The sequence below is a fragment of the Oncorhynchus gorbuscha genome, linkage group LG07 (genome assembly GCF_021184085.1).
Source record: "Oncorhynchus gorbuscha isolate QuinsamMale2020 ecotype Even-year linkage group LG07, OgorEven_v1.0, whole genome shotgun sequence".
NCBI lineage: Eukaryota > Metazoa > Chordata > Actinopteri > Salmoniformes > Salmonidae > Oncorhynchus > Oncorhynchus gorbuscha.
The window spans coordinates 57,258,589-57,330,677 of NC_060179.1; the positions used below are offsets into that span (position 1 = coordinate 57,258,589).

Sequence of the window (72,089 nt, forward strand, 5' to 3'; positions counted from 1 at the left end):
CTAGTGATACTTCCTCGTGTGTGTGTGCGTGTGCGTGTGCGTGTGCGTGTGCGTGTGCGTGCGTGCATGCGTGCGTGCGTGTGTGTGTGTGAAGAACCAGTGAAGCATCACCCCGTGTTTCTGTAGAACCACACTTCCTCTACCTGTCTAATGCTCACACTAATAAACAGGGAGCTTCTCTACAAATACTTCTGTCTGCAGAAGCTGCTTTACTTGTGTAATTGTCAGCCAGCTTGCAGAAAGAGACTGGTCTTAGTAGTAAACACTGACTGGGACACGGGCCAAAAGCTCTGGGATGAAGTAGATTCTATCTCAGAGGGAGATTTGAGTCAGGGTTGAGATTTCAAATGTTTTCAGACTAAAAAGTTCAGGGGAGTTGCTATAAAATTCTCAGTCCATTTTCACAGAATGAAGTTTAAGTTACAGGGAGAGGAGATGAGTATGTAGATCATACACAAAAAAAACAGTTCTACATAGTGCCTAATAAGGGTTGTTTGGCTTGTAATCATAGCAGATTTTTTGGTGCTATATATATATAACGTTTTTTTAAGGTTCTATAATGTTCATAAGGTTCTAAATGGAATCTTCATGGTGCTATAAAAAAACATTTATAAAATGTTATGAACGTGTACTATGTTTACAGGTACATTCTTAAAACTTCTTAGGGCTGCAATCCCGTTAACGGGATGATATGAGCAGTGAAAGTGCAGGGCGCCAAATTCAAAACAGAAATCTCATAATTAAAATTCCTCAAACATACATGTATTTTATACCGTTTTAAAGGTAATCTTGGTGTTAATCACACCACAGTGTCCGATTTCAAATATGCTTTACAGCGAAAGCACCACAAACGATTATGTTAGGTCACCACCAAGCCACAGAATAAACACAGCCATTTTTCCAGGAGTCACAAAAAGCACAAATAGAGATAAAATGAATCATTAACCTTTGATGATCTTCATTAGATGACACTCATAGGACTTCATGTTACACAATACATGTATGTTTTGCTTGATAAAGTTCATATTTATATAAAACAATCTGAGTTTACATTGGCCCATTACGTTCACTAGTTCCAAAAACATGTTGGAGTCAACATAAACAAGAAATTACATTTTTATTTTTATCAGTTAAGAACAAATTCTTATTTTCAATGACGACCTAGGAACAGTGGGTTAACTGCCTGTTCAGGGCAGAACGACAGATTTGTACCTTGTCAGGTCAGGGGTTTGAACTTGCAACCTTCCGGTTAATAGTCCAACGCTCTAACCACTAGGCTACCCTCTTCATCAGAATGCACTCCCAGGAATCCTAGTTCCACAATAAATGCTTGATTTGTTCGATAATGTCCGTTATTTATGTCGAAGTAGCTACTTTTGTTAGCGCATTAGTTATACAAATCTAAACGCTTGTGCAGGTTGAGGATTACTTCGGACAAAAACTTCAAAAAGTTACATTACAGGTCGAAGAAACATTTCAAACTAAGTATAGAATCAATCGTTAGGATGTTTTTATCATAAATCTTCAATAAAGTTCCAACCGGAGAATTCCTTTGTGTCTAGAGGAGCAACGGAACGCAGGGCAATATCATGTGGAATGCGAGTGACCAGGAAATGGCTCTCTGCCAGTGACCTGGCAGAGAGCCATTTATTATTCAGTCCCACAACACAGTAGAAGCCTCATTCAAGTTTCTAAAGGCGGTTGACATCTAGTGGAAGCCCTAGTAAGTGCAACTTCATTCATATCCCACTGTGAATTCAATACAGCCTGGGTTGAAAATCGACCAACCTCAGATTTCTCACTTCCAGTTTGGATTTCTTCTCAGCTTTTTGCCTGCCATATGAGTTATGTTATACTTCAGAGTGTTTCCTATCCAATACTAATAATAATATGCATATATTAGCAACTGAGACTGAGGAGCAGTTTACTCTGGGCACCTTTCATCCAAGCTACTCAATACTGCCCCCGCAGCCATAAGAAGTTTAAGTGGTGAGCCTGTTTTAGTCTCAACATTGATGTAATTCACACCATCACATGACTGAAATCAGAGAGGTCAGCCAGCACCTTTTAGGTTTGAATCGGATGTATAACAGAGATGTATCTCAATAGTCTAATATGGCCTTCCTGGTTTCACCTGTCCAACTCTTTCACACCAGTGTAATGTTCTTTAGGGAAGGAGATGAGGAGAGGATGCCACATTAGACTATTGAGATGCACCCATTAGCATTCCATCAGACTCCCCCAACCAGGTTTGTGATCTGGGCCCATATCCACAAAGTGTCTCAGAGTAGGAGTGCTGAACTACACTGTAAAAAAATACAAAAATAACAATTGCTTAATCAGTGTTATTCTGTGAGTTGGGTGGACTTCAGAAGGACAATCATTTTTATTTAATTTGATTTATTTCACCTTTATTTAACCAGGTAGGCTAGTTGAGAACAAGTTCTCATTTACAACTGCGACCTGGCCAAGATAAAGCAAAGCAGTGCGACACAAACACAACACAGAGTTACACATGGAATAAACAAACATACTGTCAATATCACAAAAGAAAACGTCTATATACAATGTGTGCAAATGAGATAGGACAAGGGAGGTAAAGGCAATAAATAGGCCATAGTGGGGAAATAATTACAAAATAGCAATTAAACACGGGAGTGATAGATGTGCAGAAGAAGAGTGTGCAAGTAGAGATACTGGGGTGCAAAGGAGCAAAATAAATCAAATAAATAACAGTATGGGGATGAGGTAGTTGGATGGGTTATTTACAGATGAGCTATGTGCAGTGAACTGTGAGCTGCTCTGACAGCTGGTGCTTAAAGCTAGTGAGGGAGATCTGAGTCTTCAGCTTCAGTTATTTTTGCAGTTCATTCCAGTCATTGGCAGCAGAGAACTGGAAGGAAAGGCAGCCAAAGGAGGAATTGGCTTTGGGGGTGACCAGTAAAATATACCTGCTGGAGCGCGTGCTACGGGTGGGTGCTGCTATGGTGACCAGTGAGCTGAGATAAGGCGGGGCTTTATCAAGCAAAGACTTATAGATGACCTGGAGCAGTGTGTTTGGCGATGAATATGAAGCGAGGGTCAGCCAACGAGAGCGTACAGGTCGCAGTGGTGGGTAGTATATGGGGCTTTGGTGACAAAACAGATGGCACTGTGATAGACTGCAACCAATTTGCTGAGTAGAGTGTTGGAGACTATTTTGTAAATGACATCTCCGAAGTCAAGGACCGGTAGGATAGCTAGTTTTACGAGCGTATGTTTGGCAGCATGAGTGAAGGATGCTTTGTTGCAAAATAGGAAGCCGATTCTAGATTTAATTTTGGATTGGAGATGCTTAATGTGATTCTGGAAGGAGAGTTTAGTCTTACCAGACACCTAGGTATTTGTAGTTGTCCACATTCTAAGTCAGAACCGTCCAGAGTAGTGATGCTGGACGGGCGGGCAGGTGTGTGCAGCGATCGGTTGAAGAGCATGCATTTAGTTTTACTTGCATTTAAGAGCAGTTGGAGGCCACGGAAGGAGAGTTGTATGGCATTGAAGCTCGTCTGGAGGTTAGTTAACACAGTGTCCAAAGAAGGGCCAGAAGTATACAGAATGGTGTCGTCTGCGTAGAGGTGGATCAGAGAATCACCAGCAGCAAGGGTGACATCATTGAGGTACACAGAGAAAAGAGAAGAGAAATTGAGTTAATGCGTGAACATTTGTTTACTCAACAAAATTCCTCACAGTTAGCTGAATGCATATTACTTGTTGAGTCGTTTTACAAATTCATGTTTGTCTTTGGAAGGCAACACTGTATGTTGGTTCAGCTATATGCCCAAATTTTGCGCAGACTCAGAATCCTATTGCAGCTGGTTGCCTTAAAATTGTATGTTGAATCAACAAACTCTGCTCAAAGTGAGCTGAATTTGAACAACCTTGTTGAGTAAAATTACAAATTAATGTTTGCTCAAAACCACTCAAAACCTCACCCATCAGTATCATATGTCCCAGCATGCTCAATTGCAGGTTGATTTTCAGAATTTTTGTTCCAATACCTGTGTTGTTGCTGCATGGTGACACATCCTTCATTGTGAGTGATAACCAAACTATGCCAATCCCAACAGGTCATTACAAGTATGCTTTGTACACATAGACTCTACTGTCTGTAGTAGGCTGCCTTTTTCCCAACTCAGTTTTTGTTTATTTTCCTTGCCTGAGAGTACATTTTTAAAATTAAATTCCATGCAAAATTTTCGCCCAATTATCTTTGACTCAAGTTAATTCACCAATGTGTAGTCTATAATATAAACATTATACAGATTGAGTCAAACATTTAGCCTATTACACTAATCAAAAATCTAAACGCAACATGTAAAGTGTTAGTCCCATGTTTCATGAACTGAAATAAAAGATCCCAGAAATGTTCCATAGGCACAATAAGCTTATTTCTTTCAAATGTTGTGTACAAATTTGTTTAAAAAGCATTTCTTCCTTGCCAAAATAATCCATCCACGTGACAGCTTTGGCATATCAGGAAGCTGAATAAACATCATGATCATTACACAGGTGCACTTTGTGCTGGGGACAATAAAATGTTTTGTCACACAACACAACGCTTACAGGTGTCTCAAGTTTTGAGGGAGCATGCAATTGTCATGCTGACTGCAGGAATGTCCACCAGCGCTGTTGCCAGAGAATTGAATGTTCATCTCTCTACCATAAGCTGCCTCCAATGTCGTTTTAGAGAATTTGGCAGTATGTCCAACTGGCCTCACAACCGCAGACCACATGGATGGCGTCATGTGGGCGAGCGATTTGCCCGATGTCAATGTTGTGTACAGAGTGCCCCATGGTGGCGGTGGGTTTATGGTATGGGCAGGCATAAGCTACCGACAACAAACACAATAGAATTTTATTGATGGCAATTTGAATGCACAGAAATACCGTGCGAGATCCTGAGATCCATTGTGAGGCCCATTTTCTTTCAAGTATATGTGACCAACAGATGCTTATCTGTATTCTCAGTCATGTGAAATCCATAGATTAGGGCTGAGGGTTGGTCTCTCAACATCCCTCAGCTCTCCCTTTTCTGCACTAACACTGACCAAAAGGGCGACACCGTCTTCCAGCTGATTGCAAAACTCGAGTCGCATCTCATTATTTCTGCCTCGTGTACAAACTTCTGTTGTTACTCCTTTGAACAGAGAAAGTGAAATATTCCTTGATATTAAAAAAGACCCAAGCCGCTAATAATAACAACAATGCAAGACACACTTTCCTACTCATTACTGCTGCAGTGTTTGTTGTAGAGCCGAGTGGAAATAGGAAGAACACCCATGTTATGCCTTGTAAAAGTGTTGACATTGCTGAGAAGGAACTTCAGCATGAACACACTCATAAAAACAGCATCTCTTTGCTGTATTCGTTGACACTCTCTAGCCATGGTTATTTTATGCCTGATACGTTAATGCAGACACGGTCATCTAAGCCATCTGATTGGCCAGCAGTAGGCCTAGTGCACTTGATTTGCTCTCTGGGACCACCGGGAAGCTTCAGACACATGAGGGGAACACTGCTCGCCACTCATGCGGTTTACTCTTTTATCCATTATATATGGTTAATTTGATCCCAGCCAATCACGGTTTAGCTGTTCACGCATCTCACTCCTTGAGGTTTAGTTATAAAAGAACTTTGGTGAGATCGCTTAGTGAGGGTGACCATCTGAAGAGTGGTTCCCAACTTTTCTACAACAGTTTTGTGTGCGTTCAGATACTAGTAAGTATTGTTTGAGGTTATATCGTAATTCTATTGAAAGCTCGAGTGTTAATTGCCATTAGTGGTGTTCATTTCACCTTTATCTGTTGAGTAATGGTAGATTGCTAGACTAGCTGTTCACCTGATATGGCTTCTCTTTGATGTTTGTATAGGCCTACTATTTGCTCACATTGTTTGCATCATGAATATTAGTTAATGGTTATTACTTAGTTGTGACCTTATGTGGTTACATGCAAATGCAGCGGCATTGCTTTGTTAGTGCTACAATTAAGTGTAATATGCTACATCATGCTAGTGTGCGTGCCTTTGCCTCATGGCAGTGTGGTTGTGCTTGCAGGCGCGCGCGCTATTTTGTTAATTGAAGCCTGCTTGTTTGTACCAGCCTGCTTGCTTGTACCAGCCTGCTTGCTTGTTTAGCCCTGTTAATGGTACTGTTTGTGTCCACAGTGGTTATGGACATTATTATTATTTCTGTATAATCACTCATTGCAGAAGCATAGCCAGTAATTAGTTGGTGGGTGGGCCTGCAGAAATTTGCTGAGAGAAAATGTTGTTCTACCATGAAGCAGGCAGGAATCCTTGTCTTGTTTCATTACATCACTACCACTTCTGACACCAACGTAATGAAACAGGCAGGGAGAGCGGCTCGAACCCACAACCTTCTAGCCAAAAGCCAAACGCGCACCATATACTGTGCCACTAAAGCATGCTTATGTGACAGAGTCAATATCTGCGTTTGTAAACCAGGGTTGCTGCATTATGTAAGTCTATTCGTAATATTGGCCTTACTGTATGTATTAGAGGTTGAACGATTCTGATTTTTCAATGACGATACTGATTATTGGAGGACCCCCCCAAAAAAAGCTGATACTGATTAATCGGCCAATTTTTATATATATATATTTCTAATAATGACAATTACAACAATACTGAATGAACAATGAACACTTTTATTTTAACTTAATTTAATACATAAATAAAATCAATTTAGTCTCAAATAAATAATGAAACATGTTAAATCTGGTTTAAATAATGCAAAAACACAGTGTTGGAAAAGAGCGTAAAAGTGCAATATGTGCCATGGGAAAAAAGCTCATGTTTGAGATCCTTGCTCAGAACATGAGAAAATATGAAAGCTGGTGGTTCCTTTTAACATGAGTCTTCAATATTCCCAGTAGAGGTCGACCGATTCATCGGAATGGCCGATTAATTAGGGCTAATTTGAAGTTTTCATAACAATTGGAAATCTGAATTTTTGGACACCGATTTGGCCGATTTTTCTAATATTTTTTACCACTAGTCAAGTCAGTTAAGAACACATTCTTATTTTCAATGACGGCCTAGGAACGGTGGGTTAACTGCCTTGTTCAGGGGCAGAATGACAGATTCTTACCTTCAATCTGAAGGTAAGATTCAATCTGTCAACCTTACAGTTAACAAGTCCAACACTCTAACCACCTGCCTCTCATTGCACTCCACAATGAGCCTGCCTGTTATGCGAATGCAGTAAGAAGCCAAGGTAAGTTGCTAGCTAGCATTAAACTTATCTTCTAAAAAAACAATCAATCAATCATAATCACTAGTTAACTACACATGGTTGATTGTATTACTAGTTTATCTAGCGTGTCCTGCGTTGCATATAATCGATGGTGTGCATTCGCGAAAAAAGACTGTCGTTGCTCCAGCGTGTACCCAACCATAAACATCAATGCCTTTCTTAAAATCAATACGAGTATATATTTTTAAACGTGCATATTTAGTTAATATTGCCTGCGAAAATGAATTTCTTTTAACTAGGTAAATTGTGTCACTTCTCTTGCAACAGAGTCAGGGTATATGCAACAGTTTGGGCCGCCTGGCTTGTTGCGAACTGTGTGAAGACTTTCTTCCTAACAAAGACAGCCAACTTCGCCAAACAGGGGATGATTTAACAATAGTGCATTTGCGAAAAAAGCACAATCGTTGCACGAATGTACCTAACCATAAACATCAATGCCTTTCTTAAAATCAATACACAGAAGTATATATTTTTAAACCTGCATATTTAGCTAAAAGAAATCCAGGTTAGCAGGCAATATTAACCAGGTGACATTGTATCACTTCTCTTGCGTTCATTGCACGCAGAGTCAGGTTATATGCAACAGTTTTGTCCGCTTGGCTCGTTGCGAACTAATTTGCCAAAATTTTACTTAATTATGACATAACATTGAAGGTTGTGCAATGAAACAGCAGTATTTAGACTTAGGGATGCCACCCGTTAGATAAAATACCGAACGGTTCCGTATTTCACTGAAAGAATAAACGTTTTGTTTTCAAAATGATAGTTTCCGTATATGACCATATTAATGACCTAAGGCTCGTATTTTTGTGTGTTATAATTAAGTCTATGATTTGATAGAGCAGTCTGACTGAGCGGTGGTAGGCAGCAGCGGGCTCATAAGCATTTATTCAAACAGCACTTTCCTGCGTTTGCCAGCAGCTCTATACTGTTACACTGGCAATACTAAAGTGCCTATAAGAACATCCAATAGTCAAAGGTATATGAAATACAAATGGTATGGAGAGAAATAGTCCTGTAAATACTATATTAACTACAACCTACAACCTCTTACCTTGGAATATTGAAGTCGCATGTTAAAAGGAACCACCAACTTTCATGTGTTCTCATGTTCTGAGCAAGGAACTAAAACGTTAGCACACATTTTTACATGGCACATATTACTTTCTTCTCCAACACTTTGTTTTTGCATTAAACCAAATTGAACATGTTTCATTATTTATTTGAGGCTAAATTGATTTTATTGATGTTTTATATTAAGTTAAAATAAGTGTTAATTCAGTATTGTTGTAATTGTCATTATTACAAAAAAGGGAAAAAAGTGTCCGATTAATCGGCATCGGCTTTTTTGGTCCTCCAATAATTGGTATCGGTATCAGCGTTGAAAAATCATAATCGGTCGACCTCTACTTCTAATGGCTTTCCATGAACCAGTTTGCCAGTCCACGCCCATTGGCACAGACGTCATTTCAACGTTTAGTTTTGATCAAATCAAATTGTATTTGTCACATGCGCCGAATACAGAAGGTACCTTACCATGAAATGCTTACTTAGAAGCCCTTAACCAACAATGCAGTTCAAGAAATAGAGTTAAGAAAATATTTACTAAATAAACTAAAGTAATAAAAAAAATACAATAAAAAGTAACACAATAAAATAACAATAACATATACAGGGGGTACCAGTACCGAGTCAATGTGCGGGGGGTACAGGTTAGTCGAGGTAATTTGTACATGTAGGTAGGGGTGAAGTGACAATGCTTAGATAATAAACAGCGTGTACCAGCAGTGTAAAAACAAAGGGTGGGGTCGTCAATGGCCATTTGATTAATTGTTCAGCAGAAAATGTTTGGGTCCTTCCTCTGACACCGCCTAGTCTATAGGTCCTGGATGGCAGGAAGCTTGGCCCCAGTGATGTATTGGACCATATGCACTATCCTCTGTAGCGCCTTATGGTCAGATGCTAAACAGTTGCCATACCAGGCGGTGATGCAACCGGTCAGGATGCTCTCGATGGTGCAGCTGTAGAACTTCTTGCGGATCTGGGTACCCATGCCAAATCTTTTCAGTCTCCTGAGGGGGGAAAGGTGTTGTCGTTCCCTCTTCACAACTTTTCTTGGAGTGTTTGGACCATGATAGTTTGTTGAGGATGTGGACACCAAGGAACTTAAAACTCTGGACCCACTCCACTACAGCCCCGTCGATGTTAATGGGGGCCTGTTCAGCCCTCCTTTTACTGTAATCCACAATCAGCTCCTTTGTCTTGCTCACATATATTTGGTTGCGTTGTCAACGAATGTGAATTAAACGTGAAAACAAAAAATGCCGTCATTGGATTTAGTTTTTTTATAAATCAATAACTCCCTTACGTTGATGATATTTTGCAAATCCATGTTGATTCAACATCATCACATTGCTTTTTTGCATGATGTGGAAACCATGTTGACTCAACCAGTTTTTGCCCACTGGGCGCCTCCATGTGTAAAACCCAGTAGCGCTCCTGCAATCTGCATTGGGATTACTGAAAGCACCGCATTAGCAAAAATAACCTGCCCAGCTCCCTGTCAGTCACTACCCCGGAGGATCAGTTGTCAAGGTATAGTAAAGCTATTGTAGCTATAGTATAGTCTACCTGTTTGTGACCTATTTAACTGATATTATATGTCTATATCTTACTGGAATAGACCTAGTTGGAACCTTGTTTAATTTTTATTTGGGATATTTAGTCGTTTAATATCTCGGTGAAACATGTTATAGACTATTGGTAGCTCTTGTACACTCTCCTATGGCAATATGTCATCTGGTGTGAATGCATTTCATTTTGGTGAGTGATTTTCTGCGTAGTTTTACCTGGAGAGGCACATGTTCATCACTCGGGATATTATCCTATCAGTATTTTGTGAAAAACATTTAGTGCTGTGGTATTTTATTACATTTTATTTGCTCAGTGTTGTTAGGAAATGCGTTAGAACAAATCATCCACGAAGGTGATTTTGATGCAGGTGATTAGGTAGATTACCTTCTGGCAGCTGGTCAAAGACGCCACGGAGCATGACAGTTGTCAGGCTTCAAATGCGAAGGCAGAGGGGTTACCTTGCTAAGGGGGTCCAGTGTGCGCAGTGTCATTGGCCCCGTTCATGAGATTGTCCAATGATGGGAGTCAGGGGCCTCGGCACCGCGACCCCAAACTGAATGTGCCAAATGTGCGTAACATTTTCTTACAGTTGGTGGAATTCGCCTCTCTCTCTCTTTTCTATCCTCTCTCTCTTCCATCCCCTCAATCTCTTAACCCCCTCCTTCCCTCTCTGTCTGTCTCATATCACACTCTCCTCTGTCACTGTGTAGTCTTCTCTCTACTCCTTATCTCCTGTCCTCGTAGCGCCATGTCGAACGATGAGCGGACGTTCATTGCCATCAAGCCAGATGGAGTTCAGAGGAGGCTTGTTGGCGAAATCATCAAGCGATTTGAGCTAAAGGGCTTCAAAATGGTGGGGATGAAATTTGTCCAGGTACGTCATTCTACTTACTGGAATCTGTTATTTTATATGTAGGCTGTAGTCCTATGCACTTTCAGCGCATTACCAGACAAAATGGTATAGCCAATAAGTAGGACTGAAAGGCAGGCCTGTATAACAGTATGTAAACAGGCTGACAGCTTTTTTTTAAATAAGCACACAAATCGTCTAAGCAATAACTGCCAATACACATTGTTTGGGCATACAATACACATTGTTTGGGCATACAATACACATTGTTTGGGCATACAATACACATTGTTTGGGCATACAATACACGTTGTTTGGGCATACAGTGCAGTAGGACCTCATCTAGTCCTTGAGGTAGGTCCTAGTGAGCAGATTAGCATCCTGGCTTTTCTTAACCACATGTATGTTTAGCATAGGTCTCCTGATCCTGTCTGCGTTGGTCTGTGGCCAAAGACGGCTGCCTTGTGACCTACGAACCCAGGGATCAGAAGTGCCCACCGATAATAGTCACTGTTTGCAATGGGCTGTTTAAAGGTTAAACACATGCACTCAACGGTTACCTAGTTATAAACTCTAGTGACTTCATGCGATTGATGCTATATACACTATAGCAGAGTGTATCCAGATTTAAGCTAAAGCTTTACAAAACCCTTGTTTTGTTGCAACATGACTGTTACAGGATCCTTTACTCCACAGGAGGTTGGTGGCGCCTTAATTGGGGAGGATGGGCTCGTGGTAATGGCTGGAGCGTAATAGGTGGAATGGTATCAAACACATGGTTTCAAGGGGTTCGATAGCATTCCATTAGCTCCATTCCAGTCATTTATAATGAACCGTCCTCACCTCAGCAGCCTCCACTGCTTTACTTCTGCTATTCAACCACTGGTGTTCCAACATGGACAGCTGTATTTTGCTGTGATCTGCCTCTTGGGCGTCTATGGTTCTGGTGGATTATTGATCGTTTATTGATGGTTCTGACTACCTGTTGTGTTATGTCGTGTCTGACTAACCCAGGCCCCGGAGTCTCTGCTGAGGGAGCACTACGCTGACCTGGAGGACAGACCCTTCTTCCCAGGCCTCGTCAGCTACATGACCTCAGGACCAGTGGTTGCCATGGTAGGAGAGACTTTCCTCGTTGTGTTCATTGACGAGTGGTGCAACTGGTCTAGTTTCCCCTGCAAGAACACAGAAAAGCCTGCACACTGTAACACTTCTAATACCATTTCACTGTGCATGCGTTCACTGCCTGTACCACTGTCAGATATTCACATTAGTACTCGTATTTTGAAATGTATTTGACCGCTGTGCATCGAAATGGAAGATCATAAAGCGTACTTGGATAGTACAGTGTTATCCATCTGTGTGTGGGTGCCAGGTGTGGGAAGGGTTCAACGTGGTGAAGACAGGCAGAGTGATGCTGGGAGAGACCAACCCTGCAGACTCCAAACCCGGCACCATCCGAGGGGACTACTGCATCCAAGTGGGCAGGTGAAAATTCGTCGCGCCACACCACTGCACATGATACAACAAGAAAAGAAAGCCGCGTTTAATTACACACACACACACACACACACACACACAAACAGATAACACACAAAAGCATTTACTAAGTAAACATGTGTTGATATTTTCAAACCTCTGCTTTTTTGATCATTGACATCACTTGGACAAGTCCGGTACTTGCTAAACTCTATCCAGAAACACTAGTTAACCCATCGTTAAGTCTCCATCTTTCTTCCCTTGTTGTTTTCAGGAACATCATCCATGGCAGTGACTCAATAGAGAGTGCCAACACAGAGATCAACCTGTGGTTCAAACCTGAGGAGCTTTGCAGCTACACTAGCTGCTCTACCAGCTGGCTCTACTGATCTAGGACCCTAACCCTAACCAGTAGGACTAGGAGGGGAAATGTAAAACTGGCCTTAGATCAGAGACAACTTCATCCTACTCTAGCTGGCGACTGAGGACCATTTACTATGGTAAATGTGTTAGACTGCCTGTTTTGTTCAACTGAGCTTTCCAATAAAAAACTCACAACCCCATCTTTTTTTCTTGTTCTTGCTAGGGGTTGACAAAATCTGATAACCTTACTGAAATTCCCAGCTTTTCCAGAAATCCTGGATGGAGGATTCTGGATTTCTTGCTCATTCCTTCGTGATTCAGGGAAACTTCCAACTGTGTTTTGTGGAAAGCAGGGATTTTATTTAATCTACCTCACATCATGAAAACCCTTTTCTTTCAACAGCCACCCAATGAACTGCTCTTGATCTGACATGGCCTACAATAGGTTGATAGGGTTCATTACCGTCCTGTGGTCCTCAGTCCTGCTGGCCACATTGACAGTTCAAACATTAAAAGGCCTGGCCAGGTCACTGCCAATATTAAGAGGGATTAGCCGGCGCATTAAACCTAGGTTGGGATTAACTGTGGATCTGCTGCCTTGCTCAGGTGAGTAAACGGTCAACCTAATGGTGGACAAGCATTTTGGGACCTGGGATGACAAAGGCTCAAAGGAGGTATCACACACATACTGTATGCTTAAAATGGTACCTGTGTCTCTGGGGAAGATTTGACCCAAGATGTCTATCAGACGTGCATGTGGTGTGGAGCACTGGAAGCACCTGAGGCTGGCGGATCTCTGTAGTCAGTTTCATTGCAGGACTCTGGAGACGCACTGGGTCCACTGCATGGGGAAGTGACATCGGAGTTACAATCGTTAGCAGCCGCACACAAGCCTAAGATCACCATGCGCAATGCGAAGCGTGGGCTGAAGTGGTGTAAAGCTCACCGACTCTGGAGCAGTGGAAACGCGTTCTCTGCCGTGATTAATCCCGCTTCACCATCTGGCAGTCTAACAGATGAATCTGGGTTTGGCGGACGCCAGGAGAATGCTCCCTGCCCCAATGCATAGTGCCAACTGTAAAGTTTGGTGGAGAAATAATGTTGTATGGCTGTTTTTCATGGTCCGAACAAGGCCCCTTATTTGCAGTGAAGGGAAATCTTAACTACAAAGATTGGAAAAAATCTGCATCAACAAATATAGTAATTTATAAGTATCATTTTATTCAGTGTAAAAAGTTAGTTCTTACAAAAATCACTAACAGATAGACCTTTTCACAGCCATGCGGAAACCATTTGCAATGATTGTAAACAAAGAAACAAATAAACACAACCAATATTGTCCCCAAACATTTGATATATTTACAAATTCAAGGAATTGTCTATCAAACTTTGATCACAGCACAAAATTACCATAATGATGAAAGGAAACCTCATTTTTATAGACACTATCAAAACATGTACAAACCCTACACTGCAACTTAATATGTATTACAAGGGCCAGTGTTAATAATTTCAACAATCTTAACAAACCATTGTTATTTGTATCCAAAATAAATCAAAAACGCAACTTAAGCCCCTCCATTCATAATTACAATTGAGAATTATTTCCCCAATAGAATAACTAATAATCACGTTATCAAATATATGTAGCACCATGATATAATGGCTGAATATAGAGGGTTTGTCACATACAAAAAGAGACCCGTGTTAGTATTCAATGAACAGACACCACATTCTAGATTGACTCCCTAGCCCCTACCACCACGAGAAACCATGTTTGAGTCTGAAAAGATTTGACTAGGTGTAAGCAATATGGCTCAAATTCCACCAAGCTTACCAAAAGGGCAAAATGGAGGTATTACCATGTTTCTCATACCTATCAAATCTGTAGGAGATACTTTGGGTTAGGTGCTAGAGGTCAATTTAGTGGGCGGTAGCAAGACCAAAGACCATAACAGCAACAACAAACAAAAAGCTCAGTACAGGACCACAGAAAAACCTCACTATTCTGCATGCACTCTAACTTGATTGATCAGTGCACCCACTCCCAAATCAGCCCCTCAGATCTACACACTTCCTGAATTGCCCCTTGTACATCTGAACAGACCGGATAGATGTGAGCTTATAATGTCATATTGCTTATACACAACCTGTTCTTTCAGATATCTAAGAAGGATTCAGAAGTGACTAGATGGAGAGGCAAGGTGTTGACTTTGGATTGGGCTTCTAGGTGATATTGGGATATTCTTACATACATTTCTAAAAATAAAGAAAGAGGCATAGAATCACTGAAAAAGTAGAAACCTTCAAAATGCAGAAAAGGTTTGCGGTGTTTGATTGTGCGTTAGGAATCATTTGGGTTATTTGGAAAGTAGCAGCAAAGTTAGTCTATAAACAGCAGTGTCATTTTCCTTACGGTGATAATACAATTTGGTCAGTTAATTGGTTAAGATGACCATCATCCTTTAATGCCATCTTAGTTCTCATCTAGTTAGTCAAAGTCTGCGCCAGATCGAATTTCATAAAGTGAATCACAAACAAAAAAGCAAATCCTGAACTCCAAACCTTTTACACATAAGGGTATAACGAGACACGACATTTTATTGCTCTGCTGGACATTGTATATAACCTTAATTAATATGATGAACAATTCAATCATAAATCAACAGAGAGGAAATGCATATTGGCAGAAACTATGAAACTATACATCCCTTGGAAAAAGAACACCACATGGAAACAACGAGGGTAACACATACCTATCTACACAAAGCACGGCGTCAAACTGAAAGCTCATCCAAGGGATCTTAATTGTTACTGTTAGAACATTAGGACATGAATGGTTTATATAAAATACCTTACCAACCAACTGAACAGTAAATCACTGAACACAAGAAACCATATCAAAGACGGGAGAAATCAACATTCAGACATGGACAAGAAGAAACTATTTGTGAGCAAGTTGTTCCATTAAGACCTTTCTCTAAGTAACTTTACGCAATGTCGTTCTGTTTGATTTTAACCGTAATGTGCTTTGCTTGACCCTTGAAGACAAGAAAAAGCAAACATTTCCTGAGAAGTTAATCGTCAACCTTACTGGTATAGAGAGATTATAGCTAATTTCACAACTGCGACGATCACTGAGCTAGACCCATTTTTCTGTACTAGTCTATTTGGACACGGAGTGTACAAAGCATTACGGACACCTGCTCTTTCTATGACAGACTGACCTGGTGAACGCTATGATCCCTTATTGATGTCACTTGTTAAATCCACTTCAAATCAATGTAGATGAAGGGGAGCAGACAGGTTAAAGATGGATTTTTAAGCTTTGAGACATGGATTGTGTATGTGTGCCATTCAGAGGGTGAATGGGCAAGACAGAAGATTTAAGTGCCTTTGAACGGAGTATGGTAGTAGGTACCAGGCACACTGGTTTGTGGGGGTGGAGGGGCAACAACTCAGTATTAGGACGGTGTCCTTAAGGTTTTGTACACTCAGTGTATATAGCGTGTGGTTCTAACAAACCTAACTATTCTATTCTGATTATAGACCATAGCTCACAGTTGTCACAGTTATGCAATAGAATTTAGGTAAACTGATGTAAGTATAATATATTTTATGTATCTTAATATCACTTTAGGGTGTTATAGTTCATGGATGTGACATAGCAAAATAATACAGAAAACATTATTGCATATTATTCCATTTCGAGGACTACCTCAAATGTGCTATGTTAGAAATATCGGTGTTTGCGGTCTAGTCTTAAAGTCAAACATGAGGATATAATTATTTTATTTGCATATGGTATATCAAGTTGCCCAAACCTGCATTTCAAATTTGAGACCCCATTAGGAATTCACAATGAGCCCCAACCCTGCCTCTATTTGACTGCCAAGCTCACCAGGAGGTAGTACAAAGATAGAAATTAAGTCTAGATACAGATGCGTCACCACTCAGTCAGTACCAGCTACAACACACAAGCATATTCAGGAATTCAGGAGGATCTCCTCCAACCAATCAGGAATCTTATAAAAATGTATGACCTCTAATTGGTGAATAAAGAAGCCAATGGGAAAGGTTCTCCTGCTATAGCCTACTCCAATCTGATCCCATTGGTTTTATGTACGTACAGACTATCAACAAAGCCGCGTTTAATAAAAGACATTAACACGAACAATAAAGGTGTTATCCAGTGGCTCGGTTGAATACTTAACCAGTACGCATCAATATGGCTCTGAAATAAAGAACTACCCATACACAAGAGGAAAAACACCAGTGAAATAAAATGACCGGTTTTGCATATCTCGGAAGTCATCCATGAAATGTAGCCTACATTGTTTTTCTGCCTGCTTTACAACGTCATTTTAGGATTAAACTTTGCTTGATTACTAAAATCATTTCTGTCTTTTAGGGCCAGACTTACTAAGTTTACACTTGTTTTCTTCGCGGAAAATAGGTTATGACAATATGGTAGAGTAAAATAAAGAGTATATCATGGTTTAGCTTTGTTTCTGGAGTTGTATCCTGTACTTGAAGAAAACAGATGCAAACGTTAGCTAAGTCCGGTCCTTCTATTCTAAAGCTGCTGACATGGTAAAGGGTGGTTCCAACAACCCAAAGAGACTGGTTGTTTGTTCCTGTAGTGCAATCTGTGACAGTGTTTATCTAGTGTATCCCAATAGACACATTAGCACTACCTAGTATGGATAGCCAATACTAAGTAGTACGCAAGTTACCCTATTAAGACACAAACACCATCTAGGTTTGAGAGTGTCAGTCCTATCACACCAGCAAGGTTTCGGATTTATACAACATCTATTCAAAACCCACTCTCGTCAAATCACAATTCTTAATATCTATATAGTTCTATATTGAACAGTCACATCTATGAATATGTATCCTCATAATATCTACACCACTCCCGACGGTATCTCCCCCCCCCCCCAAAAGAGAGGTTGATAACAAATCAGCGTTGAAGTCAAAATAACAACAACCCCCCAATTTAAAGGGCAAAAACAAACAAAAAACAGAAACTTTACAAATATCAACTGAAAACTTCAAGTACTATGAACAAATAAAAAGCAAGTCCACCTGGCAAAATGTTTGGAAAATAATAATAATCATCCTGCTTTATACAACTTGTTCCCTCCCTCTCAAGACCGAGTGAAATTAAATCCCGCCACGTGCGGCTAGCCTTCTTACCTGAAAGAAATAAACCAAGGCCTGGCTCAGAAATATCTGTCACAGTTAGTCCAGGTGACTGTGTGTTTGGGCCCCAAGTTTTGAGTCAGAGATCCTGCCTAGCAGGGTGGGGGAGAGAGACTACCCAAATGAGAGGCTTCTGTTTCTGGGCATCCAGAGCTCCAATGCCCCCTAGATAGATGCATTTATGGAGGAAGAGAGAGAGAGCCACAGTCGTATCCAATCATCCAGGGAATTGGGATTTTAAATCAGATTGTCCAGGTATCATAAGAGGCCTCTTCTGGGCCAGTGGCTTTGGGAAGTGTCCAGTTACCCGTTAGCCTTGTTCATATGGTATGTCTGTCTCAGTGAATGAGTGACTATCTATCAGAGCGCCAGGGTTTGAGGCTGTAGCTGCTCAGAAGGGTACTCGCCCCTGGGTGGTTTTGGGGAGCCCCAAGTAGCTTAATTTGTGGGTGAAGGTTGGGGTTTCACGGCGTGAAGTCACTCAGTGTTTTGTACCCCAGTAGCATTCTCTCCTGATTGGGTTGTAAGAAACTGGCATCTCTGGATATGTTTTTTTTTTAGAGCACTCCATGCTCCCTGCCCTGTTGTTCTCATCTTTGTTTAAAGATGTCTTATCCTAGTTGGGGGGAGGGGGGGTGTAAGAGGTTCCCCCTGGCCTCCCAGGCCTAGCCCGAGGCCCTTGTCCCCCGGATGATCATGGCTCCTGTTTGATGTAGTAGCTGCCCGAGCCGTTGCTCTCCTGATCTGAGATGCCCTGGGAGAAGGTGAACTCATCCACCTCAGCCGGCTCCTCCTTCAGACGCAACAGAGACTCTGGAGAGCAGGAGAGAGAGGGGGAGAGCGTGTTAGCCAAATTGAGGGTTTGATGAATCTCAAAATGATAGGCAAAAATCTTTCCAGCATACCAAGACAAGGCATTCATTTTTCAACTCCAAGAGAACACAAAAGCAAAACTATTTTTATTCACAAAACCTTTTGCAACACAGGAACAGCTGACTTAATACCTAGCCTTCCATTTGAGCCTGCAGTTCCAGTAATACGAACAGACGTACACAGTAAATCATATTACCACTTTTGCTCACCTAATACGCATCATGAGGTGGGAGGAGAAAATTACATTTTTCACATTAACACTTCCACTTCAATAACATGACACAGAAATAGCTCAAATAGATTTTTCATTCTTGCAGGTGCATCCTACACTCAGCGATCACACATGAAGGTCAGGACCTAGAGTGGATGAGGACTGGCCCCTGTTACCGCCCTCTGTCTGTGTGTAGGTCTTAGTTGTTATTCATTGTTAGTGTGTTACCTGGTTTGTGGGTGTGGTGGTGGTGGTGGTGGGTGCGGGGCCGGGGGACCATAGTGGGGCCCTGGCTGGAGTAAGGGGGCGGACTCTGCTCTTCCTCCTCCCCTGATAGGCTCCTCCTCCTGCCTGCCTGACTGAAGGGCCGTCGACCAACCGGAATCTTCCGCTCTAGACACCAAGTCAGACTCAGGTAAGCTACCAGGGGTGTTTTCAGGATGCTAGCGCTCCCAACAGTATAGATTTGAATGTTTGGTTGTACAGTGTTGCTTTATATGTATTTTGAAAAATCTAGTAAATGCATTAATTTATTCATCATAGATAATATTGTGTGTATTAGGCAAAGGCCTAGACAACTCCATGCTTTAATGAGATTACATAACATGTACATATTCCAAGTCCTTTCATATAATATTTCAAAACACGAATCACCAGGCCCCAATGAATTATTTTGTTACAAAACCTTTCAAACGGTTCCAAGAATGATCTCTGTTACATTATGAAACATTCTAGAACCTTATATAATCTGAATACACCCCAGGTAAACTATCAGGTAAGCCAGACTCAAGTAAATCAGCTAGAGTTGGTGGTGTGTGTGACCGTGTCTGCACATATCCCCGTTAAACCACTCCCTGAGGTGTAAAACAAGCTGTGTTTGGACCGTCACACCTGGTGTTACAAGCACGTTCCCCACATCTTTGGCTTTTACCCCGAGTGCCAGTTTCCTTTAATGTGACTCATGCCAACCAATCAGAACCCAAGGAACAGACAAGAAAGAAAAAAACTAACCAATAAGAGAAAGGGTAGATAGATTGACCCCACCAGAGTGTGGACCAACAGAAGGAGGAAAAGAGGAAAGAAGTGATAACTCACTTTTCTTTTGGCCTTTGTACTGTTGGGCTTTCTTCTTCTGCTTAGGTACAGCAGGTGGGATTTCTCTGGCCACTGAAATTACATAAATTAGCAGTAAATAAACAGTTGTCTATTGTTTTACTGACACAAAGGTACATTTCTGCCTGTTAGTTTGGGACTAGGGTGTAAAACCGGTAACCGGTATCCTGATATTTCCCCACCAAGCTCTTTCAGGTTTCCTGAGAAAGAAAATGAAAGGTACCATGGACCAATAATATACTAATTCTATGTCTCACTAACGCAAAAATATTAAACACGTACGTCCAAATAGCAGCATGAAACAGACAAACCTACTCTCTGGCTTCATTGGTAAATCAAACCAGTCATCACAACGCTAGCAGCCTACCATATTTACTCAACATAAAGTTCACAATTAAAAAAAACACTTGGCTTTTATACATTTAATTGCTGACTATCATGTGTAGGTTACATCTCCAAACTAGCTGTGTGGCACTGGCAGAGGTTCAACATGTGCTAGTCTACTCGCTGTTAACAAAACAGCAGCTACACTGGGTCTGAAATAGACATTTACAACATGGTTCCATGATGTTAAAACTTAAAAAGCGGGAGCACATTGGGCTTACGAGTCAAATTTGCCGGAAATTGATCAACCACTCCGCTACGCATAGTGTTGAATCTCCTCTACTTGCTCATTTGTTTGTTCAGCGGCGAATCATATTTATTCCCCGTGACAAAGTCACCACAATAAGTCGGTTAGCATAGAGTAAAAACAGCCACAACCCTCCCAAATTCCCCCTGATAGCCAAGTGGAAGGGGAGAGAAAAGGACAAACAAGCGGACATATTTCAGCCAGTATGATATTTCACCAGTCGGCCAACAGTGGTTCATCAACGAAATAGGGCGGTGACAGAGAACTTCTGAGTTATTAAATGGCAAAAATACTAAACCCAATTTGGGACTCCAATGGAATGTTATCGAGTAATTGGCAACATATCACTGGAACCTAATCCAATCCATCAACGAGAACCTAAGGGTAGAGGTTGGTTTATGTCTGAGCATGTTAGTGTGTTATATTTGGGTCGAACTATAGTGCTTGATCTCACTCTGTGCGGCGGGGGGCTGTAGCTGGTAGCCGGTCAGCTGACACCAGCCCACGGGGTAGAGGTCAGGTGATTGGCAGTCCACCCATTGGTCGTACTCATCCTCCCAGCCGTCAAAGTGGATGCGCAACAGGCGGTGGACGATCCGAGTCACTGTGGCAACACACACCAGCCTGGGATCCATCAGGTCCACGGCCTCCAGCTTCATGCCCTGGCGGAACCCATGGTTTGGAACATCCTGGGCAGGGGCAACAAGATAGCGGAGGCAAGGAGGAGAGATATTCTTAGGTTAAAATGCTCAATCCAGTGTTTTTTCCATTACAATTTTGAAGCACTTTCTTACAACAAAGATTTACAGTGGGTATTGTAAGTACCCCCCTTGGATTCCTTCACATTTTATTGTGTTACAAAGAACTGGGAATTTATGCCTTTCCTACGGACTTCTCAGTATTTGGTATTCAGACTTACTTTATTCAGTCACGTAACATGCTCTGCAGGTGTGGCTACCTTGCACGCTCTGAATAAACTTCATACAACCGTTGAAAACCCTCCCACTTGCTGGCCAACAGATTTCCTCGTGGAGTTTTCAGTACATTTATCTTAAGACATCCCTTTAAATACATTGTACCTTTTGTCGACAGACTAGAATATACAGAGAAAACGAGAAAACAGGTTCAGAATATTAGGGATCAATGAAAGAAAGCCATCTAAATATATGCATATTCATCTACGTTTCATTTTTAAGGTCATTTTAGATTATTTAAAGTTTAGGAAAGTATTTATGAATCTGGTTTGGAGAGACTTTACACACGAAAGAAGAAAAAAATGAGGTTAGATACATACAGAAAATTGCCGCATTGAGTTCTTCAACTCGTGGTAATGTTGGAAGATTAGTCTACGTCAAATGATAATAGGGATTATAATAGGGAGAATAGTGTATAATGTTAGGCTATACCCTCCTCGTTTAATGCCTCCTCGTTTATTGCCTGCACTAACCATGGAACTGTGTGATGACACAGCCAAGTATTATGCCACACTGTTACGGCTTGGCCTGTGCTCTGATTTAATTAGCCTACGTGTCTTTTTTTCTTATATTATCAACTGTTACTAATGATCCTCAGCAATAAAATCACACAGCCGTGACAATGTTTACAGAGGAAGCAAATGAAAGTAAACGAAACAATCTAATTAAATGAAATGATAACGTAGACTAACTGAAGGGAACCAACAGTAAATTGGCAGTTGAATATATGTGGTTATTAGGCCTACTAATAGTGACTAATATTTAACATGATAGAAACAGGAAACAGAGAAAGTCGGGGTAGCCTGTCATTAAGACATTCGAGAGTGCACATCCCTGGATGCCAGTTAAAAGGCTGTACAATTTAAATTCTACATAATGGCACAGTATTTCATCAACTTTACAGCGGGAAAGATATGTTGATATGCTTCAGTTTGCTGCCATATGACTGGTTTCACGTGTCTCCAGCGATCATAAAGTCAATTTAATTTTTTATTTTTTTACAATTCCCTTATCCAAACTGATTACTCATTTAACCTAGCTCTTATCAATAGCTCTTATCAAGTTGTACATTACAGTGTATAGAGAAAGGTATTACTTCTTTCGGAGGAAAATTAAGTAGATGTTTTTTCTCACTTGGAACCGGCAGGTTCGCTACACCTTATTCAGGGTTTCCTCGTGCATAAAGGTGGTGGAAATATTGGGAAATGAAGTCAAGGTCAGAATACTGTAGACACCTCCGCCACACCTTAATTTATCTGATCTCCACCCCAAACCAATAGCTGGTGAACAGCACGCTATCCTCATGCCTAAGTTCAAGGTCAGAATACGTGGAGAGAAAAGTGCATGAAGGGATTAACATTCCATTTACGCTCGCTTAACTCAGGTGGAAATCCCCCTATGAGATTTCCACACCTGGATAGTTTAATACTTGCTTATTATTCTTTTCAAAATTCTTCCAAGCTCTGTCAAGGTGTTGGGACTCATGACTAGACAGTGATTTTAAGTCTCGCCATAGATTCTCAAGCAGATTTAAGTCACAACTGTAACTTGGCTCCTCCTCAGGAACATTCGCTGTCGTCATGGTAAGCAACTCCAGTGTAGATTTGGACTTGTGTTTTAGGTTATTGTCCTGCTGAAATGGGAATTCCTCATACTGTGTCTGGTGTAAAGCAGACTGAAGCAGGTTTCCTCTAGGATTTTAGCTGTGCTTAGCTACATCATGTTTATTTTTATCCTGAAACAGTCTTTGCTGATATCAAGCATACCCATACCATGATGCAGCCACCACCATTTCAGCCAAAAAGTGTATTCCTTTGCCGTTTTGTTTTTCTGCAATATTGCTTTAGTGCCCTGTTGCATGCAGGATGCATATTCAGTATATATTTTTTTCATACTTCTTGTCTTTTTGGTCATTATTGTGGCGTCACAACAATGTTTTTGATCCTCATCAGTTTCCTCATATCGCAGCCATTGAACTCTGTAGCCGTTTTAATATCACCAATGGCCTCATGGTAACATCCCTGAGCAGTTTCCTTCCTGTCCTGCACCTCAGTTCAGAAGAACAACTGTGTCTTTGATGTGTCTGAGTGGTTTAATACATCATCCACAGCATAATTATTAACTTGACCATGCTTAAAGTGACATTTGATGTCCGATTTGCTATTGTTACCCATCAACCAATCACTGCCCTTCTTTGAAACTTTCGAAAAGCTCCCTGGTCTTTGTAGTTGAAATAATGTCATGCCTATTATTTCACACAAAGTGAGTCCATCTAACTTATGTGATTTGTTTAACCAAGTTTTACTCCTGAACTAATTTAGGCTTGCCTAAACAATGGGGTGAATACTTACGAAACGACTATATTTGAGTAATTTTGTTTTAATTAATTTGTGAAAATGTGTAGAATGTTCTTTTCACTTTGACATTATGGAGTATTTTGTGAAGATCACAAATGACATAATTCAATCCCACTTTGTAATGCAACAAAACGTGGAAGAAAATCCAAGGGGGGGTGGATACTTATAATACCCAATGTATGCAACCGAAACCTATCAACATATTTTTTTTATTTGTATATTTCATGTGATCATAGAAGAACAAAACGCATGTTGTCATCGCTTTGTCATTACACAGAACTACAGGACCGGGCGAAACAACAAAACAACAAATCCACGATGTCAGGAATCAGTCCTACCTTGTTAAAGAGCTTCACAGGAGCGGCTATTGAACTCGTTTCTCTGAGGTAGTCAAACCATTTAAATGGCAGTTTAGTGTACCCTGTGGGGCAAAGTCAGTGGTAAGGCTGGGTTAACATATAACCCCCGACCAGAGAGAAGGAAAGAGGAAGGAAAACTACCTTAGTGTCTCTTTGTCCCAATAGTTATATAATTGAGACTATCCTTAATTAAATAAACAATGGTTGAATGAAAAAAAGTAAAAATCGGAGTGAAGTAATGTTGTAGTCTGTGAAAGGAAAAGGGGCTATAGAAATGTACCTCTAGGGGGCGTGAGTTCAATGTTGTTGATTCCACAGAAGCCAGCAGGGAAGATGGAGGGAGAAGTGGAGTGGTAGCAAAACCAGTCTGAGCCATCAGCTGCCTCCGACCCGTCGATGGCGATCATGAGGTACCCGTCTGCCAACACCTGAGACACAATTAAACATCAAGACAAGATGTATACAACGGAACACCTGAAACAGACAGCAAACATCCAGACGTATACAACTCAACACTGGAAACAGGTTACAGGGGACTGAAAATAACATGGAATCCCCAATCCAGGGGTACCAACAGTGGAGAAGTATGATTGGGCTAAATGCCCCTTGAATTTGCCCTTTATGAAAGTTTTCCATTGGTAACAATCCAAACTGTTGCCATAACTTTCTTACAGTGGCTACACATATAGCTGAGGGGTGAGACGGTTACCTTTCTTACAGTGGCTACACATATAGCTGAGGGGTGAGACGGTTACCTTGCTTACAGTGGCTACACATATAGCTGAGGGGTGAGACAGTTACCTTTCTTACAGTGGCTACACATATAGCTGAGGGGTGAGACAGTTACCTTTCTTACAGTGGCTACATATATAGCTGAGGGGTGAGACAGTTACCTTTCTTACAGTGGCTACACATATAGCTGAGGGGTGAGACAGTTACCTTTCTTACAGTGGCTACACATATAGCTGAGGGGTGAGACAGTTACCTTTCTTACAATGGCTACACATATAGCTGAGGGGTGAGACAGTTACCTTTCTTACAGTGGCTACACATATAGCTGAGGGGTGAGACAGTTACCTTTCTTACAGTGGCTACACATATAGCTGAGGGGTGAGACAGTTACCTTTCTTACAGTGGCTACATATATAGCTGAGGGGTGAGACAGTTACCTTTCTTACAGTGGCTACACATATAGCTGAGGGGTGAGACAGTTACCTTTCTTACAGTGGCTACACATATAGCTGAGGGGTGAGACAGTTACCTTTCTTACAGTGGCTACACATATAGCTGTGGGGTGAGAGTTACCTTTCTTACAGTGGCTACACATATAGCTGAGGGGTGAGACAGTTACCTTTCTTACAGTGGCTACACATATAGCTGAGGGGTGAGACAGTTACCTTTCTTACAGTGGCTACACATATAGCTGAGAGGTTTAGAGGGTCAATGGCCTCTAGTTTCATCCCGTCCTTGAACCATTCACCACTCTGATCCACATCCTTCACCTGAGGAGACATCACAGACACATTCTTCATTCCGGATCCATACATAGGAAAATGTCAATAGAAACCACAGAGGAACAAAGACTTGGGCCACTGTAACTCCACTTGGCGTATTACATTACCTTGGCAAACAGCGGGGCGGGGGCGTCCACCTGACCATCGATTTTCTTTGACACATCTGAAAACAATCATTGCCGTCAGAGCCAGAAAACAAACACATTGGAGTAACCAACTAACTAACTAGGCCTAACTCACTAACAACTTAAACTACCCAAACCAACTAACTTGACTGACCGGATCGTTTGAAGCGGTGTCCGATGCTCCGTGACCATCCGATGGCGTGTATGAGCGGGGAGTACATATGACACCAGAAGTCGTCGGAGCTCTCCTCGTAGACGAGCCTCAGCCTTCCCCCGATCACCTGCTCCACCAGAGCCACCCGAGTTCGGCACAGGTGCGACTTATCCACCACCTCCACTCGCATCAGCTTCTTAAAAGGGAACTGCATGTTCTCATGGACCTGGTTAGAGAGGGGGGAATGAAAGGTGTTTAGAGCAGGGACTGGAAACAAAATTATTTCTTTAACTATTTCATTCTGAACAAAACCACACATTTTTGTCCCCTCAATGCGGATAGTGTAGCTTGCTATGGAGCGGGCAAGCTAGTTGTTCACATACGTAATGGACAGACAAGTGTAGGGTATGAGATACGACTGAAATTGTGCGGTTGGGGAGAGAGCGGAGGAGGAGGCTTGAAGCGCTGGGAATCTTGTTATGACATGCATTACCTGAATTAGGACCACAGAATATAGCCCATCTACGGAAGAGCGGCTTCTATGGAGGAACTTTGAACGGAGTAGGTATAACACTGGACGGCGGCACCAGAACTAAAAACACGTATTGCCTTTTTGTAGCTAATAAATCCAATGTGAAATGTGATAACGATACTATCCTTAACTAGCATGGAAAAAGTTTGTCTGTTCTTCTCTAATAAACATTTTTGTCCCCTTATCTTGTGAATCACACTTGGTATGTCAGTAGGCCTTGCATAAGCTCTTATTTCTTCATTTTTTTGTGGGACTGAAAATACAGTGCCTTCTGAAATTATTAATTGTTCTAAAAATTCCATTGTTCTAAAATTGACTAAATAAAAATCCTCAGCAATCTACACACAATAACCCATAATGACAACGTGAAAACAGGTTTAGACATTTTTGCTAATTTATTACAAAAAAAAAAGGAAGTATTCAGACGCTTTACTTATGAGATTCGAAATTGAGCCCAGGTGCATCCTGTTTCCATTGATCATCCTTGAGATGTTTCTACAACTTGATTGATTGGACATGATTTGGAAAGGCACACACCTGGCTATATAAGGTCCCACAGTTGACAGTGCACGTCAGAGCAAAAACCAAGCCATGAGGTGGAAGGAATTGTTTGTAGAGCTCCGAGACAGGATTGTGTCGAGGCACAGGTCTGGGGAAGGGTACCAAAATAATTCTGCATCATTAAATGTCCCCAAGAACACAGTGGCCTCCATCAGTCTTAAATGAAAGAAGTTTGGAACCACCAAGACTCTTCCTCGAGCTGGCTGCCCAGCCAAACTGAGCAATTGGGGGAGGAGGGCCTTGGTCAGGGAGGTGACCAAGAACTTGATGGTCACTCTGACAGAGCTCTAGAGTTTCTCTGTGGAGAAAGGACAACCATCTCTGCAGCACTCCACCAATCAGGCCTTTATGGTCGTGACCAGACGGAAGCCACTCCTCAGTAAAAGGCACATGACAGCCCGCTTAGAGTTTGCCAAAAGGCACCTAAAGAAACCCCCCAAATACAGGTGTGCCAAGCTCGTAGTGTCATACTCAAGAAGACGAGGCTGTAATCGCTGCCAATGTGCTTCAACAAAGTACTGAGTAAAGGGTCTGAATACTTACGTAAATGTGATATTTCATTATTTAATTTCTTATATTAGCAACAATTTCTGAAACCTTTTTTGCTTTGACATAATGAGGTATTGTGTGTAGATTGATGAGGGAAAAAAACAACAATCAATTTTAGAATAAGGTTGTAACCTAACAAAATGTGTAAAAAGCCAAGGGGTCTGAATAAAAGTCAAGGGGTCTTCCCGAAAGCACTATGTAAAAGAAGAACATTATAAACCGGTTTCGTGCTTTTTAAAAATAACGGTTTTGTACCGGAGCAGTAGAGGTCACTTTCATTCCCTGTTCTGTTTCTGTTCCTTGAAAAATGTACATTATTTTCCAGTTTTTGGTTCTGTTCCCTGAACCGGTTTCAATCCCTGGTTTAGAGTGGGAGCTTTTAGAGCTCTATTTTTTTATTTAACCTTTATTTAACCAGGTAGGTCAGTTGAGAACAAGTTCTCATTTACAACTGCGACCTGGCCAAGATAAAGCAAAGCAGTGCAACAAAAAAACAACAGAGTTACACATGGGATAAACAAAAGTACAGTCAATAACAATAGAAAAATCTACATACAGTGTGTGCAAATGGAGTAAGGATGTAAGGCAATAAATACACCATAGTATCGAAGTAATTACAATTTAGCAAATTAACACTGGAGTGATAGATGTGCAGATGATGATGATGGGCAAGTAGAAATACTGGTGTGATTAGGCTATCATCCTTGCCTCTGCGGCTCGTAATTATGAGATCTTACCTTAGCAGCAAAGTCTGGTGGCAGCGTCTTGGCTCCAGTGAGTCGCTTCACAAGAAAAGCTTTCCAGTTAGAGTACTTATTCTGTATCGCTGAGAGAGAACACAAAAACATATCCGCCATCAGTCTATCGACCTGGTTTTTCATCTTCTGTTAGTGAATGTGTGACTATTTGATCAAAGGCAAGTTCAAAGCGTATTACTATGATCCTTATTAGAGTGATGTTTACATTTGGGAGGTACGAGGGGTTTCCCACTGGAGGCGCACCACCCCACGGGGTGGATCTCTGGAACGCAGAGGTTACACCAGAAGTCCCTGATGGTGTCGTTGTCAAAACCCTCGTACCGCAGCAGAGCCTTGAACCCTTGGGAAGAGAACAAAACAGAGAGAGACAACAGATAAAACAGAATGTTTCACGTGACATTGCGACAACCTCATTACCGTGCATTCTTCTAAGAGGAATACCTTATACAAGTATAGTCTGATCATAGTGACAAAAAGCCGCGTAATACTTCTATTGTACCCCAGGTACAATTTGTATAAAATCCTCCATGTGTTTAGATGTATTCTTACCTGCAAGTTTGACGATCCCTGCTATCCAGTAGACTTTAGTAGAGAGGTTAGTATCGGAGTTGAGCACCTCCACCCTCACTCCTTCAGCTAGGTCTCCCCAGCACATACCCATAGGGACCTAAGTCACAGAGAAATATTTCAATTTAACACGACTTCATATTATTTCCCACAAGGGACAATTGTTTTGATCAAAACAAGTGTCGATTTACAGATGTATAACCTTAGCATCTGTAATAGACCATTTGAATGTCTGGCTATTGTTTAAACGTACGTGCTTGAAGCAGCTGACTGGTGCTCCAACCAGGTTATTGCTACAGATGTATCTTCCCCAGTCAAAGCATTCAACAGGAACTACTGTAGGGGAGAAGGAACAAGGTCAACATCACATGTTCACTATACTGGGTCAAGAAAATACAGAGAACGTGTATTCTTTTGACTGAAATAACTTTCCATTCAAGGTCATTCTTCTCCATTACAACAATATGAGAGACTGTATGTTTGGTCTACTGTGGGACTCACCTGCTTTTGATTTAGCCAGGTTTTGTTGTTGTTGACTTGCTTGGTACTGGGCGTAAGCTGCCAACTTCGCCATGAGAGGCTGTTTCTGTAACACCTTGGCCTTTTTCGTAGGTGGTTTACCCTTCGAGTAAAAAGCACATAACAATTACAATAAAGAATGAAAATAGGTAAATATGTTCACAAATTTTACTGATGCTTTCTTGCATTTCCAAAGGAAATACAGTGGGGCAAAAAAGTATTTAGTCAGCCACCAATTGTGCAAGTTCTCCCACTTAAAAAGATGAGAGAGGCCTGTAATTTTCATCATAGGTACACTTCAAATATGACAGACAAAATGAGAAGAAATAAAACCCAGAAAAATCACATTGTAGGATTTTTAATGAATTTATTTGCAAATTATGGTGGAAAATAAGTATTTGGTCAATACCAAAAGTTTATCTCAATACTTTGTCATTACCAAAAAAGGGTATATAACAGAGGTCAAACGTTTTCTGTAAGTCTTCACAAGGTTTTCACACACCGTTGCTGGTATTTTGGCCCATTCCTCCATGCAGATCTCCTCTAGAGCAGTGATGTTTTGGGGCTGTTGCTGGGCAACACAGACTTTCAACTCCCTCCAAAGATTTTCTATGGGGTTGAGATCTGGAGACTGGCTAGGCCACTCCAGGACCTTGAAATGCTTCTTACGAAGCCACTCCTTCGTTGCCTGGGCGGTGTGTTTGGGATCATTGTCATGCTGAAAGACCCAGCCACGTTTCATCTTCAATGCCCTTGCTGATGGAAGGAGGTTTTCACTCAAAATCTCACGATACATGGCCCCATTCATTCTTTCCTTTACACGGATCAGTCGTCCTGGTCCCTTTGCAGAAAAACAGCCCCAAAGCATGATGTTTCCACCCCCATGCTTCACAGTAGGATGTTTCTACCCCCATGCTTCACAGTAGGTATGGTGTTCTTTGGATGCAACTCAGCATTCTTTGTCCTCCAAACACGACAAGTTGAGTTTTTACCAAAAAGTTCTACTTTGGTTTCATCTGACATTCTCCCAATCTTCTTCTATGGTCATCCAAATGCTCTCTAGCAAACTTCAGACGGGCCTGGACATGTACTGGCTTAAGCAGGGGGACACGTCTGGCACTGCAGGATTTGAGTCCCTGACGGCATAGTGTGTTACTGATGGTAAGCTTTGTTACTTTGGTCCCAGCTCTCTGCAGGTCATTCACTAGGTCCCCCCGTGTGGTTCTGGGATTTTTGCTCACCGTTCTTGTGATCATTTTGACCCCATGGGGTGAGATCTTGCGTGGAGCCCCAGATCGAGGGAGATTATCAGTTGTCTTGTATGTCTTCCATTTCTTAATTATTGCTCCCACAGTTGATTTCTTCAAACCAAGCTGCTTACCTATTGCAGATTCAGTCTTCCCAGTCTGGTGCAGGTCTACAATTTTGTTTCTGGTGTCCTTTGACAGCTCTTTGGTCGTGGCCATAGTGGAGTTTGGAGTGTGACTGTTTGAGGTTGTGGACAGGTGTCTTTTATACTGATAACAAGTTCAAACAGGTGCCATTAACTAATACAGGTAACGAGTGGAGGACAGAGGAGCCTCTTAAAGAAGAAGTTACAGGTCTGTGAGAGCCAGAAATGTTGCTTGTTTGTAGGTGACCAAATACTTACTTTCCACCATAATTTGCAAATAAAATCATTAAAAAATCCTACAATGTGATTTTCTTGATTTTTTTTCTCATTTTGTCTGTCATTGTTGAAGTGTACCTATGATGAAAATTACAGGCCTCATCTTTTTAAGTGGGAGAACTTGCACAATTGGTGGCTGTCTAAATACTTTTTTGCCCCACTGTATAAGAAAATATTCTCATTCTACCATTTGGCTAAAACAAAATGCAGAGCATAGTTGGGCATATCATGGTTACCTGGAGTCTAGCCATTATACTGGCTTTTTTAGAGTTGGAGGAATAACTTCTAGAGCAGGAGACGCTGCAGAAGCGTTTAGTTTTGGAGTAGAAGGCGTCTCTCACTCCAACCATCCCACACATCTCACAGGTGGCTGGGGAACAGAGTCAACACATAAACATTCCCAGGAAACTCATTACCCAGCAGGAAATTCCAATTAATTCAAAGTAATGTATTATTTTATCAGTTCTTCTCAGTTGCAGGCCGGGATCCATGCCAATACACACTCTATAGTCTAACCTCAAATACAGGCAGCCATTTAATTCACAATCTCTTCCACAAGCCCCATCCACCAATCCCAAACCTGCTTTGTTCGATCACCCCAGTGACACTGACTGACCCATAGATATTCCTGACCAATTTCGATCTATATCTTCAGATTCTATATCAATATTTGTCCGTACTGACCCATGCCAGCCTTGCCGTCGGGATAGGTGTAAACCTGTCCATTGTTCTTGATGATGGGCAGGCTGGCAGGGATGGAGGGCACCTCGTCCTCACTGTCCTCCGAGCTGGAGCTACTGGTGCTCTCCTCACTGCAGCTGTCGTACCCGTCAAACATACCGAACGAGTCCTGGCGCTTACGCTCCGAACGCGGGGTGCGCTCAGCCTGGAAGGAGCAGAGAGAGGGAGTGAATGACACCAACTGTACAGTGAGAGGGTGTGTGAGTGAGTCTATAATGTTGTGCTAGATTTTTGTGGAGAGCTAGACTAAGAGATCTATCATTCATTATCATGACTTTGGTTTTTCTTTCAAAAAGTAAGTCATTGCAACTTTCGTAACCACATGTTTTATTGTGGCATAGTCAGAATAGAATATTGTCTTGAAAACTGGTATACTTTGAAACTGGGTATGGTAAACAATGTGATTCAACAGTCGCACTGATATGTGACAGATACAGATAGTTACATGGCTATGCATATGTACATGGCTACCGGCATCAATGAGATGAGAAACAACATCCATACCAATGGAGCTAACGTTAATAGCATGAGATAACATTTTACTGAGCAATGACTGAGTCTTAGCCACATAGTTAGCATACATAATAGCAATTACCTTCCTATACAACTACAAAGCCGTCTCAGAGTTTGATTTAATTTAACACTTCCTCTTCTGCATATGACAGTAACGTTACTGTAAATGATTTCCCCATGCTCTGTTTCGCACTACGTTACTGGCTAGCTATTTATAATGTTCTAGTTAGTACACTTAGCTGGCTAAGTAACTAACCGACTTGTGTAGAATGAATGTGAGAGCTGAGGCCTTAGCATATCTGTTAATCCAGTTCTACCATAGCGTTAGTTAGCTAGCCAGACTTAGCTAGCTAACGTTGGCTAGTTTAAGACCGCTTGCAATAAATTATTTCAATAAACGAGTAGACCTTTATCGTGTAAAAAAACGAATAAAGCATCCATATATTCACTTTCCAAATCAGGGCTATTGGATATTATCTTGCATGTTTGGTGATTCAATCAGCTGTTCTTACTACAATCTGATAACAACGAAGGGGGGGGGGCGCTAGCTAGCTAAAGACGTTAGCTAACGTAGCTAGCTACACAACAAGTCGAAAGCGGACGGACCATATCGGATAAATTAACTCACCAAATTCCTTGTGTTCTCCATCAGCCCTTCATAAAGCTAGCTATGGTATTTTATTATTGTCTAAATTGGCTATAATAGTAAAACCCCCCAAAAAAGGGGAGGTTTATTAGCTTCAGAAAGCTAAACTCGGAGCCTGAAAATATCAGGATATCAACAAAAACACAATGTATCGAAAGCGCACGCGCGAGTTTAACCCACTTTGCTGTGATTGGTCAGAGTTGAACGAGAGTTGTAGAAAACAAAACAGACCATCCCTATTGTCATGTAAATGATTTACCCTCCTTCCAGTTAAATTACCACAATCTTTGATCGTAAAAGTAAAAGGATCAAAGTAAACTGGCAAAAGGTTCCGATTCAAGATTCAATTTAAAATGACTTTGTAGTGTACTTTGAAATAAAATCAGAAAACCCTTAACTCTTAATTCTTTCTCACAACATAAACATCAGAAGCACAATATTACAGAGGCGTACATTTGCATTTCCATACAGATAGAAAATAAGTGAAAACCAAACAACACAATCCAAACATTAGCCACAATTACCTACAGTGCCTTCAGAAAGTATTCACACCGCTAGACTTTTTCTACATTTTTGTTGTGTTACAGCCTGAATTTAAAATGGATTACATTTAGATTTTGTGTCACTGGCCTACATACAAATTAATACAAAATGAAAAGCTGAAATGTCGTATTCAACCCGATTGTTATGTCAAGCCTAAATAAGTTCATGAGTAAAAAGTTCCTTAACAAGTCACATAAGTTGCATGGACTCACTCTGTGTGCAATAATAGTGGTTAACATGACTTTTGAACGACGACCTCATCTCTGTACCCCACAAAATACAATTATCTGTAAGGTCCATCTGTCGAGCAGTGAATTTCAAACACAGATTCAACCAGAAAGACCAGGGAGGTTTTCCAATACCTCGCAAAGAAGGGCACCTATTGATAAAACCTGTTTAATAAAATACCTGTATTTATGGTCAAGATGTTTGAAAAGAGTATTTTCATTTTAAATTATATTGTAAATTGGAATGGTAGAGTTGTCTTTCATGGAGTTAGCAGAATTGTATGGGAAGGTCTGCTCAATCCAAGATGAAAACCAATTGATTACAGCATTACACCCCAAATTGAGGAGGCAGGTGGCAGCGGGAGGAGGTACAGTAGGGAACTGGTCTGTCTGCCCAAAATAAAGGATCAAAAATGGCAGAGGAATAAAAATATTCTTAAAAAGTATACCAGTTTCATTTGAGGACCAGGATGTTGACAGCTGTGCCATACCGATTGCAAAATAGATTTTTGATGTACCAATTCCATGGTACAGGGTGTATGAGTTGATATATAAAACGATGCAAGATTCAAGAATTTCAGCAAAAATGATTATATAGAATTCTTTCCACCAACAAAAAGTTGAATATTTGGGGCATTCAATCATCGAAGCTCTGCAGATAATGTTGTGAGGATACAGAATCAATAGACCATGTATTTTGGTATTGCCCTCAGGTAGCCTGTTTCTGGTCTCAGGTTCAGGAATGGCTAAAAATGCAGAACATTGATCTAAAATTGACCCTAGAAATAGTACTATTGGGAGAACTGGAGAGACCAGGTCAGTCAATTCATGGAATTATTACATTTTGGAGGGCTGGTGGCCTGGCGGTTGGGAGCTTGGCCCGGTGGCTGATAGGTCACTGGTTCGGGTCCCCGATTATGATCTTGTGAGAGATCTATCGACGTGCCCTTTGAGCAGGGCGTTGACCCTGGTTGCTTCTGTGTGTCGCTCTGGACGGGAGTCTGTTAGATGAGTGAATGTGATGTAGAATGTTGAGCGGCTTCACTGCAAGTAGATTGTATGATTTAATATTCCATAAAATAAAACAATAATACATTAAAGTAAGTGTGTGTGAGCGGCAGCTGGGGCACCGAGATGCTGTAGAGGTTGGTGGTTCGGTTGAGCGTGTGAAAGCGCTGGCCTGGGACCTGGTGGTCTGGGGAGAGGAGGGACTTCAACATCAGCCCACGGCAGCTCCAGAGGCCTCAAAGAACCTGAAGACAATGGGAACAGAGATGATGTTGTGGCCAGTTCTGACACCCACTCTCCATTATGAGGGCCTGTACTTTAATCAAGACATGTGCCCGCCAAAAGGAGTTGGTCAGACAGCGAAAGAGAGAAAACACCTGGTGACAACTGTGTTTAATATTAATGTAATGTTCAATAAAGCATAAATGTGGAAAATGCATTGAAACCGAAAAATGAAATTAAGTGATTTCACACATTCAGGTAGAAAATAATACATTCATCCATTTTAAAACATTTAGTCAATTTCTTAGCTACTGAATGTGACCATTCTCAGTGTAAACCCACCTGATAAGCTGATGAAGGACAGGCTTCCGTCACATCATCCTAACGGAACACAGACACAATTTTAAGTCATATATAGTTCAGGGTTTCTGTAAGGAAAATGTGGCGCCAGACATTTGACCGGCAGCATTTTAATTTACCAGACATTTGGAAAATGTACCGGACCCATAGGCATTGTGTGTGTAACCTGATTAGTGCATCTACCCATGGTGCTCAGAATGACAAAAATTACATTTAGTTTATGGTAATTCATCTTAACAGAACATGCAAGTTGAGGATTCAACGATGTGCGGTCCTTCTTACCGAATCCTGATGCGCACTTTGAAGATGTTACGATAACTGTCCACATGGACATTTCCTCAGCCAACAAGACGAGCAACAAAGAGCAAAATACCTAGCCTTTCAATCTACTATCCCCCATAGTCCAAAAGTTGACCTATTCTAATATCGTATTCCAAACAGACTCTGGGACAGTTGTGGGACAATACATCCCAAATTCATTCAACCAGTAGCCCTAGGTTACATTTTTTTTTAAAGTTAAAAAGCAATGTCTGATGCAACTGATCAGAACTTTTAGCTTAAAAATGTTGATAAACTATACTGAACAAAAATATATACGTAACATGTAAAGCGTGTGCCATGTTTCATGAGCTGAAATAAAAGATCCCAGAAATGTTTCATACACACAAAAACCTTGTTTCTTTAAAAATTTGGGAACAAATGTGTTTATATCCCTGTTAGTGAGCATTTCTCCTTTGCCAAGACAATCCATTCACCTGACAGGTGTGGCATATCAAGAAGCTGATTAAACAGCATGATCATTACACAGGTATACCTTGTGCTGGGGACAATAAAAGGGCCCTTTAAAAGTGTAGTTTTGTCACACAACACAATGCCACAGATGTCTCAAGTTGAGGGAGTGTGCAATTGGCATGCTGACTGCAGTCATCTTTACCTGCGGGATTGTCTGAGACCAGCCACCTGGACAGCTGATGAAACTGTGGGTTTGCACAATCGAAGAAGTTCTGTACAAACTGTCAGAAACCGTCTTAGGGAAGCTCATCTGCGTGCTCGTTGTCCTCACCAGGGTCTTGACCCGAGTGCAGTTCCTGTGTCGTAACCTACTTCAGTGGGCAAATTCCCACCTTCGATGGCCACTGGCACGCTGGAGAAGTGTGCTCTTCACAGATGAATCCCAGGTTCTATTGTGTATGTTTTTTCGCGTTATCTGCAACTTATTTTGTACATAATGTGAATATCATTAATGTGATGGCGATTATTTTATCAAATCAATTAACTATGTTTAATTAATATGATGGTTAAATGAATCATGTAACAATTAACTCCTTAGCAATCTTGGGGCACCACAGAAAAAGTTTGTTTAATGAGTTACCGTTTCCCAAAATAAACTCAAGAATATCAGAACATATCGTTATCGTATTAGTCATCCATTAATTATTATTACCTCATTTAGTCTCATTCTGTACGTCGTAATATTGTATAAATCTGCACAAAACTAATTTTATTTATTGTTTTTTCAACAAACAAAATATATCATTCAAAAGCCGTCTATTACCAGCTAACGGAAACCCTGATATAGTTACATACTTTGCAGTTGTATCTCTAAATCGCTCTAATTTCTTTTCCCTCTCCTCTGCCTTGTGCTCTTACCAACATCCTCTGTGGTGATCCGGGGACAATCCCTGTCGCCCCTACCGTTCCAATTATCCTGGCTAGGCACAGCATGGCCAAGACTCACCAGCTCTTCTCCTAGATCCACAATCTGACAGGGAGAGAACAAGAGACCAGTCACACAAAGGGGAGATCACGGTAAGAGACACGGTAAGAGACAAATTCCAGAGAGAGAGAGATATAGGCGAGACATACAGTGCCATTTCCCACCCCAGTCCAGGTTAGTACTGATCTTGCCCTCTGCATTGTCGTACTCGCTGCACGACTCCATTTTGTTGATCCCTGCCTACAGACAGAAACTAAAACAAGAGGCTCCCACGCTGAGGTCTGTCCAACGCTGGTCCGACCAAGCTGACTCCACACTCCAAGACTGCTTCCATCACGTGGACTGGGATATGTTTCGTATTGCGTCAGATAACAATATTGACGAATACGCTGATTCGGTGTGCGAGTTCATTAGAACGTGCGTTGAAGATGTCGTTCCCATAGCAACGATTAAATCATTCCCTAACCAGAAACCGTGGATTGATAGCAGCATTCGCGTGAAACTGAAAGCGCGAACCACTGCTTTTAATCAGGGCAAGGTGTCTGGTAACATGACCGAATACAAACAGTGCAGCTATTCCCTCCGCAAGGCTATCAAACAAGCTAAGCATCAGTACAGAGACAAAGTAGAATCTCAATTCAACGGCTCAGACACAAGAGGCATGTGGCAGGGTCTACAGTCAATCACGGACTACAGGAAGAAATCCAGCCCAGCCCGCTTTGAGGACAATACAGTGCCACTGACACAGTCTGCAACGGAAACATGCGGTCTCTCCTTCACTGCAGCCGAGGTGAGTAAGACATTTAAACGTGTTAACCCTCGCAAGGCTGCAGGCCCAGACGGCATCCCCAGCCGCGCCCTCAGAGCATGCGCAGACCAGCTGGCCGGTGTGTTTACGGACATATTCAATCAATCCCTATACCAGTCTGCTGTCCCCACATGCTTCAAGAGGGCCACCATTGTTCCTGTTCCCAAGAAAGCTAAGGTAACTGAGCTAAACGACTACCGCCCCGTAGCACTCACTTCCGTCATCATGAAGTGCTTTGAGAGACTAGTCAAGGACCATATCACCTCCACCCTACCTGACACCCTAGACCCACTCCAATTTGCTTACCGCCCAAATAGGTCCACAGAGGATGCAATCTCAACCACACTGCACACTGCCCTAACCCATCTGGACAAGAGGAATACCTATGTGAGAATGCTGTTCATCGACTACAGCTCGGCATTCAACACCATAGTACCCTCCAAGCTCGTCATCAAGCTCGAGACCCTGGGTCTCGACCCCACCCTGTGCAACTGGGTACTGGACTTCCTGACGGGCCGCCCCCAGGTGGTGAGGGTAGGTAACAACATCTCCTCCCCGCTGATCCTCAACACGGGGGCCCCACAAGGGTGCGTTCTGAGCCCTCTCCTGTACTCCCTGTTCACCCATGATTGCGTGGCCACGCACGCCTCCAACTCAATCATCAAGTTTGCGGACGACACAACAGTGGTAGGCTTGATTACCAACAACGACGAGACGGCCTACAGGGAGGAGGTGAGGGCCCTCGGAGTGTGGTGTCAGGAAAATAACCTCACACTCAACGTCAACAAAACTAAGGAGATGATTGTGGACTTCAGGAAACAGCAGAGGGAACACCCCTCCACATCAATGGAACAGTAGTGGAGAGGGTAGCAAGTTTTAAGTTCCTCGGCATACACATCACAGACAAACTGAATTGGTCCACTCACACAGACAGCATCGTGAAGAAGGCGCAGCAGCGCCTCTTCAACCTCAGGAGGCTGAAGAAATTCGGCTTGTCACCAAAAGCACTCACAAACTTCTACAGATGCACAATCGAGAGCATCCTGGCGGGCTGTATCACCGCCTGGTACGGCAACTGCTCCGCCCTCAACCGTAAGTCTCTCCAGAGGGTAGTGAAGTCTGCACAACGCATCACCGGGGGCAAACTACCTGCCCTCCAGGACACCTACACCACCCGATGTTACAGGAAGGCCATAAAGATCATCAAGGACATCAACCACCCGAGCCACTGCCTGTTCACCCCGCTATCATCCAGAAGGCGAGGTCAGTACAGGTGCATCAAAGCTGGGACCGAGAGACTGAAAAACAGCTTCTATCTCAAGGCCATCTGACTGTTAAACAGCCACCACTAACATTGAGTGGCTGCTGCCAACACACTGACACAACTCCAGCCACTTTAATAATGGGAATTGATGGGAAATTATGTAAATATATCACTAGCCACTTTAAACAATGCTACCTTATATAATGTTACTTACCCTACATTATTCATCTCACATGCATACGTATATACTGTGCTCTATATCATCGACTGCATCCTTATGTAATACATGTATCACTAGCCACTTTAACTATGCCACTTTGTTTACATACTCATCTCATATGTATATACTGTACTCGATACCATCTACTGTATCTTGCCTATGCTGCTCTGTACCATCACTCATTCATATATCCTTATGTACATATTCTTTATCCCCTTACACTGTGTATAAGACAGTAGTTTTGGAATTGTTAGTTAGATTACTTGTTGGTTATTACTGCATTGTCGGAACTAGAAGCACAAGCATTTTGCTACACTCGCATTAACATCTGCTAACCATGTGTATGTGACAAATAAAATTTGATTTGATTTGATTTGAGCTGTACAGTACACTGAGCCAGAGTGGGTGTAGCTGCACAGTTTGGCCAGCAGGGGTCTCCACTAAGCAACATATGTCAGACGGTCAAAGTCATCCAGGACTTCTTCTCTCCACACCTGCCTGCTGGGTTGACTCCAGCTAAGCTGCACTCGATGACCTGGAATGGTAGGCTGAGGAAGTCACTCCTAAAAGGGGCATGAGAGAAGAAAAGACAAACCATTAGCCAAATAGCTAACAGCTATTAGAGTAACAGCTTTCATCTATTATTTATTACATTTGCAATACAACGAGGAGTGCTGGAATGTATTGTCCAGCTCTTTCTTGGAAACAAAATGATTGATTTCAGAGCCCTAACCTCATAACCCTGACCTCTCACCTCATACTTCGTAGACTGTCCCTGGGTTGTTCAATATTGTCTCCAAAGTCGACATAGTGGAGGTCCACCAAGCCAGAGCCCATCACCCCCAGGAGCCTCGCCCTGTTCCAGGTGCTATAGTCCGGGTAGGGAGCAGCCGCAATGTCCCCCACCATGAAGATCTCCACTCGCTGCTCCTGGAGCCGTCACACATAGGGCTCAACACTAAAGTTCAACACTATAGAAACATATTGTGTTTCTCTGCGATGGAGAATAAAATAACAGAGTCAGCTCTAGACACCATTCTATTTCAGTGGTTCATTGTAGATGGAATCTAGAAAGTCATGTTCATGAGGGCACACAACAGAAAACATTTAGCAAAATAAAATATTTAGCAACACACAACATGTAGCAACAGAAAATATTTAGCAACACACAACATGTAGCAACAGAAAATATTTAGCAACAAAAAAAACAAAAATGAGCGCATTTATAGGAAAATACCAAATAGTTCCTCCTTGTTTCAATCCATTTGTCTGTTTGGTGTCTATAGAACACAAGCAAGGTAGTTGCAGTAATCCAGACGGGAGATGACAAGTGCCTGGATTAGGACCTGCGCCGCTTCCTGTGTGAGGCAGGGTCGTACTCTGCGGATGTTGTAGAGCATGAACCTACAGGAGCGGGCCACCGCCTTGATGTTAGTTGAGAACGACAGGGTGTTGTCCAGGATCACGCCAAGGTTCTTAGCGCTCTGGGAGGAGGACACAATGGAGTTGTCAACCGTGATGGCGAGATCATGAAACGGGCAGTCCTTCCCCGGGAGGAAGAGCAGCTCCGTCTTGCCGAGGTTCAGCTTGAGGTGGTGATCCGTCATCCACACTGATATGTCTGCCAGACATGCAGAGATGCGATTCGCCACCTGGTCATCAGAAGGGGGAAAGGAGAAGATTAATTGTGTGTCATCTGCATAGCAATGATAGGAGAGACCATGTGAGGTTATGACAGAGCCAAGTGACTTGGTGTATAGCGAGAATAGGAGAGGGCCTAGAACAGAGCCCTGGGGACACCAGTGGTGAGAGCGCGTGGTGAGGAGACAGATTCTCGCCACGCCACCTGGTAGGAGCGACCTGTCAGGTAGGACGCAATCCAAGCGTGGGCCGCGCCGGAGATGCCCAACTCGGAGAGGGTGGAGAGGAGGATCTGATGGTTCACAGTATCGAAGGCAGCCGATAGGTCTAGAAGGATGAGAGCAGAGGAGAGAGAGTTAGCTTTAGCAGTGCGGAGCGCCTCCGTGATACAGAGAAGAGCAGTCTCAGTTGAATGACTAGTCTTGAAACCTGACTGATTTGGATCAAGAAGGTCATTCTGAGAGAGATAGCGGGAGAGCTGGCCAAGGACAGCTCGTTCAAGAGTTTTGGAGAGAAAAGAAAGAAGGGATACTGGTCTGTAGTTGTTGACATCGGAGGGATCGAGTGTAGGTTTTTTCAGAAGGGGTGCAACTCTCGCTCTCTTGAAGACGGAAGGGACGTAGCCAGCGGTCAGGGATGAGTTGATGAGCGAGGTGAGGTAAGGGAGAAGGTCTCCGGAAATGGTCTGGAGAAGAGAGGAGGGGATAGGGTCAAGCGGGCAGGTTGTTGGGCGGCCGGCCGTCACAAGACGCGAGATTTCATCTGGAGAGAGAGGGGAGAAAGAGGTCAGAGCACAGGGTAGGGCAGTGTGAGCAGAACCAGCGGTGTCGTTTGACTTAGCAAACGAGGATCGGATGTCGTCGACCTTCTTTTCAAAATGGTTGACGAAGTCATCTGCAGAGAGGGAGGAGGGGGGGGGATTCAGGAGGGAGGAGAAGGTGGCAAAGAGCTTCCTAGGGTTAGAGGCAGATGCTTGGAATTTAGAGTGGTAGAAAGTGGCTTTAGCAGCAGAGACAGAGGAGGAAAATGTAGAGAGGAGGGAGTGAAAGGATGCCAGGTCCGCAGGGAGGCGAGTTTTCCTCCATTTCCGCTCGGCTGCCCGGAGCCCTGTTCTGTGAGCTCGCAATGAGTCGTCGAGCCACGGAGCGGGAGGGGAGGACCGAGCCGGCCTGGAGGATAGGGGACATAGAGAGTCAAAGGATGCAGAAAGGGAGGAGAGGAGGGTTGAGGAGGCAGAATCAGGAGATAGGTTGGAGAAGGTTTGAGCAGAGGGGAGAGATGATAGGATGGAAGAGGAGAGAGTAGCGGGGGAGAGAGAGCGAAGGTTGGGACGGCGCGATACCATCCGAGTAGGGGCAGTGTGGGAAGTGTTGGATGAGAGCGAGAGGGAAAAGGATACAAGGTAGTGGTCGGAGACTTGGAGGGGAGTTGCAATGAGGTTAGTGGAAGAACAGCAGTTAGTAAAGATGAGGTCGAGCGCATTTGCCTGCCTTGTGAGTAGGGGAGGGAAGGTGAGAGGGTGAGGTCAAAAGAGGAGAGGAGTGGAAAGAAGGAGGCAGAGAGGAATGAGTCAAAGGTAGACGTGGGGAGGTTAAAGTCGCCCAGAACTGTGAGAGGTGAGCCGTCCTCAGGAAAGGAGCTTATCAAGGCATCAAGCTCATTGATGAACTCTCCGAGGGAATCTGGAGGGCGATAAATGATAAGGATGTTAAGCTTGAAAGGGCTGGTAACTGTGACAGCATGGAATTCAAAGGAGGCGATAGACAGATGGGTAAGGGGAGAAAGAGAGAATGACCACTTGGGAGAGATGAGGATCCCGGTGCCACCACCCCGCTGACCAGAAGCTCTCGGGGTGTGCGAGAACACGTGGGCGGACGAAGAGAGAGCAGTAGGGGTAGCAGTGTTATCTGTGGTGATCCATGTTTCCGTCAGTGCCAAGAAGTCGAGGGACTGGAGGGAGGCATAGGCTGAGATGAACTCTGCCTTGTTGGCCGCAGATCGGCAGTTCCAGAGGCTGCCGGAGACCTGGAACTCCACGTGGGTCGTGCTCGCTGGGACCACCAGATTAGGGTGGCCGCGGCCACGCGGTGTGGAGCGTTTGTATGGTCTGTGCAGAGAGGAGAGAACAGGGATAGACAGACACATAGTTGACAGGCTACAGAAGAGGCTACGCTAATGCAAAGGAGATTGGAATGACAAGTGGACTACACGTCTCGAATGTTCAGAAAGTTAAGCTTACGTAGCAAGAATCTTATTGACTAAAATGATTAAAATGATACAGTACTGCTGAAGTAGGCTAGCTGGCAGTGGCTGTGTTGTTGACTTTGTAGGCTAGCTGGCAGTGGCTGCGTTGTTGACACTACACTAATCAAGTCGTTCCGTTGAGTGTAATAGTTTCTACAGTGCTGCTATTCGGGGGCTAGCTGGCTAGCTAGCAGTGTTGATTACGTTACATTGCGTTAAAATAATGACAATAGCTGGCTAGCTAACCTAGAAAATCGCTCTAGACTACACAATTATCTTTCATACAAAGACGGCTATGTAGCTAGCTATGTAGCTAGCTACGATCAAACAAATCAAACCGTTGTACTGTAATGAAATGAAATGAAAATGTGATACTACCTGTGGAGCGAAGCGGAATGCGACCGGGTTGTTGAGTGCACACTATCAAGGTTAGCATGTCTTTTCAAAATGTCTCTAAACCCACGTGTGTTCTGACTCTGGCCCAACCAATTGGTTTCTGGGACCAATCAGATGGTCTAGAATGTATTTCCATTCTAGAAATCGTAGGGGAGGTACTCAGAACCAGACTCATTAGACTCAGATCCAGACTCATCGTAGGGGAGGTACTCAGAACCAGACTCATTAGACTCAGAGCCAGACTCATCGTAGGGGAGGTACTCAGAACCAGACTCATTAGACTCAGAGCCAGACTCATCGTAGGGGAGGTACTCAGAACCAGACTCATTAGACTCAGAGCCAGACTCATCGTAGGGGAGGTACTCAGAACCAGACTCGTTAGAAGAAACTAACGTCTGTGGCTTGGCTTTTGGCTGGAGCAAGGAGTTTGGGTAGCCAGGCATTTCTATTGGGCACAAAATAATCGTAAACACAGCCAATAAACTGCTAAAACACATATAAACTTTTGACTACTTTATTTATACGAATATTTGGGGTTGTCAATAATTTTGAGTTTAGTTTGAGTTTATTTATTTTATTTTTACAGGGACAGTGCACATTAATCAGTAAAAGTGCCGGTTTTAGCCAGCCGGCTAATTTTCAACCTCAGTCCCTGGGCAGGTTATTAAAAACAATTACAATACAGACAATCGTTGAGCAGGAGCACACGCAGAGCAACATAGGACAAGCAAGACATAGCTTACAGACAGAGTGCCACTCACTGACCGTAGATTGCTTTGTATGTTTCTATTTTTGTTTGGTCAGGGTGTGATTTGGGTGGGCATTCTATGTTTGTATGTCTAGGTTTTTGTATTTCTATGTTTCGTCCGGGTATGGTTCTCAATCAGGGACAGCTGTCTTTCGTTGTCTCTGATTGGGAATCATACTTAGGCAGTCTGTTTTCCCATTATGGTTTGTGGGTAGTTGTTTTCTGTTGAGCGTTTGTATCACCTGTCAGAACTGTTTCGGTTATTCCTTTTGTTATTTTGTATTTAGTGTTCAGTTTCAAATAAATAATATGAACACGTAGCACGCTGCACCTCACCTTCTTCCTATGAATGCCGTTACAGAACTACCCACCACCAAAAGAACCAAGCAGCATGGAGAAGAGGACTGGACATGGGAACAGGCGGAGGCAGCAGGAGAAGGGAACCGGAGATACGAGGGAACACGGCTGGCAAGGAAGCCCGAGAGGCAGCCCCAATATTTTTTTGGAGGGGGCACACGGGGAGTGTGGCAGAGTCAGGTTGGAGACCTGAGCCCACTCCCCGTGCTTACCGTGGCGATCATGGGACTGGTCAGGCCCCGGGCTATGGGGGGAAATTGGAGGTGAGCAAAGGAAGCGAAGCCGAGACTGTGAAGGAGATGATGGGGGGATTGGAGGAGAGAGCAGTGAGAGAGCTGCTGTGTTGGTGCATGAGGCACGACATCCGCCCGATGGAGCGTGTCCGTGATTTGATGTCACCTGAGTCAACTCTCCATACTCGTCCTGAGGTGCGTGCTAGCCATCTGGTGAAGACTGTGCCAGCCCCACGCACCAGGCCTCCAGCGCACCTCCCTAGCCCTGCACGGCGCTACAGCTCTCCAATACGTGCTCTGAGCCCGGTGCTCTACATTCCAGCTCCCCGCATCTGCCGGGCTAGGGTGAGGATCCGGCCAGGACGGGTTGTGCAGGCCCTTAGTTTGAGACCTGCAGTGCGCCTCCACGGCCTGGTCTATCCTGTGCCTCCTCCAAGGACCAGGCTGTCTCTCCATCTCCTCCCTCCAGGTTCTCCCTCCAGTCCGGATCTGCACGAGTCTCCTTCCACTCCGGAGCGGCCAGAGTCTCCCTTCACTCCGGAGCGGCCAGAGTCTCCCTTCACTCCGGAGCGGCCAGAGTCGCCCTTCACTCCGGAGCGGCCAGAGTCGCCCTTCACTCCGGAGCGGCCAGAGTCTCCCTTCACTCCGGAGCGGCCAGAGTCCCGGAGCAGAGTCTTCACTCCGGAGCGGAGCCAGAGTTGGAGCCCAGAGTCACTTCACTCCGGAGCGGCCAGAGTCTCCCTTCCCCACAGTCCGGCGCAGCGGCCCCTCAGAGGCGCCCCGTCTCCCAGCTTCACCTCCGGAGCGGTGGAGCCAGAGTCGCCCTCCCCTCAGAGTCTCCGGAGGGGGCGGCCAGCCCTGAGTCTTTGCCCTTCATTCTATGTTTGTATGTCTAGGTGATGTTTCGGCCAGTCTTTCCACACCTCTGCAACCTTCTTCCTATGAATGCTGTTCACAGACAACAGACAACATGGAAAGCGGCAACACATGCGTCGGTGTATTGCACAAGATTTTCCCAACTCAGGAGCTCATGCTTTCTGAGGATGATGGCTATTAGGCGTCCTATCAAGCACTTTGAGAGCCTGTTTGTAGACAGACTGAATAGGTTTTAATGTTGTACAGCAAGCTTGGGCCCAACTACTCAAGCAGTATGTTAAGTGGGAGAGTATCATAGATTTTAAGTACAGTTTTACTACCTCTGTAGTCAAACAATTTCGTTTAAACTGGAAATTAGCTAGGTTTAATTTGGTTATTTGAATGACTTCTTTCACATGCTTTTTAGATGAGAGGTTTGAATCAAGTATGATGCCAAGGTACTTAAAATCATCAGATACCACCTGGAGCTTCTCCCCTGACACATAGACACCTGGCTCAGTAGCATCTGTTGCCCTCTTTGTGAAAAACATGCAGTTTTTTTCACATTGAGATGCAAACACAAGTCAATGAGCCACTTTGTAATTCTGGACCATTACAGTAGTTAATTTTTGTGCAGCTTGTTGTTTGCTCTTTGCACATGCACATATATCACCGTATCATGCATACATTTGAACTTCAGACCATTAATGTACAGGCTGAACAGAAGGGGCCCCAGTATTTTATTTAATTTTTAAATTTTACCCCCTTTATCTCCCCAATTGTTTAGTAGCTACTATCTTGTCTCATCGCTACAACTCCCATACAGGCTCGGGAGAGACGAAGGTCATGCGTCCTCCGAAACACAATCCAACCAAGCCACATTGCTTCTTAACACAGCGCCATCCAATCCGGAAGCCAGCCGCACCAATGTGTCGGACACCGTGCACCTGGCAACCTTGGTTAGCACGCACTGCACCTGGCCCGCCACAGGAGTCACTGGTGCGCGATGAGACAAGGATTTTCCCCACAACTAAATAATTTCTGCACAAACTGTCAGAAACCATCTCAGGGAAGGCCATCTGTTTGCTCATAATCCTCACAGGGGTCTTGACCTGACTGCTCTTCACGGATTAATCCCAGTTTCAACTGTACCGGGCAGAAGGCAGACTGTTATGGCGTTGTGTGGGCGAGCTGTTTGCTGATGTCAACGTTGTGAACAGAGTGCCCCATGGTGGTTGTGGGGTTATGGTATGGGCAGGCATAAGCTACAGACAACAAACACAATTGCATTTTATAGATGACACTTTGAATGCACAGAGATACCGTGGCGAGATCCTGAGGCCCACTGTCGTGCCATTCATCCGCCAACATCATGTTTCAGCACAATATTGCACAACCCCATTCCTGGAATGTGAAAATGTCCCAGTTGTCCCATTGATAATGTTAGGGAAGCTCTGGATCGATAGGTAAGTCAGCGTGTTGCAGTTCCCACCAATATCCGGCAACTTCGCGCAGCCATTGAAGGAGTGGGGCAACATTCCAGAAACAACAGCCTGATCAACTCTGAGAAGCAGATGTTGCATGGCATGAGGCAAATGGTGGTCACACCAGATACCGACTGGTTTTCCAATCCATGCCTTTTTTAATGCGTCTGTGACCAACAGATGCATATGTATTCCCAGTCATGTGAAAACCATAGATAAAGGCCTATTGAATGCATTTCAATTGACCGATTTTCTTATATGATCTGTAACTCCGTAAGATCTTTGAAATTGTTGCATATTGAGTCTATATTTTTGTTTAGTGTACATTCCATAACAAGTGAAAGCAAAGGGAGTCTGGTTAAAACTCAAATCATATTTTAATTATTGATGTACTAGGTGAAAGTACAGTATCAGTATGTAAGCAGTTACAGTACATTTCATTGTTTAATGCAATATGGCAAAATCCTACTCTGTAGTCCTTTTAAGTTGCTCACTGCCAGAATGTTGTGAACCATAAGCGATTTTATTAGATTTATGTAAAAAGGTTAATGCCTTGTTCATTGATGGCTAATATTGAGTTCTGTTTAACAGTATCAGTGTAATAAAAGCGAATTACTCTACCAAAGCATTATGTAAAAGTATAGCAAAATGCTATCACAATACGCACTCATTACAAAACAAAGGATTGTCAGTATTATCAATAAAAATGACATACAACCCATTACTGAAATGATAACATTTATTCAAACTGCATTCATTTTGTTGGTTATAAACTGAAACCATAATGCTTTGACACTGAAGCAGAAAATGAAAAAAACAAACAATTAAAACTATATAAAATGTGAAGCAAACATTTCTGAATTCAATTTCCCTCCACCCAGACCAAGCCTCTATAATACATCTGTCCTGCAGCGTGTGCCGTCCTTTGGTCTGACATGCGTGTTTGGAAACATGCGAGTGCAAGACCAAGTCAAGTTTCAGCGCTTGATTAAGATGGCGGCAAGGATAATTTGTATGGATCAAGAATCAGCCACCAACCTATACACAAAACTAAAACGTGAAAGCATTTTACAGGACAGTACACATCCCCTTCACTCAAAACTCAGCCGGACAAGGGGAAAGAGACTTCTTCAAAAGAAAATCAAAACAGATAGATATGGGGACTCTTATTCCAACACTCATTAGGCTGTATAAGTGTCTGTTGGTCCCTCGAATCTTCAGCATATTGGACTTTCATTTTAAATGTGTAGCTATAGCACTTTGAATGAATTATATTGTGTCGTTTCTCATGTACAGTCTTCAGCACATGACCAAATTAATTTCCCCCGATGGGATAATAAAGTGGATCTAAATGCAGTTTCCTGCAGTCTACAGTAGGGCACAAATGAAAGATAAATATGGTTATTTTAAAACAAAATGACTTTCATATGACTATTTTTTCACCCATTAGCAACTTCATTCATTTTTGCAGATGATCAGATATTCAGGTAGGGCCTGGTGACCATTGAAGATGACATAGGTGTCCACACCCCCTTTCACGCTGTCATAAAGAGTGATGGGGTCTCCACTGGGCATCACCGGTGGCACAATAAGATCTGGTGAACCATGTGTGGAATTCCCTGTCAGCACTTGCGCCTCAACGAAGTACAGGTATGCCTCGTCTGCCAAGCCTTTCCACTGCTTCTTTGCCCCATCCACGCTGCCACTGAAGTAGATCCCCTCTCCATAGATTTTCTCTACGGATAAAAGTAACACAATAATGAAATTAAAGATGCACTATCCAGAAATCGCTCCATTTCCTGGTTGCTAAAATTTGAATAGTTGGCCTAATTTCAGTTTGTGACAAAACATGCAAGTATAGTGTAATCATTGTAACATCTAACCCACTGAAATATATTCTCCACAACCAAAAATGTATTTTCAGCTGTTCAAAGCTGGTATTCAAAACCTAAACTTAAGAACAGGAAGCACAGAATTAGAACAAATCTGCACTTCTTAGACTTGCTTTCAATGAGTGACAGATCTATAAAACACATTTTTATGTGAATTTGGTTGAGTCTAGAATATTCAGAGGTGGAAACTTTGTGGGAATTACCATGTTAAATGTAGATGTTTTTTTGCATTGGATATAAACTCAGCAAAAAAAGAAACATCCTCACACTGTCAACTGCTTTTGTCTTCTACAAATTTAACATGAGTAAATATTTGTATGAACATAAAAATCAACAGACACACTGAACAAGTTCCACAGACATGTGACTGACAGAAATTGAATAATGTGTCCCTGAACAAAGGGTGTGTGGCCACAACCTGCCACAAGCTACATTAAGTACTATGGTGCATCTCCTCCTCATGGACTGCACCAGTTGTCAGTTCTTGCTGTGAGATGTTACCCCACTATTCCACCAAGGCACCTGCAAGTTCCCGGACATTTCGGGGGGGGAGGGGGGGGGAGGGGGGGGGGGGGTGGCCCTATCCCTCACCCTCCAATCCAACATGTCCCAGACGTGCTCAATGGGATTGAGATCCGGGCTCTTCGCTGGCCATGGCAAAACACTGACATTCCTGTCTTGCAGGAAATCACGCACAGGACGAGCAGCATGGTTGGTGGCATTGTCATGCTGGAGGGTCATGTCAGGATGAGCCTGCAGGAAGGGTACCACATGAGGGAGGAAGAGGTCTACCCTGTAACGCACAGCATTGAGTTTGCCTGGAATGAAAACAAGCTCAGTCCGATGATGCTGTGACACACCGCCCCAGACCCTGACGGACACTCCACCTCCAAATTGATCCCGCTCCAGAATACAGGCCTCGGTGTAACGCGCAATCCTTCAACGATAAACGAGAATCCGACCATCACCCCTGGTAAGATAAAACCGTGACTTGTCGTCAAAGAGCACTTTTTGCCAGTCCTGTCTGGTCCAGCGACGGTTGGTTTGTGCCCATAGGCAACGTTGTTGCCGGTGATGTCTGGTGAGGACCTGCCTTACAACAGGCCTACAATCCCTCAGTCCAGCCTCTCTCAGCCGATTGCAGACAATCTGAGCACTGATGGAGGGATATTGCGTTCCTGGTGTAACTCGGGCAGTTGTTGCCATCCTGTACCTGTCCTGCAGGTGTGATGTTCAGATGTCCCGATCCTGTGCAGGTGTTACACGTGGGCTGCCACTGCGAGGATGATCAGCTGTCCGTCCTGTCTCCCTGTAGCGCTGTCTTATGCATCTCACAGAAAGGACGTTGCAATTTATTGCTTTGGCCACATCTGCAGTCCTCATGCCTCCTTGAAGCATGCCTAAGGCACTTTCACGCAGATGAGCAGGGACCCTGGGCTTCTTTCTTTTGGTGTTTTTCAGTCAGTAAAAAGGCCTCTTCAGTGCCCTAAGTTTTCAGAACTGTGACCTTAATTGCCTACCGTCTAAGCTGTTAGTGTCTTAATGACCGTTCCACAGGTGCATGTTCATTAATTGTTATGGTTCATTGAACAAGCATGGGAAACAGTGTTTAAACCCTTTACAATTAAGATATGTGAAATTTAGATTTTTACAAATTATCTTTGAAAGACAGGGTCCTGGAAAATGTCAGTTTCTTTTTTTGTTGAGTTTATTTACCATATGGCGACAGAAACAAACATTTGACCTTATCATAAGTAGACATAATTGCAAATGATTAAATCCTTCCAATAGAAAAAACAAACGAGTTACAAATTGAACTTTAATTCAATGAGTTTACTCTTCACATGGGATGATTTCACTGAACAAAATAAATAAATATTGAATGATTCCCAATGCTCAATTACATCTCCCAAAAATGTTTTCAACATACATCTGGAAAATGATAGTCTAGAAACTAAAGCTTTGGTTGTCTTCCTCTCAGGCTTCCATGTCTTCTCTTTGGACCTCCTCAATGTCCACCTCTTGAACATCAGACTCTGAGGCCTCATCTTCACTGTCACTTTCCAACCTTGTTGAGGATGGCTCGTTGTCAGGCTCAAAAAGCCTCAAATTTGCCCAGATAGCCACCCATTTTTCAACCTTTGTATTGGTCAACCTGTTGCGTGCTTTGGTGTGTGTTCCAAAACAAGAACCAGTTGCGCTGAGGCGACTGATGTTGGTGGGATTTGGAGGATGATGGAGGCAACAGGGGAAAGAGCCTCAGATCCACAATGTCCCTTCCACCAGGTGGCTGATGAGATCCGTTGGCACAACTAGCATATTGCATCTCCATCCCGAAGTCCTTGCTTGGAAGTGTACACCAGACTGCCAAGAACCTTGCCTTCATCCAGGCCAAAGTGGCAAGACACAGTAGTGATGGCACCATAGGCCTTGATCTCTGCACCAGACAGGATGCTCTTGCCAGGATACTTGGGAGTCCAACATGTATGCTGCGGCATCTATGGGCATCAGGCTTAAGTCTTCACACTTTTTGATGTATTTCAGAACAGCAGTTTCCTCTGCTTGGAGCAACAGTGAAGTGGGCAGGGCAGTACGGATTTATCTTACATCTGCAAGCAGAGTCTGAACATCAGACAGGATGGCATTGTTCTCCCTCAAGCTGTGCAATGGCTACTGCTATAGGTTTCAGGAGTTTCAGGCTGCTTACCTCTCTCTCCCAAAATACATAATCCAGGAGGATCCTCTTGATGGGGCTGTCCATATCGGCAGACTGTGATATGGCCATTTCTTGGAGCGACTCCTTCCCCTCCAGGAGACTGTCAAACATGATTACAACACCACCCCAACGTGTGTTGCTGGGCAGCATCAATGTGGTTGGCTCTCTTGTACAGTGTATCCATTGTGTTCAGTGTCATGATGCCCTTGAGGAGCAGATTCAATGCATGAGCAGCAAAGTCAATGGGTGTGATGGGAGGGTAGGACACCACTTTAGACCAAGCAGCCTTCATGTTCGCAGCATTGTCCGTCACCAGTTCAAATGCCTTCTGTGGTACAAGGTCATTGCAGATGAGCTGAAGGCAGTCATCAATGTAGAGATCGGTGCATCTTGCCCCTTGTGTGTCTGTGCTCTTGTAGAATACTGGTTGAGGAGTGGAAATGTAGTTAATTATTCCCTGCCCACGAACATTCGACCAACCATCAGAGATGACTGCAATACAGTCTGCTTTCTCTAGGACTTGCTTGACCTTCACTTGAACTCTGCAACCAGTAAATGAGTAGATTAAGCATCTCTGGTTGGAGGGGTGTATGCTGGGCGAAGAAAATTCAGAAATATCTTCCAATACACATTGCCTGTGAGCAGAGGTGAACCAGTTGCATACACAGCTTAAGCAAGACATTCATCAGCATTTCCTTGACTACATTCCTCCATTGAGTCAAAAAACCTTCTGATTCCAGGAGGACCATGAGCTGTTGCTATCGATAAGTTGTCATTCATCATTTTCACCTCAAATAGAAGTATAGGGACTTTTGTCAGAGGTTGCTTGCTGTGAGCACTGAGGGAACTTTATGCACTTGGCCAGATGATTCTGCATCTTTGTTGCATTCTTCACATATGATTTGACACAGTATTCGCAAATGTACACAGCTTCTCCTTCTACATTTGCTGCAGTGAAAGGTCTCCACACATCAGATGGTGCCCGTGCAATGTTCCTGTAGAGATAAGCGGGGGCAAAAATGAGTGCAAAAAACAAATACAATTCCATGTACAGATAAATTGTTAAGCAGTTAGATTAAACTCCTCTTTTGTAAGATACATCTTTTTAAATGAAGCATGTATGGAAACAGGCAAATTCACACTCCTTAGCAGGCTCAAATAAGCTAAAACCCACATGGTAGCAAATACTAACTAGCAGAAATTGTTAACAAGTTAGAAATGATTTAAACACTTTGTTGTAGGCTACTATTTACTAGTTAACAAAAAATCACATGTAATATAAAATATATTCACCCCACCGAGTATTTTAATCAAGACTTACCAGAAAGCATGTAGTCCTTGGCACAGACCGTGTAGAAGTGTGGGCTCAATAGCATCTCATTAGTGTGCAAGATCTTGAGAATCTGCACATGTGATGGAAGAATGCACTTTGCATGCAGAGGGTAAGCAAAATTCCCAGGCTTAAGTTCCCATGAAAAAGTTTATGAAAGTTTCTGACAATTTGCAACCCTAGTTGGGTCACCCAGAAGGTTACATATTGCAGTAATTCATTAAATTAATTGCTTCACAACAATTATTTCAGAGATATTCTTCAAACACAGTGCTGGTTCCATAAAAATAGAACACAAAGAATGTCATTAGAATGAATAGAATTTGTTTTTATTCAAGGGTTGCACCTCTGTTAATCGGTTGCCCCATGCCATTGTTATCAAAGTTCTACAGACGCCTCAGCCATAGTTGCGCCCAAAAGTCAAGTCGTGACCAGTCATTCTGAACAGGGGCTAGTGACTATTTGGTCTAAATTACACTGTAGCGGCCAGGTAATACGATGGCATTGCTAAAGTAGGCAAATTATTAGGCGGAAACAACTTTGCCATCATTATGATGTCGTCAAATTTACTTTAGACAGCAATGTTGACTTTAGTGGGCAAAGTTCATCAGCTCCAATTGAGAATGCATTAAGCAGAATATGCAGTTGCAATATTGTGACGCAATGTACATCTCATGAATAGGTGGCTTCTCTCTTACCTTCAGGTGGTGCAAACTCCCTCTGGAAGCCCACTCTGGTGAGCAGATGACAGTATTGCGCTGGCAGGCGCTGGTACATTCGCTGAGAGGTAGACACGTCCAACTGCTTCTTTTTAAGCTCGAAGACCTGCTTCAGGGCACGGTTCTCCACTTTCTCAACCTGTAACACATTTTCCATAACCATATGTGATTGGTTATCAAGCAGTTAATATCACAGATTGCACCTTTAATGTTAAATCTTTTGTTTCTTGTGTAGACACTCACCCTGACAATATTAAGACTGGAAAAATTCCGCTGTCTTTGTCTATAGTCAGAACTGCTCTCGTCGACAGGCTTCCTTGCTGAACTAGTGGAAGTGTTCAGGCCCATGTCAGTCTCTTCTGCTTTTGCGAAATCCTCTTGGACTTCGCAGCACATGGCTTCCACCTCTAATACAGCAGCTGTGACATCTCTAGAAGCCCCATGGATGTTCACACCGGCACAACCATCTTTGAAGAACACCTTAAAGGAAACTTTGAACTTGGTCTGAACGGTCAGCAGCTTTCCAATCTCATGTTCACCAAAGTGCTGGATGAAATTGTTGCGAATGGTGAAGACCTTCTTGGAGACAGGGTAGAAAACAGAACACAACCAGGACCTGGCCTCTCTCAATGTCTCATCAAAGGCACTGCTGAGCTCGATATATGGTTGTGTGCTTTCCCTTGGATCTCTGGAGTCAAAATGGCCAGTTGTGGGCTCAAATACTTGCAGACGAGACACAAAAAATTATAATTTCATCCAAAATACTACATGCATAGTGCAAAAACCGTTGTAATAAATATGTTGTATCAAGAGTTCTGTTAACACACAAATGATAATAACATACCACTTCTACTACTTTTGACTGGGATCTCACCTTGAGCGGAGGCACTGTTGAAGGAGCTAGAATATTGTGTTGCGCCTTGAAGAGATTTCAGTTGGTCTTCAAAAGCCTGTGGAAAAGAGCAGAAATATGTGATGACTGGTAACTAGGCTATATCAACTCTGGTGTCCATAAGAAGACAGACAGGAAAGAAATGAAGTATTTTGGTTTAGAAATGTATCATATTCGCAACTCTTCAGTTCAAAAACGGCTAAGTCATTTAATTTCAAAAGAGTGAAATCGTCAAAGAGCTGTGGGACGATTACCAGGCCACGAAGGATTAGTATAAAAATGACTGACAATACTTTGATCATAATAATAATACTTTTACCCTATATGTCTCAGTGTCCTCTGGATATATAACATAATGGATATCCATGTTCATGCCATTGTTTTGCTTGGCAAATTTCACTGCTGTGTCCATCATAATCTGGGCAACCTCTTGCTTGTTGAAGCCCAACACACCAGTACCAATGGCTGGGAAGGAGATTGATGACAGCTGTTTTTTTTGGGCCATGCCCAGACACTTTGAGATGATGTCACCAAGAATCTGTCATGACAAGAATACAGAAAGCTTACAAATTACTTGTCCAGTTTCTAATTCTATATGTTGTACTTATGGACTAGAGACATAGTAAAATATAGTTAGATCTTTGAAAAACTACTCTTAACATATTGCTAGGAACAGTAAGGTAGGATAACAGTTGTTTGATATCAACAGTAGATTTTTGTATTTTTGCCTTATTTGCATTTACCTTTTGAGACTCAATACTTTGGTTTTGATTTTTGTAAGGACATATCGTGTGATACACATAAGTGCATAACAGGTTGTGTCCTTTGGTCTCTATAACGTCGCCATAACTTTTAGAGTTGCCTTTTCTAGATATCTCCTTCTGGATGCCTTTTCCAGCCTCTTGACAAATTGCTTTGGATATTGCCCTGGATGACAAATTAAGCTCGCCAGAAATTGTGTTCACAATGGCGCCCGTCTGTCAATAGAAGATGAGCAAGCTAGAATATCAGTTCATCACAGTTAAGCTTTTCATAGGTTTGAAAATATACACTACCGTTCAAAAGTTTAGGGTCACTTAGAAATGTCCTTGTTTTTGAAAGAGAAGATTAAAATTGATCAGAAACACAGCGTAGACATTGTTAATGTCGTAAATGACTGGAAATGTATCTGGAAATGGCAGATTTTTTAATGGAATATCTACATAGGGGTACAGAGGTCCATTATCAACAACCATCACTCCTGTGTTCCAATGGCACGTTGTGTTAGCTAATCCAAGTACATCATTTTAAAAAGGCTAATTGATCATTAGAAAACCCTTTTGCAATTATGTTAGCACAGCTGAAAACTGTTTTGATTAAATAAGCAATAAAACGGGCCTTCTTTAGACTAGTTGAGTATCTGGAGCATCAGCATTTTTGGGTTAGATTACAGGCTCAAAATGGCCAGAAACAAAGACCTTCCTTCTGAAACTCGTCAGTCTATTCTTGTTCTAAGAAATGAAGACTATTCCATGCGAGACGTTGTCAAGAAACTGAAGATCTTGTACAACGCTGTGTACAACTCCCTTCACAGAACAACGCAAACTGTCTCTAACCAGAATTGAAAGAGGAGTGCGAGGCCCCGGTGCACAACTGAGCAAGACGACAAGTACATTAGTGTCCAGTTTGAAAAGATGCCTCACAAGTCCTCAACTGGCAGCTTCATTAAATAGTACCCGCAAAACACCAGTCGCAACGTCAACAGTGAAGAGGCGACTCCGGGATGCTGGCCTTCTAGGTAGAGTTGCAAAGAAAAAGCCATATCTCAGACTGGCCAATGAAAAGATTAAGATGAGCAAAAGGTCACTGGACAGAGGAACTCTGCCTAGAAGGCCAGCATCCCAGTCGCCTCTTCACTGCTGACGTTGCAACTGTTTTTTTGCGGGTACTATTTAATGAAGCTGCAGAGATCTTCACGAGATCTTCAGTTTCTTGGCAATTTCTGGTAGGGAATAGCCTTCATTTCTCAGAACAAGAATAGACTTGACGAGTTTCAGAAGAAAGTACTTTGTTTCTGGAAATTGAGCCTGTAATCGAACCCACAAATGCTGATGCTCCAGATACTTAACTAGTCTAGAGAAGGCCAGTTTTATTGCTTCTTAATCACCACAACAGTTTTCAGCTGTGCTAAAATTATTGCAAAAGGGTTTTCTAATGATCAATTAGCTTTTTAAAATTATAAACTTGGATAAGGCAACACAACGTGTCATTGGAACACAGGAGTGATGGTTGCTGATAAATGGGCCTCTGTACACATTCCATAAATATATATATATATATATATTTTTTTTTTTTTATCTGCCGTTTCCAGCTACAATAGTCATTCACACCATTAACAATGTCTACACTGTATTTCTGATCAATTTGGTTATTTTTGTTTTCTTTCAAAAACAAGGAAATGTCTTACTGATCATAAAACTTTTAAAAAACGGTAGTCTATGTTCCAAATGCTGAAAATGAGCCAAATATCCACACACATTCCTCCATCAAATCATGTCTACTATTCAATTCTGATATTTATCATTATTTTACCTGCTGTCTCTGAATGTGTCCTTTTTTGAGATTCAGAGTGACATTGTTGATTTTCATTGAAGTTAAGCCTTTTCCGTGACTCACAATTTCACTGTATGAAACTTTAGGTGGCAGCCACTGAGCCGCCGCTGGTTGACTGTGTGAAACCGATGACACCAGTACTTCATGACATGCTCTCTCCATCTCCCTGACCGATGGGTCATCGTGATTGACCAGGCGAACCTCTAAAGGACCTCCGTTGTAAGTGTGATCATGGTAGCGTTTCAGGGTTTGAACAATGACATTTGCACAGAGTGGCAGGGGAAAGTTGAACAGGCCAGAACTTATGGCAGGAATGGCAACAGACTTCAGATTATTTTTTATCGTTATCTCCAGAATGTTATTAATTGCCGCTCTGAGTTTTGGTATGGCATTATCAACATCAGATTTTTTGCAGTTGTATGGTAGGCTTGGACCAACGGCATGAATGATCTTCTTGTATGGAAGGTTTCCAGATGGGGCGATTATGGCATCTCCCGTTAACAACTTTCCGTTGGCCTTTATGTACCGGTCACTCGCTCGCTGGATATCTGGGCCACCGGCATCGCTAAGCGCCTTGGCGAGACCTCCCCCATGACTGAGGTGCTCATTGGCCGCGTTGACCACAGCCTCTACGCCACAGTGAGTGGTAAGGTCGTCCCTCCATACAGACACCCTGAGGCCCTTGGACAGCAGGGTAGAAAACCTCATCTCAGGCTTCATGGACTGTCCTGCACCTGCACTGGCAACATCCACACCATGGAGCACGGCAGTGCATCCAAACTTGCTTTGCAGGGCGTAAGTCAGAGCTGGTCCACATTGGACCAGGATGCTCACTATCTCCTCCTCCAGAGGGAAATTATCTGAATTGGCCATGGCTCACACAATACAGGGTATCCAATGTTGTTCTGAGGACTGAGGAAAACATTTGAGCGTAAGAGGTCATATGCAATCAAGGCATACATTACACAAGTCAAATGAGCTTCTTATGAACATGACAACCTTTCATTATATAAAAGTTTTTTTTTTGTAATAGTCTACATTATGTAATTCCGATTCTATTATTTTTCAAGCACATGGCCTAGCTTACATTACCAACAAACTATCAAGGTGCATGTTGTTCTAATAACTAAATATGATTGTATCACCTATTAATTTGATCATTATGAAAACAATACTTTATTCACATCAGAGGAACTCTATAGGCTGGGACATCAGATCAAGCTGTTTTGCTGGAACAACACTGACCTTGAGGACTAGGCTATAATCAAAACTGAAAGTAAACTTACTTGACTGATATGGATAAATAAGTACATTTTAAAAAATAAATAAAGACAATAGTCAATCTCACAAGCCCAACAATAATGAATTTAATATTACATTCGAGCATAAATATAGCAGGGTGTAAATTAGGGTTGAACCCGATTACCGAGATTTTCCCGCACAAAACCACTCCATTTTCCCAGGATAAATAATTGCAAGAAAATGGTAAAGGATTTCTATGAACAGCATGGCATGAAATGGAACTGTTAAATGATATGTGATGTTTAAAATCTGGCTTCTCAACTGCCTCTGCATGATTAAATCAATGCTCAAGGTGGGGACGTGGTAACTTTGTTTGTGACAGGTAGGCCTACATTTGCTGCAGCATAGCCTATGCTACAGTAATATAAAGACTGAATGCGTTTCTAATTTACCCATCTCCGTCTGGCTTTCGGAGGGGGGGGTCACATTGGTTTTTTAATTGTAAAGATGTGCATTTACTTATTGCAGTTGCATTGTTTTTAAAAAACAGCCTAGCGCTTGAATATCGTTGCTTTAAAATCAGTGCGCGCATGAGCACTCTTTCTATCAACTCCATTCAAATTGCATCAAAAATAGATTATGTTTTAGGTATATCCATGTCCTAGCCTACCTCTTTCAGGTAATGCATTCAATGTAGTGTCGGCCATATATTTAGCTAATTAATGATGGGTTATAGTTACTAAGCTTCTAACTTAAAGCCTCAGTCTCTTGCGCAAAATGCAAGCGCATGAGCTCTGCTGGCCTCAACAACAACAAAAACACCCCTTAGCTCTTGGAGACCTATGCAGGAAAAGCTAGACTTTTTTTAGCATTTGTTATACCAATAGACTATTCAAATAATATTTTTGCTGAATGTTAAATACAGCAGCCAATAGAACTCACGGGTAGATTGAAAGAAGAGCTAATGCATGATGGCGGTAGGCTACAGCAGTTATTTATTCAGATCTGTAACCATTAAAGCGTCGCCTTCTGCATCTAATTCTAGTCCTATATTGTTCAAGGATGTCATTAGAAAGACGAAGATGAAGACAACTAAACCAGTTTCATTTCTGTTTAAAGTGAATAAGGAATGAAGCAACAGTGAGAGAAAGAGTCAGCCTACTAATTATACAAATAGGCCACATTATATTTTAAAATCAAATTTGCTAGCCTATACTTGCAACTTTGTAGGCTGCAACAGAATGGTGGTTTGAACTGTGTGTAATTCCAGTACAATAACAGTTCACACTCAAAATAACCTACTGGAGCTAGTTTCACTTAATTACTCGAGACAGCATATACAGTGCATTCGGAAATAAAGTATTTAGACCACTTGACTATTTTTGCATGTTTATGTTACAGCCGTATTCTAAAATTGATTAAAGGAATAAAAACCTTCCCCCAATCTACACACAATCCCCCATAATGACAAAACCTGTTTTTGCTTTTAGAAATGTTTGCAAAAAACATTTGGGGTATTCCTCCCATTCTTCTCTACAGATCCTCACAAGCTGTGTCAGGTTGGATGGGGTGTGTCGCTGCGCAGCTAATCCCAGGTTTATCTGGAGATGTTAGATGTGGTTCAAGCCTGGGCACTGGCTGGATCACTCAAGGACATTCAGAGACTTGTCCTGAAGCCACTTCTGTGTTGTCTTGGCTGTGTGCTTAGGGTCATTGTCCTGTTGGAAGGTGAACCTTTGCTCCAGTCTGAGGTCCTGAGTGCTCTAGAGCAGGTTTTCAGCAAGGATCTCTGTGCTTCGCTCCATTCAATCTTTCTCTTGATCCTGAGTAGTCTCCCAGTCCCTGCCGCTGAAAAAAAAAAAAAAACATCCCCACAGCATGATGCTGCCACCACCATACTTCACCGTAAGGATGGTGCCAGGTTTCCTCCAGATGTGATACTTGGCATTTCATCAGACCAGAGAATATTGTTTCCTCATGGTCTGAGAGTCTTTACGTGCCTTTTGGCAAACACCAAGCAGGCTGTCATGTGCATTTTACTGAGGAGTGGCTTCCGTCTAGCCATTCTACCATAAAGGCCTGATTGGTGGAGTGCTGCAGAGATGATTGTTCTATCTGGACAGAGGAACTCTGAAGCTCTGTCAGTGACCATTGGGTTCTTGGTCACATCCCTGACCAAGGCCATTCTCCCCGGTTTGCGCAGTTTATCCAGGCAGCCAGCTCTAGGAAGTGTCTTGGTGGTTCCAAACTTCTTCCATTTAAGAATGATGGAGGCCACTGTGTTCTTAGGGACCTTCAATACTGAAGAAATGTTTTGTTACCCTTCCCCAGATCTGTGCCTCGACACAATCCTATCTTGGAGCTCTACGGAGAATTCCTTCGACCTCATGGCTTGGTTTTTGCTCTGACATGCACTGTCAACTGTGGGACCTTACATAGACAGGTGTGTGCCTTGCCAAATCATGTCCAATCAACATGATTAGAGTCCACCTGTGGAAAATTAAGTCGTAGAAACAGGATGCACCGGAGCTCAATTTCAAGTCTCACAAGTTCAGGCCCTTTGCTGTAAGTAATGTATTTCTGTTTTTTTATTTGATCCATTTCAGAATAAGGCCATAAAGTAACAAAATGTGGAAAAACTAGACATTTGAGTATTTCGCTACATTGTACATCAAAAAGAGGAAGCGAAAGGGAGATGGTTTGTTCTAGAATGGTAGAAAGTGTAAGCAGACTGAGCTGTACGCCAGATCGAAGAGAGGAGGAGAAATGGAAGGGAATGAGGGTGAAGTATCGGAGGTGGTAGGTGTGGTGAAGTCTCGGAGCCCAAGGCTTGCACCGAGGTTCAGGATAAAGAGTAGTCTGGAGTGAAGTGAAGGGGGGACATTTCTTTTTTTTAAAGTGTTCCCTTGCCTTTTGGCTGAGACATGTGTGGTTTCAGGGTGGATGAAAACAGAGTTGGGTGCTGTGGAATCAGTGAGGGAAACCAGAAGTGGTTTGTGATAGTTTGTTTATGTTGATCAGAAGGAGCTCCACCTTAAACGAATGGTGGCAAGAGATGTGAATTGTTTTGCCAACAAAAGAAAAGGGTGCCATTGAAAGGAGTGATTATTGGGGTAGCAGTAAATGTGAAAGTTGACCAACTGAAGGGGAAGGGATGCACGATATATCGGTGAACATAACGGAATCAGACGATATAACAAAAATGCCAACATTGTTATAAGCCCAACATCTAGTTTAATGCCGACATTTATAACTGATGTCAAAGCTACCTGTATAAAAACATACGTACAGTTGAAGTCGGAAGTAAACAAACATTTAGTTGGAGTCATTAAAACTTGTTTTAACCAAGCACAAATTTCTTGTTAACAAACTATAGTTTTGCAAGTCGGTTAGGACATCTACTTTGTTGGAAAAATTACTTGTGTTATGCACAATTGTTTACAGACAGATTATTTCACTTATTCACTGTATCACAATTCCAGTGGGTCAGAAGTTTACATACACCAAGTTGACTGTGCCTTTAAAACCGCTTGAAAATTCCAGAACATTAGGTCATGGCTTTAGAAGCTTTGGATAGGCTAATTGACATCATTTGAGTCAATTGGAGGTGTACCTGTGGATGTACTTCAAGGCCTACCTTCAAACTCAGTGCCTCTTTGCTTGACATCATGTGAAAATGAAAAGAAATCAGACAAGACCTCAGGAAAAAAAATTGTAGACCTCCACAAATCTGGTTCATCCTTGGAAGCAATTTCCAAATGCCTGGGGGTACCATGTTCATCTGTTCAAACAACAGTACGCAAGTATAAACACCTCAGGATCATGCAGCCATCATACCGCTCAGGAGGAGATGCGTTCTGTCTCCTAGAGATGAACGTACTTTAGTGCAAAAAGTGCAAATCAATCCCAAAACAACAGCAAAAGGACCTTGTGAAGATGCTGGAGGAAACAGGTACAAAAGTATCTATTTCCACAGTAAAATGAGTCCTATATCGACATTACCCGAAAAGGCCGCTCAGCAAGGAAGAAGCCACTGTTCTAAAACCATCATTTAAAAAAGCCAGACTATGATTTGCAACTGCACATGGGGACAAAGATCATTCTTTTTGGAGAAATGTCCTCTGGTCTGATGAAACAAAAATAAAGCTGTTTGGCCATAATGACCATCGTTATGTTTGGAGGAAAAAGGAGGAGGCTTGCAAGCCGAAGAATACCATCCCAACTGTGAAGCACGGTGGTGGCAGCATCATGTTGTGGGGGTGCTTTGCTGCAGGAGGGCCTGGTTCCATTCACAAAATAGATGGCATCATGTGAAGGAAAATTATGTGGATATATTGAAGCAACATCTCAAGACATCAATCAGTAAGTTAAAGCTTGGTCGCAAATGGTTCTTCCAAATGGACAATGACCCCAAGCATACTTCCACAGTTGTTGCAAATGGCTTAACCTTTTTGGGATAAGGGGCAGCATTTTCACTTTGGATTAATCGTGTGCCCAGAGTGAACTGCCTCCTACTCTGTCCCAGATGCTAATATATGCATATTATTATTAGTGTTGGATAGAAAACACTCAAGTTTCTAAAACTGTTTGAATGATGTCTGAGTATAACAGAACTCATATGGCAGGCAAAAACTGAGAAAAATCCAACCAGGAAGTGAGACATCTGAGGTTTGTAGTTTTTCAAAGCTTGGCCTACCAAATGCACATTGGGATATGGGTGTGGTTGCACTTCCTAGGGCTTCCACTAGATGTCAACTGTCTTTAGAAACTGGTATGAGGATTCTACTATAAAGGAGGGGCTCATAAGACCTCTGAGTCAGTGGTCTGGCAGAGAGCCTTGGTCTCATGACACACGCTCCCGACAGAGTTACTTCTCGTTCCAGAGCTTTTCTGAAGACAAAAAGGAATTCTCTGGTTGGAACATTGATGTTTTATGTTAAAAACATCCTAACGATTGCTTAACAACACTGTCATCTCAGATTTAAAAAAAAATGCTTTTCAACCATAGCTACACAAGAATTTGTGTAAGAGTATTGATAGCTAGCATAGCATTAAGTCTAGCATTCAGCAGGCAACATTTTCACAAAAACAAGAAAAGCATTCAAATAAAATAATTTACCTTTGAAGAACTTTGGATGTTTTCAATGAGGAGACTCAGATAGCAAATGTTCCATTTTTACAAAAATATTATTTGTGTATGAGAAATCGCTCCGTTTTGTTCATTACGTTTGGCTAAGAAAAAGAAAAATGCAGTCTCTACAACACCGAACTTTCTACCAAATTAACTCCATAATATCGACAGAAACATGGCAAACATTGTTTAGAATCAATCCTCAAGGTGTTTTTCACATATCTATTCGATGATAAGTCACTCGTGGCAGTTTGGTTTCTCCTCTGTTCAAAATGGAACAATGCACGCACCTGGAGATTACGCAATAGTTTCGGAGGACACCGAGCGGACACCTGGTAAATGTAGTCTCTTATGGTCAATTTTCCAATGATATGCCTACAAATATGTCACAATGCTTCAAACACCTTGGGGAAAAGACAGAAAGTGTAGGCTCATTCCTTGCACATTCACAGCCATATAAGGAGACATTGGAACACAGCGCCTCAAATCTGGCTCCTTCCTGTATGAAATGTCATCTTGGTTTCGCCAGTAGCATTAGTTCTGTGGCACTCACAGACAATATCTTTACAGTTTTGGAAACATCAGAGTGTTTTCTTTCCAAAGCTGTATGCATAGTAGAGCATCTTTTCGTGACAAAATATCTGGTTTAACCTCTTAAGACTCTAGGGGCAGTATTTCATTTTTGGATAAAAAGACGTGCCCGTTTTAAGCGCAATATTTTGTCACGAAAAGATGCTCGACTATGCTTGGAATTGATCGTTTTGGAAAGAAGACACTGACGTTTCCAGAACTGCAAAGATTTTCACTGTGAGTGCCTTAGAACAAAAGCTTCAGGCAAAACCAAGATGTTTGAGCGACCAGGAAATGAACAGGATTTCTGAAGGTACGTTTTCCATGATCGCCTTATATGGCTGTGAATGCGACAGGAATGAACGGACACTTTCTAGCGTTTCCCCAACGTGTCTGCAGCATTGTGACGTATTTGTAGGCATATCATTGGAAGATTGACCATAAGAGACTACATTTACCAGGGGTCCCGCACTGTGTCTGTGTGGAAATTGGTGCGCAAAAGTCAGCTACCAGTATTTTTCCATCCGAATCAGAGAAGAATGCAGGCTTCTTCCATTTCAATGAAGAGATATGACAAAACACCTTGAGGATTGATTCAAACAACGTTTTCCATGTTTCAGTCGATATTATGGAGTTAATTCGGAAAAAAGTTTGACGTGTAGGTGACTGAATTTTCGGTTAGTTTCGGTAGCCAAATGCATAGTAACAAAACAGAACGTTGTGTCCTACACAAGAATCTTTCAGGAAAAACTGGACATCTGCTATGTAACTGAGAGTCTCCTCATTGAAACATCTGAAGTTCTTCAAAGGTAAATTATTTTATTTGATCCCTTTGCTGGTTTTTGTGAATATGTTGAGTGCTAAATGCTAACGCTAAATGCTAAGCTAGCTATCACCACTCTTACACAAATTATTGATTTTCTCTGGTTCTAAAGCATATTTTGAAAATCTGAGACGACAGGATTGTTAAGAAAAGGATAAGCTTGAGAGCAGGCATATTCATTTCATTTCATTTGCGATTTTTAGAAATCGCTAACGTTGCGTTATGGTAATGAGCTTGAGGCTGTAGTAACGCGACCGCATGTGGGATGGGGCGGGCTATGAGGTTAAAACGGGAACGTTTTTCATCCAAAAATGAAATACTGCCCCCAGAGGTTCAAGAGGTTAACAGTCTGATGACCTTGAGATAGAAGCTGTTTTTCAGTCTCTCGGTCCCAGCTTTGATGCACCTGTACTGACCTCGCCTTCTGGATGATAGCGGGGTGAACAGGCAGTGGCTCGGGTGGTTGTTGTCCTTGATGATCTTTATGGCCTTCCTGTAACATCGGGTGGTGTAGGTGTCCTGGAGGGCAGGTAGTTTGCCCCCGGTGATGCTTTGTGCAGACCTCACTACCCTCTGGAGAGCCTTACGGTTGTGGGCGGAGCAGTTGCCGTACCAGGCGGTGATACAGCCCGACAGGATGCTCTCGATTGTGAATCTGTAGAAGTTTCTGAGTGCTTTTGGTGACGAGCCGAATTTCTTCAGCCTCCTGGGGTTGAAGAGGCGCTGCTGCACCTTCTTCACGATGCTGTCTGTGTGGGTGGACCAATTCAGTTTGTCTGTGATGTGTATGCCGAGGAACTTCAAACTTACTACCCTCTCCACTACTGTCCCATCAATGTGGATAGGGGGTTGTTCCCTCTGCTGTTTCCTGAAGTCCACAATCATCTCCTTAGTTTTATTGACGTTGAGTGTGAGGTTATTTTCCTGACACCACACTCAGGGGGCCCTCACCTCCCCCTGTAGGCCGTCTCGTCGTTGTTGGTAATCAAGCCTACCACGGTTGTGTCGTCCGCAAACTTGATGATTGAGTTGGAGGCGTGCGTGGCCACGCAATCGTGGGTGAACAGGGAGTACAGGAGGGATCAGAACGCAGTGTTGAGGATCAGCGGGGTGGAGATGTTGTTACCTACCCTCACCACCTGGGGGCGTCCCATCAGGAAGTCCAGTACCCAGGGCAGGGTCGAGACCCAGGGTCTCGAGCTTGATGGCGAGTTTGGAGGGTACTATGGTGTTAAATGCTGAGCTGTAGTCGATGAATAGCATGTATTGTGTAACATGTCCTAGGATTGTCTTCTGATGAAGATCAAAGGTTAGTGATTCCTTTTATCTATATTTCTGCTTTTTGTGACTCCTATCTTTAGCTGGACAAATGGCTGTGTGTTTTTTCGACTTGGCAGTGATCTAACAATCATATGTTGTGCTTTAGCTGTAAAGCATTTTTTAAATGGGGCACGATGGGTAGATAAACATCTTGTTAATCTTTTATTTGCTGTATTGAACTTGTTAATGTGTGAAAGTTACATATTTCTAAAAAATATTTTAGAATTTTGCTCGCTGCCTTTTCTGCGGAATGTTGTCGAGCCTGCGCTAGAAAGGTTAAGGACAACAAAGTCAAGGCATTGGAGTGGCAAAGCCCTGACCTCAATCCTATAGAAAATGTGTAGATAGAACTATATAGCTACTGAAACAGATTGTGTTATTTGACATGTATCTTTATTGACACGCAAAGACCCAAACGGCATTCCATATAAATCCTGGTTGAGAATGAAACAACACAGCAAGTAAGTGAAAGAAGGGACATACGTAAATGCCAACAAAATAACCTTTGGTAAGTGTGGTGTGTGTGTAACCTTTATTTAACTAGGCAAGTCTTAAGAACAAATTCTTATTTACAATGATGGCCCCGCCGACGCTCGGCCAATTGTGCACCGCCCTATGGGACTCCCAGTCACGGCTGGAAGCGATACAGTCTGGATTCGAACCAGGGACTGTAGTGACACCTCTTGCAATAACTGTACCAGAATGCTTAAAAGGTCGCTAAAATTATTAAATATCGGTACCGTTTTTTTTTTAGGGCAAGGAACATATCGGATATCGGCGAACAATGTCATATCGGTGCATCACTAATTACCGGTGTTGGTGAAACTCGTCGTTTGGTGCAAAGCAGACAGGGTGGTGTGAGTGGTGAAAGAGAGTCGTCTGTTCTTTTGAGTTTTGATGAGTTTTTGCTTGACAAAGTGATGTTTGGATATAACTTATCCCGTACAAGCTTGTGCCAAATGCATTACATTGTTACAATTGTTAAGCTTATGGGCATGTCGCAGCAGTGTGTTGGAGGGAGGTTCCTAGGTGTGAGAAGTGTGCAGAAGGCGATGCGACAAAGGAATGGGTAGCATTGGGGAAAGTAGTGGTATGTGTTAATTGTAGTGGTGCAGAAGTGGCCAGTGCAAGAGAGGCAGGTTGAGGTTTCCAGGGTTAGAGTAGTGCAGAAGTTGTCCTATGCTGAGGCAATGAAGGAAGATGGGTCAAGGGGATGGATCAAATCTAATTTTATTAGTCACATGCGCCAAATACAACAGGTGATCTCACAGTGAAATGCTTACTTACGAGCCCATAACCAACAATGCAGTAAAAAAATAACACGGATAAGAATAAGAAAAAGTATCAAGTCATTAACCCACCGTTCCTAGGCCATCATTGAAAATAAGAATGTGTTCTTAACTTTAAAAAAACACAAACAGAAACATGGCAAACGTTTTTTATAATCAATCCTCAAGGTGTTTTTCAAATATCTATTCGATAATATATCAACCAGGACAATTGGCTTTTCAGTAGGAGTGAGAGGAAAATGACTACCTCTGTCTTTTACACAAGAATCACAGAGCCCTCAGCTGGCCACTTACATAATGTAGTCGTTTACACTCATTCTTCAACATAAAGGCGTGAAACGACATCAAAATGCTGTAGACACCTTAGGGAATACGTAGAAAAAGGAACCTGGTTGATATCCCTTTCGATGGCCAATAGGGGTGCATAGGAACACAACGGTTTCAAAATAAGAGGCATTTCCTGAATGGATTGTCCTCAGGGTTTCACCTGCAATATCAGTTCTGTTTTACTCACAGACAATATTTTGACAGTTTTGGAAACTTTAGAGTGTGTTCTATCCTAAGCTGTCAATGATATGCATATTCTAGCATCTGGTCCTGAGAAATAGGCGGTTTACTTTGGGAACGTTATTTTTCCAAAAATAAAAATAGTGCCCGTTGGTTACAAGAGGTTACCTGCCTTGTTCAGGGGCAGAACGACAGATTTTCACCTTGTCAGCGCGGGGGATCCAATCTTGCAACCTTACAGTTAACTAGTCCAACGCAATAACGACCTGCCTCTCTCTCATTGCACTCCACAGAGACTGCCAGTTACGCGAATGCAGTAAGCCAAGGTAAGTTGCTAGCTAGCATTAAACTTATCTTATAAAAAACAATCATAATCACTAGTTAACTACACATGGTTGATGATATTGCTAGATATTATCTAGCGTGTCCTGCGTTGCATATAATCTGACTGAGCATATAATCTGACTGAGCATACAAGTATCTAAGTATCTGACTGAGCGGTGGTAGGCAGAAACAGGCGTGTAAACATTTATACAAACAGCAATTTCATGTGTTTTGCCAGCAGCTCTTCGTTGTGCGTCAAGCATTGCGTTGTTTATGACTTCAAGCCTATCAACTTCTGAGATGGGGCTGGTGTAACCAAAGTGAAATGGCTAGCTAGTTAGCACTCGCTAATAGCGTTTCAAACATCACTCGCTCTTAGCCTTGCAGTGGTTGTTTCCCTTGCTCTGCATGGGTAACACTGCTTCGAGGGTGGCTGTTGTTGTGTTCCTGGTTCGAGCCCAGGGAGGAGCGAGGAGAGGGACGGAAGCTATACTGTTACACTGGCAATACTAAAGTGCCTATAAGAACATCCAATAGTCAAAGGTTAATGAAATACAAATGGTATAGAGTGAAAGTCCTATAATAACTAGAACCTAAAACTTCTTACCTGGGAATATTGAAGATTCATGTTAAAGGAACGACCAGCTTTCACATGTTCTCATATTCTGAGCGAAGAACTGAAACATTAGCTTTCTTACATAGCACATATTGCACTTTGTTTTTGCATTATTTAAACCAAATTGAACAGGTTTTATTATTTATTTGGCTAAATTGATTTTATTGATGTATTATATTAAGTTAAAATAAGTGTTCATTCAGCATTGTTGTAATTGTCATTATTACAAATACACTTTTTTTTAAATAAAAAATGGCCGATTAGTCGGTATCGGCTTTTTTGGTCCTCCAATAATCGGTATCGGCGTTGAAAAATCATAAATCGGTCGACCTCAAATTAATGTTCTCCACAAGACGATGAAATGGTACAAGACATTCTATCATTTCATCGACATTGCTGTAGTGAATGCATTCATCCTACACAAGGAAATGGCTAAGAGCTGTGGAAAGCCCCCCATCACACAGCTAGCCTTCAGAGAGCTGCTCATCAGGGAGCTTGCTGGCTACAGCGCCACGTTCTGGCCCCTCTCCCTCTGTCCCTTCTGCTCCTGCCACAAGTGGTGTTCATCTGCCCAAATGTATTTCTGCAGGCATGGATGTGCCTCAGGGCCAAAAGGGCACAGCATGGAGACGTCGTTGTGTTCTTTGCAAAATGAAGTCCCCCATCACCTGCACCACATGCTTGGTGACCCTCTGCTTTACAGCAGAAAGAGACTGCTATGGCACATGGCATCAGCAGCACAATATTGTGTAGAGGACTGAGGGTCTTCCAAATATTGAAAGTGTGTAAATAGCCACCCTTGATATTTTGTGAAAATATATATATTTCCCATTTTTTTGTGGGGGGGGGGTATTTTCTTTTAAATGTATACCTTCACCAATTTGGCCACATTTGGGCAACTTGTGGGACACCTGGATGACTTCATGCTAAATGTCATGTGGCACACCCATTCCAGAAGTTATCATTCTGAAACTTTGCACAAGTACTGTTGCCCTCATGTTTTTCACTGAAATTGAAGTCATTAAAGTGACTATGCATAGATGACAACAGAGAATAGCAGTGGTGTAAAAGAGGGGGAGAGGGCAATGCAAATAGTCTGGGTAGCCATTTGATTGAGTGTTCAGGAGTCTTATGGCTTGGGGGTAGAAGTTGTTTAGAAGCCTCATGGACCTAGACTTGGTGCTCCGGTACCGCTTGCCGTGCGGTAGCAGAGAGAACAGTCTATAACTGGGGTGACTGGAGTCTGACCATTTTTAGGGCCTTCCTCTGACACCGCCTGGTATAGAGGTCCTGGATGGCAGGAAGCTTGGCCCTGTTGATGTACTGGGCCGTTCGTACTACCCTCTGTAGTGCCTTGGGGTCGGAGGACGAGCAGTTGCCATACCAGGCAGTGATGCTCTTGATGGTGCAACTGCAGAACCTTTGAGGATCTGAGGACCCATGCCAAATATTTTCAGTCTCCTGAGGGGGGGGAAATAGGTTTTGTCGTGCCCTCTTCACGACTGTCTTGGTGTGCTTGGACCATATTAGTTTGTTGATGTGGACACCAAGGAACTTGAAGCTCTCAACCTGCTCCACTGCAGCCCAGTCAATTAGAATAGGGGCATGCTCGGTCCTCCTTTTCCTGTAGTTTGCAATCATCTCCTTTGTCTTGATCACGTTGAGGGAAAAGTTGTCCTGGCACCACATGGCCAGTTCTCTGACCTGATAAGCGTGGCACATGTTTTGTTACCTACCCTTACTACCTGGTGGCAGCCCGACAGGAAGTCCAGGATCCAGTTGCAGAGGGAGGTCTTTAGTCCCAGGTTCCTTAGCTTTGTGATGAGCTTTGAGGGCAATATGGTGTTGAACGCTGAGCTGTAGTCAATGAATAGCATTCTGTACATAGGTGTTCCTTTTGTCCAGGTGGGGAAGGGCAGTGTGGAGTGCAATAGAGATTGCATCATCGGTGGCTCTGTTTGGGCGGTATGCAAATTGGAGTGAGTCTAGGGTTTCTGAGATAATGGTGTTGATGTGAGCCATGACCAGCCTGTCAAAGCACTTCATGGCTACAGGTGTGAGTGCTACGGGTCGGTAGTCATTTACACAGGTTACCTTAGTGTTCTTGGGCACAGGGAGTATGGTGGTCTGTGTGAAACATTTTGGTATTAGACTCTGACAGGGAGAGGTTGAAAACGCATTTAAACCATCGTAGATGATGTTCCAACTTTACCACAGTGCCAGTTTACTTTTTATATTTTCAGAAAGTGAGCACTCAAGCGTTTCAATCGCAGGTGTGTATGCAATGCTCTGTCATGGTTGCTAAAGTTATACCCTGTTCCCTCAATTTCAGTTTGTGAGAGAACAAGCACTAACTGGTGCTGCTGGGAATCATCTAAATCGCAGTGTAATATTTTCAATAAGCAAAAATATTTTGTTTTAAAGTTGTTTGAAGCTGGTGGACCAAAACCGAAAGAGAGACTCAAGCGCGAGTCTTTTCCAAGTTACAGGAAATAAGATACAGGGGAGGGGAGATTGGTTTGGAATGCAGTTCTGTTTCAATTCACCTAGCTTCTTCACAGGGGTCAAATCCTGAGAAATTCTA

The 72,089-nt window shown here is 42.7% G+C and overlaps 3 protein-coding genes across 8 annotated transcripts in view; 1 reads left to right on the forward strand and 2 right to left on the reverse strand.

The window, feature by feature from the left end:
• Positions 1-5,562: 5,562 nt before the first annotated feature.
• On the forward strand, positions 5,563-12,841 carry nme2a (NME/NM23 nucleoside diphosphate kinase 2a). Of its 2 annotated transcripts, none has more exons than XM_046355217.1 (5): positions 5,563-5,757; positions 10,660-10,823; positions 11,814-11,915; positions 12,175-12,287; positions 12,553-12,841. In XM_046355217.1, exons 2-5 carry the CDS (start codon positions 10,698-10,700, stop codon positions 12,665-12,667), a joined length of 456 nt encoding a protein of 151 aa, XP_046211173.1. In that variant the 5' UTR covers positions 5,563-5,757; positions 10,660-10,697; the 3' UTR covers positions 12,668-12,841. The 2 variants fall into 2 exon arrangements, with proteins under 2 accessions (XP_046211173.1, XP_046211171.1); XM_046355215.1 differs by lacking the exon at positions 5,563-5,757 and adding an exon at positions 9,766-9,910.
• A 1,001-nt stretch (positions 12,842-13,842) lies between these two features.
• LOC124040083 (MBT domain-containing protein 1-like) lies at positions 13,843-33,683 on the reverse strand. Its single transcript, XM_046356878.1, has 17 exons — positions 33,198-33,683; positions 32,000-32,201; positions 31,552-31,685; positions 29,629-29,749; positions 29,381-29,463; positions 29,110-29,227; positions 28,766-28,900; positions 28,540-28,628; positions 26,161-26,386; positions 25,989-26,044; positions 25,765-25,869; positions 24,648-24,795; positions 24,347-24,429; positions 21,132-21,366; positions 20,029-20,100; positions 19,162-19,326; positions 13,843-18,662 (listed from the first exon to the last, which is right to left on the reverse strand). The coding sequence occupies exons 1-17, from the start codon at positions 33,216-33,218 to the stop codon at positions 18,544-18,546; spliced, it is 2,112 nt and encodes a 703-aa protein (XP_046212834.1). The 5' UTR covers positions 33,219-33,683; the 3' UTR covers positions 13,843-18,543.
• Positions 33,684-48,263: 14,580 nt separating this feature from the next.
• parp9 (poly(ADP-ribose) polymerase family member 9) overlaps positions 48,264-72,089 on the reverse strand; it is a 24,961-nt gene continuing 1,135 nt past the window's right edge. The window contains exons 2-8 of one of the 5 annotated variants that reach the window (XM_046356879.1): positions 57,663-58,595; positions 55,835-56,068; positions 55,411-55,629; positions 55,044-55,149; positions 54,443-54,921; positions 54,179-54,338; positions 48,264-49,278 (exon numbers count right to left, since the gene is read on the reverse strand). In XM_046356879.1, coding sequence (XP_046212835.1) covers positions 48,998-49,278; positions 54,179-54,338; positions 54,443-54,921; positions 55,044-55,149; positions 55,411-55,629; positions 55,835-56,068; positions 57,663-58,556 — 2,373 coding nt within the window. In that variant the 5' untranslated portion in view covers positions 58,557-58,595 and the 3' untranslated portion in view covers positions 48,264-48,997. The remainder of the gene's footprint in view (positions 49,279-54,178; positions 54,339-54,442; positions 54,922-55,043; positions 55,150-55,410; positions 55,630-55,834; positions 56,069-57,662; positions 58,596-72,089) is intronic. The other 4 variants (XM_046356880.1, XM_046356881.1, XM_046356882.1 and 1 more) reach the window with 4 other exon arrangements.

Coding starts and splice junctions, on each gene's coding strand:
- nme2a (XM_046355217.1), top strand. CDS start 10,698: ATGTCGAACGATGAGCGGACGTTCATTGCCATCAAGCCAGATGGAGTT. Junction 10,824..11,813: donor TGGGGATGAAATTTGTCCAG/GTACGTCATTCT, acceptor TGACTAACCCAG/GCCCCGGAGTCTCTGCTGAG. Junction 12,288..12,552: donor TACTGCATCCAAGTGGGCAG/GTGAAAATTCGT, acceptor TGTTGTTTTCAG/GAACATCATCCATGGCAGTG.
- LOC124040083 (XM_046356878.1), bottom strand. CDS start 33,218: ATGGAGAACACAAGGAATTTG. Junction 29,228..29,380: donor CAGTCAGCTGCTTCAAGCAC/GTACGTTTAAAC, acceptor TCTGTGACTTAG/GTCCCTATGGGTATGTGCTG. Junction 26,387..28,539: donor CACCAGACTTTGCTGCTAAG/GTAAGATCTCAT, acceptor CTCTCTAACCAG/GTCCATGAGAACATGCAGTT.